This window comes from Gracilinanus agilis, chromosome 1 (assembly GCF_016433145.1).
Source record: "Gracilinanus agilis isolate LMUSP501 chromosome 1, AgileGrace, whole genome shotgun sequence".
Classification (NCBI taxonomy): Eukaryota; Metazoa; Chordata; class Mammalia; order Didelphimorphia; family Didelphidae; genus Gracilinanus; species Gracilinanus agilis.
In genome coordinates, this window is record NC_058130.1 from 191183171 (window position 1) to 191244466 (window position 61296).

At 34.5% G+C, this 61296-nt stretch overlaps 1 protein-coding gene across 5 annotated transcripts; it reads left to right on the forward strand.

Moving 5' to 3' along the window:
- The first annotated feature begins 4999 nt into the window (after positions 1 to 4999).
- TJP2 (tight junction protein 2) lies at positions 5000 to 60599 on the forward strand. 5 transcript variants are annotated; one of them, XM_044659376.1, is made up of 22 exons: positions 5000 to 5053; positions 9347 to 9471; positions 15815 to 15917; positions 17136 to 17685; positions 21659 to 21762; positions 24694 to 24847; positions 28591 to 28690; positions 28802 to 28935; positions 29818 to 29884; positions 34077 to 34227; positions 39550 to 39658; positions 40153 to 40363; positions 43604 to 43791; positions 44927 to 45022; positions 45151 to 45230; positions 47252 to 47462; positions 49576 to 49676; positions 51570 to 51782; positions 53060 to 53170; positions 56755 to 57087; positions 57650 to 57735; positions 59330 to 60599. In XM_044659376.1, the coding sequence occupies exons 1-22, from the start codon at positions 5009 to 5011 to the stop codon at positions 59493 to 59495; spliced, it is 3438 nt and encodes a 1145-aa protein (XP_044515311.1). In that variant the 5' UTR covers positions 5000 to 5008; the 3' UTR covers positions 59496 to 60599. The 5 variants fall into 5 exon arrangements, with proteins under 5 accessions (XP_044515311.1, XP_044515319.1, XP_044515326.1 ...); XM_044659384.1 differs by having other exon boundaries at positions 5005 to 5053; positions 28808 to 28935; XM_044659391.1 differs by lacking the exon at positions 53060 to 53170 and having other exon boundaries at positions 5005 to 5053.
- The last annotated feature ends 697 nt before the right edge of the window (positions 60600 to 61296 follow it).

Sequence of the window (61296 nt, forward strand, 5' to 3'; positions counted from 1 at the left end):
TAGAAGAAGAAACAGTTTAAAGTTAGGGAGCTAGAGTCTGAGGCTGAATTTGAACTCCATTATTTCACTTTGCTGTCTGTAATTATGTGATGGGTATTTAATAAATGTTTGTTGAGTTGCACTTCCTTTCTCAAAATCCTCTTTAGTGGCATTCCTCATAGTTTGTTATAAAATATAAATTCCTTTTCTTGTCATTTAAAGGTTCTCTGTCACCTAGCTATCACCTACCTTTCTAGACTCATTTTATATTCTTCACATTCACCAATCTTGTGTTCTAAGCAAATTGTGAATTACCAGTTATTCCTCAAATTTAACACTCCATTTTCCTTCCTATGCTTATGTGCAGTACTGAAAAGTATTCCCTCCTTGTCTCTGGAAAGGGGAAAGGAAAAGAGAAGGGAATAAACATCTTCATAACTACTCTGTATCAGGAACTGTGCTAAATGCTTTCTTTTTAAAAAGCAAATATTATTTCATTTGATCTCAGCCTCTCAGTCTTCTTTCAAGACCCAGCTTAGATGCCATTGCATTTGTAAATCCTTTTCTGATCTCCATAGTTGTTAATGTTCTTTTCTTCTTCATTTTTCTTTGGACTATATTTATATATATGTTGAATTTCCTCCTTCTAAGATAAACTTCTGAAAATCAGTTATGGTTTCTTTTTTCTTTTCTTTTCATCTCTAATATCCAACACTGTTGAATTAAAGAGTCCCTTCGCTGCTGAAAATTGAAACCATAAATTTTGTATAAAGGATATCAAACTTATGCACTAGAGTCCTTGTTCTGATTCTTTGTGAATATTTCATGCAATACAATACCCAGTGAAATAGTTAGGACTGTTCCTTACTCTTACTAGATGACCAGCCAGCCCTCCCACATCCTTTTCTACTCATATATGTCTTTCATGGCTTTCATGTTACTTCTCACTTGCAAGTCAACATCTTAATACTGTGTGTTTCTGTCTCCTTTGGGGCCACTTGTGATTATAATTTTTCCATGGTTGTGTTATTTTGCTATTTGCCAACATAGCATCAGTAAGGGAGGATGATGGCTAAAGATGGCTTTCATAGTAGTACATAATAATTACTTATTAAATTCTTATTATATTAATTTTTGCATCATCTCCAAAGAAGTGTAGAATAAAACATTCAGATAAAAATTACCATTTTTCTTCTGTTTTGGCAAAGGTTGCTCTGAATAGCAGCTTGAGAGGAGAGATATAGTCTTCCTGTAGTCCTACATTTAAATCTCTCCAAAACCCCTAAGCAGCTGGCCTACCAACCAGACTCAGAATATTAATAGCAAATCTGTGACCTTCAGCCACAGATGCAGTTTTGCTAAATTCATATAGGCTGTTCATTGGTCTGAGCCTTGGGTTCCAGTCCTTGTCCACTACTGACAACCTCTGGGACCTTCAGCAGAATTTTGATTTAGAGTTCGCTAAACCCTAACTCTCAAAGAAGATTTTACCTATCTCATATTGCAAAAGAGTGTTCTGAGTAAAAGATTGTGGAAAGTATTCTCTATTTCATATAAAGAAAAAAGATGCCATGTAAATTAAAGGCATAATGCTGATTTAAAAGTTCATTATATAACACTATCCAAACTACAAATGTAGTTTGTAGATTATAGCTATGATAGCCTAGGAGCTGAAAGGGACTTAAGAAATAATCTAGTTTGAATCTATTTACTTGATGAGGAAGAAACAATGGCAGACTATATTGCACTCTTTCAAGCCTGACTCCTGTATGAAGTCTTTCTTGATTCCCCCTAGTTTTTAGTGTTATCTTTCTTTTCAAATTAATATTTATTTATTCACAAAATATATATGACCCTCCCGCTGCCTATGAAATACAAGCTGCTGGAATGGACAGAATTTTTAGCTGTGCATTCTTGGAGGACTAGAGACACCATTACTATTTAGATATATCATCCTCAGAAATTGGGGTCTGTTTTTTTTGTTTTTTTTTTGTTTGTTTGTTTTGCCTTTTTGACCCCAGCAGCAAGCACAGTAATGCTTGTTCAACTGAAGTGAGTTATTTTCCCACTTAATCATTTCTACCTCTATTTTTGTAAATGCAAATGAGATAGGGATCAATATACTTGATATGATCGTTTTGAGAAGTAAAGAATTTTTAAAAGTAGTAAAGAACCTTTTATTTAACTTTTTTATTTGGTTAATAGTCTCATTTTGAAACTCATAATTTATAAAATTGAATTCATGTTATGATTTATTTTTCCTCAAATACAGATGAAGTCTGAGCCATCTATTATTATTTTAAATTATTGGTGCCTTATATCTTTACATAATCTGTTTTTGGATATACTCCACCCAGTAAGCTTTCCTTTGAAACAAAGGAAAATTGTTAAGCTAACCCTGGGTATGTGAGAATAAGCAACACCCTTTTACCCACAGTGCTGACCTTTCCCCTAGGTAAGGGAAAATTGATTCTGATTGTTCAGAACAGTATTAGGTTTAACCATTTGTTGAATTGTCATCTTCCTGCTCAAAAATCTCCTTAGTCACAATAGTTTATCTGATAAAATACACATGCCTTCAGTGTCTTTAGGTGTCTACTGGTTGCATTGTCTTAGTTGGAGGGGAAGATTAACAAATTTTAGGTAAAGTCTCTGCTTTCATACCATCTAACAATGTTCTTTCACTTAAGATTTGAGGCACATTGTCCAGGAAGAAGGTTTAGCTAGGATAGTGGAAATATGAATACCAAACCTACTAAACTAGAATTATGTCTGTTTGGAGGTGAGGTCCTTGGAAACCTTAAAGAGATGTCCTCAAGTTGGACTTATTAAAATACAGTGCTCCACTTGCTGCTGAGATAACCTTTTTTGCCCTTAAGTTTAAATCTTATTTACTATACTTATCTACTAAGTTTAAGTTTTCCCATCTGTAAAACATAGATAATAATACCTCTTGCTTAATGCATAGAGGTTGTAGAGATAAAGCATAGACTAAATGTTTACTATTATTTGAGAAGGATTCCCAATGTGGTAGCACAAGAAAAAAACCTTTAACCTTTGCTATCACCTCTCAAGGTGAACTAAGTCTTCCTTTGCCCTTCACCTTCCACTTCCATGGCTTTCCAAAGGATACCTCTGAATTATGTCCTTTCCTGGGCCCCAGTACTGAGCATGCTTTCCTGGATGGCCTGGTATCAAAGCCCCTTAAAACATTCCTCTCCTCCTTCCCCCAAATAAAAAGAGAAATGGATGACTCAATCGACTTGCTTTCTTGTTAATTAAATGAAGCTTTTAGCTTTAGGCAAATTATCTATGTGCTTCCTCTTTGGTTAAAAGTTTGGTTAACCCTGTTTGGGGGAATTAATCCTCTGGAGGACAAATCTAATTTCAGTTGCCCAGTTGGAAGCACTGGAATAATTAAAGGGCACCAGGATTTTATTGTGGAAGAGCCTGGGATTATAAATAGATTTCCAAAATGAGGACTGTTTATTTTACCTTTGGCCTCATTGTTTTAGAATGTTACTGATTGTATGTGTGGTTTACTTAATTTGGCTGGATGAAGTAATAAAGAAGCTCTGAGGTATCTAGCTGTTTTGTTTTTTATTACAGTGATAATAACTGACATTTTTCTAATACTTTGAGAATTGCAAAGTGCTTGTTATCCTGTGGTTCATTCTATCTTCTTTGCTGATAGAGGCTATTCTCCCCAATTTACTGAAAAGGTGCCTATGCCTCTAAGCACTGGTGAGTGACCAATTCACCCAGCTATGGCATTGTGAATCTAGATTGATGGTCCTGACTATAGATTTGTACTTTCCTCCAGTATTTGTGTTTGGGAATTTTATTACCACAATAGAAGAGCTGGCTCTGGAATAATAATTATTCTAGTAAATGATGCTACACATTAATTAGTTGAGCAGATTTTTTAAAAATTATACTAATTTAAATACCATTACATTATTTTGTAAACAGAAGAATACATTCTAATCAGAGATGAAATGGGGAAAAGAGATGGAATTCTTGTTTCTTTTCTAATTTAACTGATTTCTTTCCCACAACCCCACACTGATTCTCTCTGTCTCTGCCTGCTTTAAGAAAGTATGTGCTTTGGCTGGATTTTGAAGCCCGTGTTTCAATTACCATGGTGCTTTGAAAATTGGAACAATGAAAAGCCTGCAGCCTAAAACACACTGGGGGTGGGGGTAGGAAGTCCTTATAGGAAATTCACACCAAGTGCTTCTGGTCTTCTAAAATTGTTTTGTCTTTGAAAATCCATTGTGTAAGAGGGATTGAGGATTGACTGTTTATTGGTGCTAAGAAGAGGGATAGTTGTCATTTTTTTCTATAAACAAACACACTGTTACCACTCTGTTTCTGCTCCTATTTATTATGGACACAGTTCTCCCTTTGTCAGTCTGATTTAGGCAAGTGTAAAAAAAATTCCTATTTACTACCATGAACTACTGAATATTTGAGTTAGTGGAAACTAGGGAGATCTGGTGGATGAAATAGATTGTTAACACCAAGTTTCCAAAACCTTTCTGTTCCATTTGTTTTCCCAGAACTGCTAACTCAAAAGTTTAGGGTCAACTTTTATTCTTATTCTGACCATTACCATTTCAGCTGAATATGTCAGTTTAACCAAGGAAATTGTTGAACATGTGCTTTGAGATGGGGTGGGGAACTAGAGTAGGGAGTCTGGAAACCCAGGTTCTACTCACTTTGGTCAGACTGTTACTTCCTAGCTGGGGGATCTTGGGTAAAATCATTTACTCTTTCTGAGATTTTTTTTTTTGTCTGCTTTTGGAGGCAGAAGATCTTTGAGGTTGGAGGCACATGTAGAGAAAGATAGAGAAGACAAGAAAATCTTTAAGGTTTTATTTACCAAAGGAATCACTTAACTGGTTTCTGGATGTTGGAATTCTAATGAGTATGTGTTGATAGGATTATGAATCCTTAGTCTCAGTACTTGTAGTGTTATGCTTTCTGCCTAAATTGGTTTTATTTATTCTCTTAACAGGCTCCAGGCATGGAAGAGCTGATATGGGAGCAGTATACTGTGACTCTGCAAAAGGTAAGTGTGTTTTACCTTTCAAATATTGAAGGGGAAGGGAAGAGGAAAGGAATAAGCATTTATCAAGTGCTTAATATATTAATAGATATCATCTCACTTAATCTGCACAACAACACTGTGAGAGGGTGATATTATTCCAATTTTGAGGAAACTGAAACAGACAGAGAGGTTTAGTGACTTGTCCAGGGTCACAAAGCTAGTAAGTGTCTGAGACCAGGTTTGAACACAGGTTTTGATGCCAGATGACAATTATCCATTGTGCCACTGTATTGGATGGAATGTTGTTTTTAACCAATAATATTAACTTTATTCATGTTTACATATAACTTCATTAATAATAATAAACTAACTTTGTAATGTTATAAAGAGTAGTAATGTATTGCAAAGGCTTGATAATGTAAAATTGCTATCAAGAAAGACAAGTACACAAATTTCTAACAAATAATGGAATGTGATATTGATGTTTGCTGACCTTTTAACAAGAGAATTTTATATTACTATGAGAAACCCTTCAGTTCATTCACCTGGCAAGACTAGGTAAAGCACAGCTTAAAAATTTTTTTTTAATGGATACATAGGAAAGGAGAGTACTTGGAGAAAGATACTCCACAATTTTTGATAAACCTAAAGAATCAAATTTTGGGGGCAAGAATTTACTATTCAACAAAAACCACTAGGAAAATTGGAAAACATTCTGAAAGAAACTAGGTATAGCCCGGTATCTCACATCATATAGCAAGATAACAGTCAAAACAAGTTCATGATTTAGTCATAAAGAGTTATTCTAAGTATATTGGGGGAGTATGGAAAAAAATTATCAGTTATAATTATAGGTAAGGGATGATTTATGACCAAAAAAGATGTGTAGATGATCACAAGGTAAAATGAATAATTTTGAATATATGAAATAAAAGGATTTTGCACAAACAAAAATAGTATAGCCAAAATTTTTTTAAAAAGCAGGAAATTGGGAAACATTTTATAGCAAGTTTCTCTGATAAAGGTCTCATTTCTCATATTTAGGGAACTTAGCCAAACTTATAAAAATAAAGAGCCATTCCCCACTTGGCAAATGGTTAAAGGATATGAATAGGCAGTTTTCAGAAAAAAATCAAAGCTATCAATAGTCACATGAAAAATTGCTTTAAATCAGAAATAGAAAAATGAAAATTGAAACAACTCTGAATTACTTATCTCATACCTATCAGATTATCTAATGTGACAGAAAAGGAAAATAACAAAAGTTGAAGGGATGTGGGAAAATAAGCACACTATTAGAGAGTTATGAATGAACTAGTCCAACCATTCTAGAAGAAAAAATTGGGGAACTATGCACAAAGGAAATACTTGTGCATATCCTTTGATTCAGCAGTAGCACTACTAAGATCAGTTTTCCAAAGAGATTAAAGAAAAAGGGAAATGGCCTATATGTACAAAAATATTTATAGCAGTTTTTAAAAAACAGTATTTGTTTATTGGGACAATCACATTACTTAGCTATTTGGCCATGTTATAATATACTTTTTTTTAACCTTTATCTTCCATCTGGAATCAATACTAAGTACTGATTCTAAGGCAGAAGAGTGGTAAGGACTATACAATTGAGATTAAGTGACTTGCCCAGAGTCACATGGCTAGAAAGGTCTGAGGCTAGATTTGAACCCAGCACCTCCAATTTCTAGATCTAGCTCTCAATCCACTGTGTCATCTAGCTGCCTCTATAATATACTTTCAAATACATGTATATTTTAATAGATCTTTTTGTAGTGGCCAGGAATTGGAATTGAAGGGAATACCTATCAATTGGGGAATGGCTGAACAAGTTATAATATATGATTGTAATGTAATACTATTGTACTATAAGAAATCATTGGGGAGGGGGATGTTTCAGAAATACCTGGGAAGACTTATATGAACTGATGCAAAGTGAAGTGAACAGAACCCATAGATCATTGTACACAGTAGTAACAAAATAATAAAGTAACAATGATCAACTGTAAAAGGCTTAGCTACTCTGATCAATACAATGATCCACAACATTTTCAAAAGACTCATGGTGAAAAATGTTATCTACCTCTAGATAGAGAACCAATGAACTGTAGTGCAGATGGAAGCATTTTTTCTTCACATGTTTTATTTTTCTTGCTTTTTCCCCCTCAAGTGGCTAAAATATTTTGAATAACTTCACATGTAAATGAGAACCATTGCTTGCCTTCTCAGTGGTTTGGGGAGGGGCTAGAGGAAGAGAGAATTTGGAATTCAGAATTAAAAAATGAATGCTAAATAAATAAATGCAAAAAATGGATTTTTTAAAAAAGATATGTAATTTGAGGATGAAGGTGAATTATTTTTGGACAAAAATAGCACTTCCAAGAGGCAGCATAGTCCTAGGGTAGAGAGAATTGCCTTAGATTTGGGAAGACCTCTTTTTAGATTCATCTTTGGCATATTGACTATGTGATCCTGGGCAAGTCACTTTACTCTTCAGTTTTATGATGCAGCTCTTTAAGATTATCATTTGAAGATTTGCATTGGCTGAAGGAGTTTCTTTCCTTAGGATTTCCCTATACCAAGACATTCTCAGATTTTTGTTGTTTTAAAAGTTTTTGAGGAGTCCTTTAGAGTTTTAACAATCATTTCATTCATTCATTTATTTTATTTAACCCCTATGTTCCGTCTTATAATCAATACTGAGTATTAGTTCCAAGGCAGAAGAGTGATGAGGACTAGGCACTGGGGATGAAGTGACTTGCCCCAGGGTCACACAGCTAGGAAGTGTCGGAGGTCAGATTCGAACCTAGGACCTCACATCTTTAGGCCTGGCTCTCAATCCACTGAGCCACCCAACTGCCCCCAGTTTTAAAGTTTATTGGTGACCCCAAAGAGCTTTGTTTTTGTGGGTTATATAAAAATCTACATTTGAGGTGTTAAAATAAATAAAATTTGAAAATATTTATTCATTTATAAAGGACAGTAATATGCCCATTAAAAGTTAACACAAAGGGGGCAGCTGGGTAGCTCAGTGGATTGAGAGCCAGGCCTAGAGACGGGAGGTCCTAGGTTCAAATCCGGCCTCAGACACTTCCCAGCTGTGTGACCCTGGGCAAGTCACTTGACCCCCATTGCCTACCCTTACCACTTTTCCACCTATCAGTCAATACACAGAAGTTAAGGGTTTAAAATACAAAAAAAAAAAAAAAAAAAAAAAAAAAAAAAAAGGTAACACAAGTAACTTTTATGAAAAGCAATTTTTCCAAAACAAAAAATTTAGTAAGAAGGTTAAATCATTTTAAATCTTTTTAGAAGTCAAAGGTCTGGCTTAATAGAAGACAATAATATTCTCATCTGATTCTGCATTCATTCTGATGTAATATTTTTTGATTGAAGTTTTCATATAAAGAAGGTCTAGATATACAAATACACAGCAGGAAAAGGAAGAAAAATTTTAATAAAATGTTATTTTAGGCAAATAATATATTGATATTATTATGAAAATAGTTATAACCTTGAGTATGTTACGATTAAAAATGATAAAGACTGATATTACAAGAGAAATTAATATTTTAATAGCCATGGTTTTGTTGGTAATATATATAAATGACCGTGCTTGACTATCTTAAATTTACCGCCAGAGCTCATCTTGTCCCTCTCCTATGCCAGCCAGCCACTCAGCAAAACCAAGAAACCTCCTCTAGGCCCTCCTCTGAATTTAAGCTGCCCCCTGTGTGGGGACCTTTGATGGTCCCACGCCCTAAGACCGGAAACCCATTGGAATCATGGGTAATGTAGTCTCAGAGCTCCCACATGTCCATAGGGAGTCTGCTAGACACTTCCAAATAGCACTTCCCTGAATTCAAAACAAACAAGTATTCCATGAAAGGATGTAGGATTTCATGGACCACATTTTGAGAATTATTTGTGGACATCAAAGTAACCATAGATCAGCTCCAATGGAAATCTTTCTATTGCAGGCCAGTACAACTCAGACAAGTGCCTTTTTCTGTCCTACAAAAATAATGATATTAATGCACAGTCACATCTTACAACTTTTGCTAGTTGGATCAATGTTCTGGTCTATATTAGAATTTTCCTCTCTTAGAATTTAGGAGATAGACTCATAAATGAGGACTTTAAACTTCTATTCCTGCCTAGCAAATGTGGCATAATTTTTTGGCTTGTTGACCTTGATAATTGGTTTTACCTTTATTCCTATGAGTACTTATATTGAAATATGAACATTTTATATGGAATGTCTATTCACTTTTCTCATCAACTTTTTCCTCATTATAAAAGGATTCCAAAAGGGGATTTGGTATTGCTGTGTCTGGAGGTAGAGACAACCCCCACTTTGAAAATGGTGAAACATCAATTGTCATCTCAGATGTACTCTCAGGTGGGCCTGCAGATGGACTACTTCAGTAAGTGTGTTTGTTCTTTCTTCCTCTATAGTTTGTCTACAGATAAAGTTCTATTTGGATTAATTTTGACCTGGTGTAGAGTTATTTTAAATTAAATATTTTTAGAATTTAAAATGGGTCTAGATCGTGAGAAAATGCACATGCTTTTCTAGCAATGAAATAAATAGCAATGAAAATAATTCAAATTCTTATCCTATAACTTTTTTAAAAAGAAAAGATAAAGGTAAAAAGCTCAATTTTAGTGGGTTTATGGCATAACAGACACACAATCATTGCTCTCAGTATTGTAAATCTTTTTGGATCACACTTTAGAGAATAGACCTCATCTGTAAAGTTATAGAGTTGTATTCAACTACCTTTAAGATCCCTTCCTATCATTCTATAAGCCTATGAAAATGTCTGAACTACACTACCAGCCATATACTCTTGGACTCATTGATTTCTCTTTTGGTATTTATCATCAATACCCTCCCCTCACCCCCAAGAAGTTAAATTTTTAATGGGGTTAAAGTAATTTGTGTAAGGATGTTCATATCATAGTGAGAAAGGAAACAACCCAAATACCTGGCCATTGGGAAATGCGTATCCTGTGCTATATTAACCAGACAGAATACCATTTAAATATTAAAAATGACATGTGTGTGTACTGTGTCAATAAAGATATTTGAACCTTTCAAGTGAAAATATATGTGATTACAGTTATCCAAAATAGATCCAAAGATAATTTGGAATGATGTAAAGTTAAGAACAAAGATTTTTAACCTCTTTTCTGTCATGGATCCCTTCTCAGAAATTTTTAAGTACATAGATTGAATGCCTGGTATAAAGGAAAGTATAGAGAGAGAGACAGACAGATTCACAGAATTAGGTCAGTCACTGAATTTCTTATTACTTAAGGAAAGACAATCAGTTGCAAAGAAGGTAGGGGGAGTTTCCTCATCTTTGAAGTTGGCTAAACTAATAAAATCACAGGCCCATTCTTCTATTATTTTCTTGTATGAAGGAGGATTGAGAATATGGATTGCAAAAGATTGTTTTCTGAACTCCCATTTCCACATTGAGCAGATCTTAAATCAAAAGTCAATATTGTCCCACATAGAGACAGTTGAATGGCAAATAGGAAGCAAAGAAGTCTTTGTTTTCATGAGATATGAAGAGGAGGTGAAAACAATAAAACTTCCCTTTTATTTTCATTTTCTCCCTGTTTTATCCTCAACGATCTCTCAAATTTCTTATTCTCTCTGATTTAAAAAATATATTTTGCATAGAGAACATCTATTGAAGTGACTAAGCTAAATTTCTTCTTGGGAATAAGCACTAAGAACTGTTTATTCTGATGCCCTAAAGAATTAGTTTACTACCCTTATTGAAAAATAGAGAGCAGTGTGTTTAATGGTTCTTAAGGTGTTCTCTAGTTATAAGTTCTGCCTTTGGAGAATTGTTAAGTTGATTATTTATTTTAAAGATATTGTACTTTTCCAATTATATATAATAATTTTCAGCATCAGTTTTTTGACATTATAAAATCCATATTGCTGCCTTTCCCCCTCTTGGAGACGCTAAACATTTTGATCTGGGTTATACATGTGTGATCATGCAAAACATATGTCCATGTGGGTCCTTATAATAGAATACTTACATAAAACCAAAACCCCCAAATAAAACTAAATAAACTAATGTGAAAAATAGTATGCTTTGATCTGCATTCCAATTTCAACAGTTCTTTCTCTGGAGTTGGATAGCATCCTTTCTCATAAATCTTTCACAATTGTCCTGGATCATTGTATTGCTGAGAGTAGCTCAGTTTTTCATAGTTGATGATTGTACAAATATTGCTGTTACTGTGTACAATGGTCTCCTGGTTCTGCTTATTTCACTCTGCATCAATTCATTTAAGTCTTTTCAGCTTTTTCTGAAATGATCCTTCTCATCCTTTCTTATAGTACAGTAGTATTCCATCACCATCATATACCACAATGTGTCCAGCCATTCTCCACCTAATGGACATCCCCTCAATTTCCAATTCTTTGCCACCACAAAAAGAGGTGCTAAAACATTTTTGTACAAGTAGATCCTTCCCCACACCCCCACCCCCCTTTTAAAAAATCTCTTTGGGATACACACCTAGTGGTGGTATTACTAGATCAAAGGGTACACACAATTTTATAGCCTTTTGGGCTAGTTCCAAATTACGTTTCAGAATGATTGGATTACAACTCCATTGGTTCACAACTCCATCAACAGTGTATTGGTATCCCAATTTTGCCACATCCCCTCCAACATTTATCATTTTCCTTTACTACGTTGAGTTTATCAAGTACTAGATTCCCTAAGTCATTTACTTCTGTATATTCTATATCTAATCTATTATACTGAGCCATCATTATATTTCTTAGCCAGTGTCAGACTTTATTTTGATAATTACTGCTTTATAATGCAGTTTGATATCTGGTACTGGTAGGCCTCCTTCATTCATAATTTTTCATATTCTCTTGATTTTCTTGGCCTTTTGTTTTTCCAAATGAATTTGTACATTATTTTTTCTAGTTCTATAAAATAATTTTTGGTCGTTTAATTGGCATGGCACCAAATAAATAAATTAAATGATCTTCAAGGAAGAAATAGTAAAACTATTCTAGTAGGGGACTCCAACTTTCCCCTCTTGGATCTAGATTAGTTGAACCAAAACCTAAACAAGAAAGAATTTAAGGAATTGAATGAATTTTTAGAAAAGTTAGATTTAATAGATCTCTGGAGAAAATTGATTGCGAATTAAAAGGAACATGTCTATGGCATCTATGGAAAAATTGACCGTTTATTAGGGCATAAAAACTTAAAACTTTACAACCAAATACAGAAAAGCAGAAATAATAAATGCATCCTTTTCAAATCATTATATGATAAAAATTATAATCAACAAGGGTCCATGGTAAGACAAATAAAAACAACTTGGAAATGAAATAATCTAATTCTAAAAAAGCAGGGACCAAAGAGCAAATTATAGAAACAATCTATAATTTTATTAAAAAGAACAACAATGAGGAAACAATATATCAAAATTTATGGGATACAGCCAAAACAGCACTTGGAGAAAATTTATATCTAAATACTAGAATCAATAAAATAGAGGAAAAACAGACCAATGAATTGGGCATGTAGCTTAATAAAACTATAAAAAGAAATATCCTCAATTAAAGATTAAATTTGAAATCCTAAAAATCAAAGGAGAAATTAATAAAATTGAAAGAGAACCATCAAACAAATAAATAAGACTGAGTTGGTTTTATGAAGAAAAAAGTAAAATAGATAGAGCATTGGTTAATTTGATTAAAAAAGAAAGAAGAAAATTTTAATTACCAATGTCAGAAATAAAAAGGGCAATTTCACCACCAAGGAAGAGAAATTAAATCAACTATTATAAGCTATTTTGTCCAAGTTTATGCCAATAAATCTGATAATCTAAGTGAAATGAATGAATATTTGCCAAAACATAAATTGCCCAGATTAACCAAAGAGGAACTAGGATACTTAAATAGTCCCATTTTGGAAAAAGAAATTGAACAAGCCATCAGTGAACTCCCTAAGAAAAAGTCCTCAAGGCCAGATGGATTCACAAGAGAATTTTATCGTACACTTAAATAACAATTAATCCCAATACTGTAAACTAATTGGGGAAACAAGCAAAGAAGGAACCCTACCAAATTCCACTATGAGACAAATATGGTGCTGATACTTAAGCCGAAAAAAGCAAAGAGAAAGAAAATTTTAGACCAATTTCCTTTATGAATATAAGTGGAAAAATGTAAATAAAATACTGGCAAGGAGTCTACAGCAATATATTACAAAGATCATTTACTATGACCAGGTGGGATTTATACTAGAAATACAGGGCTGGTTTAATACTAGGCTTATCAGCTTAATTGACCATGTCAATAAACAAACTAACGCATGATTATTTGAAAAGATGCAAAAAACAGTCTTTTTTCACCACTATTATTTAATATTGTACTAGAAATGCTTTAGCAATAAGAGAAGAAGAAATTGAAAGAATTAAAGTAGGCACTGAAGAAACTAAACATATTACTCTTTTGCAGATGAAATGATGGTGTACTTTAGAGAATCCTACAGAATCAACTAAAGAACTGGTTGAAAAAATTAATAACTTTAGCAGCATTATAGGTTACAAAATAAACCTACATAAATCACTAGCATTTTTATATATTTCAGCAGCAAATGAAAGAAAAAAGAAATTCCATTTAAAATAATTCTAGACAATACAAAATACTAGGGGATCCACTTGCCAAGACAAATACTATAGGAACTATAGGAACACAATTACAAAACACTTTTCACACAAACAAAATTAACTCTAACCAATTGGAAAAATATTACTTGCTCATGGGTTGGCTGAACTAATATTATAAAAATGACAATTCAACCTAAATTAATTAACTTTTGTCATTTTTTTAAAGCTGCTTTTGCAATCATCTTTGTACAGCTTTATAGGTTTTTCCCTCCTGGGTTGGTGGGGTGGGGGGATGGGCAGGAAAATAACTAAATCATTTGAATAGATGCTACAAAAAAACAGTGACATATCATTTCAGCAGTCTTGCATGTAAACAAAGTAAGGTTCTTAAATTTTACTGTTGAGATAATTTAGGGTAAGGTTCCTTAACTTTTTGTGTCATGAACTCCTTTGTTTTTCTGTTGTGTGAATACTTTCTCTAAGTAATGCTTTAAAATGCACAAAATAAATATATAGAATTGCAAAGGATACCTATTACTATGGAATATAATGAGCAAAATTACATTGTGGGTGGGAGAAAGCTAACATATTGCAACTTAAGAACTCCTAGAACTAAAATCTCTTAACTCTATAAAAAAAATCTTTGTAGAAGGTCCCAAGATATTTTTCACAATGCAGTCCTTCATAGGATATTTATTTAATGATTCCTGGTCTGGACCAGGAGGGAGAAGAGTGACCAGAATGCCTACTCCTGCCTTATTATTATTTAATTTTCTTATGCTTAGCCTGAAATCCAGATTATTAGCACCATCTTCTGGGGTTTTTTGGCTGTTCCTCTGGTTTTCCTACACTATGCCTGGTCACTAGCACCATCTCCTGGGTTTTTTTGACTCACAATCTTCCTCTGGTTTTCCTGTACTATCCCACCAAAACTATAGCAGGATGCAAGTTTTCGACACATTCTACCTTTTCAATGTCATATGATCCTAGTAAACCAACTTTTATGTATTTAAAAGGAAATTAATAACAAAGCATTATTCTTCTAAATTATTCTAAAGAAGGAGAGGGCATTCAATAATAGATAGAAGAGTGTGTTTTAGAAATTGTAAATATTCTTAGAGTATTACCTTGGACTTAAGTACCTTAAATTGTTTTTCTTAGTTCTTTTCTTACATCTTAGCCTTGGCTCAGATCCAGTATCTTTGTCATGGCTTTGGCTGGCCAGGCTACTTTGTCTTAGCCTTCATTGACAGTGATGGTTGGGAGTCTTCTGCAGATACTATGAGGAAGGCACACACTGTTTTCCCATGTACTGTAGCTCATTTGTCCATGAAAGTTACTGACCTACTTACTGCCTTCCTCTTAAAGACTCTTCCCAAAAGTATCTATTGACTTCCTTTAGACCTTTTGGCCTTGTGCTTTTTTCATCCTGGTCCTAAGGCTTTCTTATATACTGACCCTGAAAACTAACGTTTCTTGTACTTTTTCTCATCTCTTTTTTCTAGCTAATCTGCCTGAAACATATTTTCATTAATTAGACCTTTTTGGCTAGCATGGTTCTTAATACTCATATCACTGCTGACTATACCATTAACTTGGTTTTGGAGCTTTAATGCCATGGCCTGTATGGCACACAACTAACTGTGGGCATGCATTCTTACCCTAGACTTTCTAGTTTTTAGCCTCTATGGTCCCTCCCTGGTCCCCTACTCAGTGACTGAATTGATAGATACCCTGGTGCTAATCAATACTAGGAACCTTTTCTTGTTCTCATCTAGATATCCTACCACTTTAGCTATTTTAGGGGGAAAGATCACTGGCTCCCCCCATCTAACCCCCCAAGCCCCCATGAAAACTATAGACTATGTTTTTTACCATATGCAAATGATAATTGGAGAAAGTATATCCAAAATTTCAGTTTTTCTAAATTATTTCCAATGGACATGGCCCTTCAAATTTGGTGGAGTTGTAAATTATTTCCTTGTAAGATAGTATGGATTAGTATCATGAATGTTTCAAAATTGCTTTATGCTTAGGATTGACCCAAATGATTAGATCATAAGTTTATCACAATACATTTTATATTTTTGTTTATAGAGAAAATGACAGAGTGATTATGGTTAATGGCACCCCCATGGAGGATGTACCCCATTCATTTGCTGTTCAGCAGTTGAGAAAAAGTGGGAAGATAGCTGCTATTGTAAGTCATGGATTCACATTTGCTTTTGCTTCAGTAGCTTTTTTTTCTATGCCCAGAAGAACATTACTACTTTTAACTATCTGAAGGAATTATATAATCCTGAGTCCAATTGCTTCTGTGTTTTTAATGTTGTTCTTATGGATGTATATATGCTTTGCATTTGTGAGTGGACAAAGTAGTTTTTAATTAAAGAGGAGAAGTTTTTGGTGCCCCTCCCACCCCCCAGTCCTGCTATATCTCTCTTAAGCTTCTAAATTGCCAGAGCCAAACATTCTTGTTTCAGTAACAACCTATTTTTTTAAAGAGATAAAATAGATTATGAAACAGTTAGGGTAAATTGTTAAGAGTCAAAATGAAACAAGATAGAAGATTTTAAGGCATTTGAAAGGATTTCTGTGAGTTAATATGATAAATTTTGATGGGGGAAAAATCAACTTATTTGAATAACAAAGCATGATGGCACAGGTCCTATACCAAGAGTGGATTGGATATGTATGCTAATAACCAAAGGGACAAGTGTCATTTTAATTTTCTATAATTGTGCTGAAGTTTTCTTTCTTTAAATCAACACATGACTAACCGTCCTTAATGTCCCTTCCTCCCATTCCCATTCCAATGGAACCTCCTTTGTATCTAAGGACTAAGGTTAAATAAAACACGAAAAAAGTGATCATATCTGACAATATAAGCCTGATTTTGCAGTTACAGTCCATCACCTCTCTGCCAAAGAGAAAGTTTATATTTAACTTTTTTTTTCTGCTGCATGGGTTTTTTGGTTCTTGAAGTGCCCAGCTTTTACATGCTAAGCAAATTCACACATAAGGAAGTGAATTTAAGTATTACCAATCTTTTTGGTGCATGATGCTGAAGTGCTAAAGAAATTTGTCAAAGTTAATCTGGAATGTCAATTAGAAAAAATAATTTTGAATAATTTAATAACTATAGATATGAATATCAAACATTTATTTTATCTTTACTAGAATAGAAAGACTTGAAGGAAAGGGATTATCTATTGTTAATTCTATACTTATTTATTAGAAATAAACATATAAGTAATATCCTATTATTTATTAGAAATAAACATGTAAGTAATGTCCTATTCAAAGTGAATATTTGACAGTGATCTGTGTTTTTGAATTCTACTTTGAGTGGGAGCAGATTCTAATAGGAACGATATGTTTGTGATTATGCTGCATTTTGATGTGTTTGTTTTAACAGGTTGTCAAGAGGCCCCGAAAAGTGCAACTCGCTCCTCTAAGGGGGGAGAGCTCTTCCATGGATCCAGATGAACGGGTTTTCCATGTAATGGATGACCGGGAAGAGTTTGATGGCAGAAGTGCCCGCAGTGGATACAGTGAGAGGAGCTGGCATAGTGGCAATGGAGGACGTAGCCGTAGTTGGGAAAATAGCCCTGAAAGAAGACTTCCCCATGACCAACCTCGTGGCCGGGAAAGGAGCTATAGCCGGGAACGGAGCCGGGGCCGGAGTCTAGAGAGGGGTTTAGATCAGGACTATAGGAGAGACAGGAGTCAAGGCCGAAGCATTGATCGGGACGATGGTTATGACTATGGCCATCGAAGGGATTACAGTCCATCTGTGGAGTATAGCCAGAGGCATTCAGGCAGTGGTAGATATGAGATGAAGAGGAGCCAAAGTCGAGATCAACTCCATTCCCGAAGCCCTACTCCTGAGATGAGACATCGGTCAGAGCAACATGACGTAGAAAGACCCATTGATGTCCTTTTGACAAAAAGCAAATCAAATGAAGGTAGTGATGATTTATTACATACTAACTTCTTCTGAAAGGTGATTAAATGGTGTCTTTTTTGAGGCAAAAGTCCAAGGGCACATTCCTTTTGAAAGGAAGTGACTCCATAAAGAGGTCAGAGGCTAAGATCTAAAGAGAGAGAATAAAGGCAATAGTTCAAGGACAAATTATAGATTAATAGGTTTAGAACTGGAAAGGATTTATCTAGTCCAGTCCTCTTATTTTATAGTTTTTTTTATAGTTTTATAATCGAGGATCCTATGTATGCAGTAAATAGGGGAGTTAGGGTTTGACCTTAGATTTTCTGAATGCAAATGCAATTATTCCTTTTTCCTATTGATTTCCTATTGATTTAGCAGCAAACAATTGTAGATAGCGCAGATTTGTTGGGGGAAGAGGTCTATATTATTTGCCCAAGAGTAAGCTGGTTTGCTTTAGAAGCTACTGTAAAAGCCATAGAAGTCTTTAAGTTGGTTGGATTTATCCTCTTTGTGTAAAAAGGAGTGGAAATTTAAGACTTTTTCTACTACTCACACTTATTTTGCTACTGTTCTTTCAAAAGTAATCTCTTTTGACAGCTTATAGAGTCAAGACCAGAGAGGAAATTTTGATACATACTCCATCCCCATGTGTAATTAATTTCTGTACCCTAGAACTCCAATTCCCAGCATCCCATGTTCCTTCTCATGTTATGTACTGACATAAAGAGGATATAAATTTGGTGTACCCCACCTCTCTCTTTTTTGGTGATCTCCTGCTGTGTAGGAAGGCGAGAGGCAGGAGAACTTGTTTGTATGATTTTAATTTTGTTAGATAGGTTTTTTATTTCTATTTTTTATTCCTTCTACTTCAAGTGATAATTAATAAACTCTATAAAATATAAATCTTGGAGTGTTGGATATTAATTTAAATCTTATACCAAAATACCTTCTTTATATAGAAAACCAAATACCCCTATTTATTTCCCCAGAGAAACTCCTCTCCAATATTATAAGTAAAAGAAAAATAACATCCAATACATAGTGATTCTTTTACTTGCCACCTTTGTTAAAAGGCATATCCAATTCATAAAGTTAGGTATGTCTACTCTAAAATCCACTAAGGTTGGTTTGTTTGTTTACAAGTATAACACAAAGATTGTTTATTCACATGGACCAAAATGGCCCAGCACTTTATCTTGGCATCTTCTTGATTAATTCTAAGGTACTCGGGAATTAGACTGATGTTGCTCTAGGTTAGCCTCTCACTGGCTTATGGGAGCATCTGCAACATAATTTGTAGGGATGTCTTGTTTGTCTCTGTGCCCCATTTTATCAGGGCTCACTTTGGCTTTGCAAGAAAAAAGACAAGAATCCTCATTCATAAAACACCAAGAAAAATATGGCTTGATTTGTGTTTAATCTAATTGGTGTTCAAAGAACACCTTATGTCAGTCAGTTCTGGAATATTTGGTAGGGGAGAAGGATGGTTTTGTTCCAAATAAAATGTGAAGGGTCTAGTTATATAACTTGTAAAAATAATCAACTGAGGGATTATGCAAGAATGTTATTTTCTGGGACTGAATTTAAGTGTCACATTACTAAGAATGAAAGCTAAGAATTCTCCTTTCAGAAGGATCTTTTGTTAGAACTGTACTTGGAAAGTTCAGTTTAGGGGAGTGGGTAAAGATTCTGTGAAGCTCTTAACTGTTCACCATGGCAATCTACAGAGCAAGCACCCTTCTTTGCCCCGATAAATGAAAGATTCAAAAAAGGTGTGAGAAAAGAAATACGCTGACTCACTGTTATCATAAGGGCGCACTTGTTCAGTGCTGACTTTTCTCCTGTGCGTTGTGCCAGCAGATTAAATTTCACCTTACAGAACTTCCCACTTATACCTTACCCCAGTGAACCTAGAAAAAGGGTTCCTCTGCTATTTAGCATCAGTGATGTCTCTTAAAATGCGCATTTATTTTTCCTGGTCTGTTCTGTCCTTACTCCATAGATAATGTTTCTTTTTCTTTCCCACATTTCAGCCATATCTATTTGTGATTTAAGCGCCATTACTTTATGGCAAATATTTTATTGACTGACAACTACTGAATTCTACCTCATTTTCCCTGAAAATCTTGTTTCTAACCCACAGAATAAGAATTGGGAAGGACTTCAAAGGCCATGTAATCCTCTCCATATTTGAAGAATGGCCTTCCCTATAATATCACCAGCAAGAGGTCATATCACCTTCATTTAAAATTTTCCAGTGAAAGGGAACCCACTACCTTTGAAGTAACTTTCAGATTGAGGCAATTCTGAGAAATTGAGGCTATTCTACTTTGGGGCAATTTTTGTTGTTGGGAATTTTTTCTTTAATCTTAATTTAATAAATCTGCCTCTTTGCTACTTCTAAACCACTCCCCTACTTTTTTTGGTTATTAAACATTTATTGCTATGACCACGGACAAGTCATTTAACCCCTCATTGTTCCTAGAAAGTTCTTCAAGAATCAATTTAGAGATGTTACCAGCCTGCATTAGTGGAGGGAGTTTACACATGAGGAGTGCCTTGTATTGATGAAGTCACCAAACTGAACTGGAAAAAGTAAATTGGTCCTTTATTCTAGCTTGCTGGTTATCTTTTAGGATCCTGACTTTTTTATCCATGGTCTCTCCCTGCATTCTCTTTAAGTTAGTAAAACAAATAAATCTGTGTTCTTACTCTGCATTCACTATGGCTAATGTAGCAAGAGGGAAAGGAAGGAGAAAAGGAATACACTGAGCACTAAATGAGTTTAAAAGTTGGTTTAGGAGTCTTAACACTTTAAATAAAATTTCATTTCTATAAGAGTATGGTAAAAATATATACCTATTTTATCTCTGATTACAAAAAAATATACCAAGAATGAATGAATCTTGGCCCTGCTGTTTATTTCAGATGTGATTTTGGACAATTCACTTTATTTCCTTGATCTCTGTTTTTTCTTCAACTATAAAATCACAGTGTCCTAGCTTTCTTCTAGTTCAAAATTCTATGATCCTACTCTGATGCTTCATTGAATAATTGTTGTGGGCTCCTGTCTTAAATAAGAAGTAAAAGGCATTTATAGTGATGATAATTTTGCCTGAATATGAGAGATCCTTTTGACTAATGATGTTTGAAAAGCAATGTTCCTCCTCTTAGCCATCCTCCTCAACACTTCATGTTTTAGGTATTCAGAATGTGTTTTATTTTTTAATACAATAATGCAACTTTGAGTTAACATTGGGGGATTTTGAACATTAAAATCACATATTTATTGTTATTTTTAGTTAGTGTCATAGAGCTTCAAATACAAAAAGGAGGACTTTCAGCATTTAAAAAACATTTGTAGTATTACTTAATTGTGGAAATAACATGTTTCTGTAGTAATTCAGCAATCTTCCAATATCAGTTCAAAACCACTAACAACAAAAATTTGAAAAACCCAAATACCTGATTTTTATTTCCTCCAAATTATTATATGGGTTATAACTTTATAGGAGAGCTTCTCTTTCCCTCTTATCTCAATTTATTAAGATAATTTTAGGGGATGGTGGTGGGATGGAAAGGAAGGCAGCTAGAGAGACCAGGAAAGGACTCATTCAGAAGTGATGCTTAACCAGAGTCTTAAAGGAAACCAGGGATTCCAGGCTTATTCAAGGGACAAAAGTTAAATTATTATAATACACCTTAACTTTGCATCTATTGAAATTCATCTCTGCAATTTGGCTTTTCAAATCATTAGCCTGACAAATTTCAAATAAAAGAATCAAATTGTGTACTATGTGAATTGAATTTACAACAGTGCTTGACGCATAGTTTGCCTCTAAGAATCACATTGGTCCTTAGTTTTAAGAGGATGATTTTCTATTCCATGTATTTTGGAAGGGTAATGGCTTTAAAAATATGTTTTTACTCAATTATCTGAACTAATTCAGACTTCCTATAAATATAATAATATGTAAGTATTTTCTCCCTAGAATATGGTCTTCGACTTGGGAGTCAGATTTTCATAAAGGAAATGACTAGAACTGGTCTAGCAACTAAAGATGGCAATCTTCATGAAGGAGACATAATTCTCAAGGTGAGTATGGGTAGAAGAGAGTGAAACAGCTATATGCTGTCAATAAACCATATTGTTCTCTTGAATCTAAGAGTACAAACAAGCAAAATTCAGCTTATGTGGACTGTAAATACTCAAGATGAGTCTCCTAAGTGGAATTTATTTAAATTAAAGGATAATTAACTTAATTTTTTCAAACTTACCTTCATTCTTAGTATTAATTCTAAGTTAGAAGAGATGGGAAGGCAAGACAGTTGGGTTAAGTAACTTGTCCAGGATCACGAACAGCTAGGAAGTGTCTGAAGCCATATTTGTGTGTGCTTTTAAAAATTAATTAATTAATTTAGAATATTTTTCCATGGTTACATGATTCATGTTCTTTCCCTCCCATCCTCTTTTACCCCTCCTGTAGTCAACAAGCAATTTAACTGGGTTTTACATATATCTGATCAAAACCTATTTCCATATTATTAATATTTGCACTAGACATTTAGAGTCTATATCCTCAATCATATTCCTATTGACTCATGCAATCAAGCAGTTGCTTTTCTTCTGTATTTCTACTCCCACAGTTCTTTTTCTGGATGTGGGCAGTGTTCTTTCTCATAAGACCCTCAGAATTGTCCTGCATCATTGCATTGCTGCTAGTAGAGAAGTTCATTATGTTCAATTGTGCCACAGTGTATCAGTCTCTGTGTACAATGTTCTCCTGGTTCTGTTCTTTTTGCTCTGCATTAATTCCTGTCATTCCAGTTCACATGGAATTCCTCCAGTTCATTATTCCTTTGAGCACAATAGTATTCCATCACCAACAGATATCACATTTGTTCAGCCATTCCCCAATTGAAGGGCATCCCCTCATTTTCCAGTTTTTTTTGCCACCACAAAGAGAATGGCTATAAATATTTTTGTACAAATATTTCTCCTTATTATCTATTTGGGGTACAAACCCAGCAGTGGTATGGCTGGATCAAAGGGCAAGCAGTCATTTAAAACCCTTTGGGCATAGTTTCAAATTGCTTTCCAGAATGGTTGGATCAATTCAAAACTCCACCAGCAATGCATTAGTGTCCTAATTTTGCCACATCCTCTCCAACATTTATTACTTTCCTTTGATGTCATATTAGCCAGTCTTCTAGGTGTGAGGTGGTACCTCAGAGTTGTTTTGATTTTCATTTCTCTTATTATTAGAGATTTAGAACACTTTTTCATGTGCTTATTGATAGTTTCGATTTTTTTTATCTGAAAACTGCCTATTTATGTCCCTTGCCCATTCATCAATTCGGGAATGGCTTGATTTTTTTGTATAATTGATTTGGTTCTGTATACTTGAGAAATTAGACCTTTGTCAGAGGTTTTGGTTATATTTTTTCCCAATTTATTGCTTCCATTCTAATTTTGATTGCGTTGATTTTGCTTGTACAAAAACTTTAATTTAATGTAATCAAAATTATTCATTTTACATTTTGTGATATTCTATTTCTAGCTTGGTCTTAAATTCTTTTCTTTCCCATAGATCTCACAGGTATACTGTTCTATGTTCACCTAATTTACTTATAGTTTCCTCCTTTATATTTAAGTCATTTACCATTCAGAATTTATCTTGGTGTAGGGTGTGAGATGTTGATCTAGACCTAATCTCTCCTATACTGTTTTCCAGTTTTCGCAGCAGTTTTGTTGTTGTTGTTGTTGTTGTTGTTTTTAAAACCCTTGTACTTCGGTGTATTGTCTCATAGGTGGAAGATTGGTAAGGATGGGCAATGGGGGTCAAGTGACTTGCCCAGGGTCACACAGCTGGGAAGTGGCTGAGGCCGGGTTTGAACCTAGGACCTCCTGTCTCTAGGCCTGACTCTCACTCCACTGAGCTACCCAGCTGCCCCCTTTGCAGCAGTTTTTGTCAAACAGTGGGTTCTTTTTTCCAAAAGCTGGGATCTTTGGGCTTATCGTATACTATCTTGCTGAGGACATTTACCCTAAATCTATTTCGTTGATCCTCTCTTCTGTCTCTTAGTCAGTACCATATTGTTTTGATGACCATTGCTTTCTTGTACAGTTTAAGATCTGGTATTGCTAGCCACCTTCCTTCCATGTTTTTTTTTTTATTATTTCCCTTGATAGTCTTGATCTTTTGTTCTTCCAAATGAACTGTGTTATAGTTTTTCTAACTCAATAAAAAAGTTTCTTGATAGTTTGATAGGTATGGCACTGAATAAGTAAATTAATTTGCGTAGGATTATCATTTTTATTATGTTAGCTTATCCTACCCATGAGCAACTAATGTTTTTCCAATTGTTTAGATATAGTTTTAATTGTGTGGAAAGTGTTTTGTAGTTGTTTTCGTATAATTCCAGTGTATGTCTTGGCAGATAGATTCCAAAATGTTTTATATTGTCTAGGGTGATTTTAAATAGAATTTCTCTGAAGCCGCATTTGAACCCAGGTCCTCCTTACACCAGGCCTGGCTCTCTATCCACTGAGCTACCTAGCTGCCCCAGAGCAACAAATTCATTTATTTATTTATTTGTTTTAGTTTATATCCTATAAGTCTTATCTTTTATTTTTCCTATTTTTATTTAGCATATTTTCCCATGGTTACATGATTGATCTCCCCACTCTTTCCTCCCTCTTCCTGAAGCCAGCAAGCAATTCCCATGGGTTATACATGTATCATTGTTCAAAACCGATGTCCATGTTATTCATATTTGCAGAAGAATGACCTTTTAATATCAAAACCCTGATCATATTCCCATTGAACTACATGATTGATCATATTTTTTTCTAATGCATTTCTGGTTCAGGATAATAATTTTAAAGCTGTGCCGAAGTATAGTGAATTTTACATTTCTCTTTGAATATTTTGACAAATTTTCTGAATTTTTTTGCAAGACAAAATAAAAAATTAGCTTTTTTTCTGATAAATAGTGATGCTATAGATACTATTCTTATTCACAGATCAATGGCACTGTAACAGAAAATATGTCTTTAGCTGATGCTCGAAAACTGATAGAAAAATCAAGAGGAAAACTCCAGTTAGTAGTCTTGAGAGACAGCAAACAGACTCTAATCAATATACCTTCATTACATGACAGTGACTCAGAAATAGAAGGTAAGCTAATATATAGGCGGATAAAAGGTGAGTTTAGAGTAAAAAATATACTATTTTCTTTGTCTTTATTTACATTCCTATAACCATCCAGAAAAGGTAGGATATAGGTTTGTATAAATTCATGGAATAATTAGGAAATTCAGTTTCACATTTGAATATTTGTACTTTAATTTCAAAAAGTTAGTTATGGTTAGTTTGACTAATCCTTTATCTTTTGATCATAGATGCTTTCATATGAAAGTGTTTCTGAACTGGCTCTGTCTCAGGAAAGTCAAGCATACTTTTAAAATTCCAAGTGGGGGAGGTTATTTTAGACTAATGGCTTATAATCAGACCTGCATTGTTCCTGAATAAAAGATTATAGCTTTTAAATTAATTGCAATAAAACTTGAGAATTTTCTAATTGTTCTTCCTTGTTATGTTTTGTGGCATTCAGCAAATATAGTAAGTGTGAAACCACACTGAAAGTCCCAAAATAAAAGTTTAAAGTTCTGTCATTGTTTTCAACTACCTTAAGATTTAATGGAATTATGTCTTTTGCAGAAATAAGTATAATTATGCAAATTTATAGTGTGAAAAGAGCAAAGTCCTAGTTCAAAGGAAAGAGATGTCAACTCTAGCATTTGTGCTGGTCTTTGAACTATGTGGAATAAGTCATTCCAGGTTTTGGCTACTACATAAGCAAAGGCAGTCAGGGAGGTAGGGGGAACATAAAGAATGGAAGATCATATAGGATTCCAGAATTTTGATTTTTACTTAGTGCCTCCTAGAGAGCTACTGAAGACTATAAGCAGTAGAATGGAAGGTCCAGAGTAGTATTTTAGGATATTTTAATTTTCCAAAGAAATGAGTGGAATGGAGATAAATTCGGAAGATAGTCGAAGCAAGAACTAAGGATAACAAATGGGAGTGGCAGCAGTATAATTAGGAAAATTGATGAAAAAGACAATATAAAGGTAGAATTAATAAAAATTTGGTGATATGGAAGAGGAGGCAGGTTAAGAACCAGTGGTAACTTCAAGGTTTTGAGCCTGGATGATTGGAATGGTGGTACTGTGAACATAAAGCAATGAACTCAGAAGATGAAAGATCATTTTTTTTTAATTGTTGTGATACTGTAGAAAGAATTATACTGAGATTCAGGAGACCTATGTTCAGTCTTGGATCAGCTACCAGCTACCTATCTGACATTGTAATTACTACGTTATGATTTTCTCCCTAAGAAATGAGGGCTTTGGGCTAAATCAGTGGTTCCCAAACTTTTTTGGCTTACTGCCCCCTTTCCAGAAAAAATATTACTTAGCACCCCCTGGAAGTTATGAAACTATTTATTGAACTCAGAATAGAATGTAATACAAAAAAAGTGTGGCCATCACCGCTCCCCCCTTCCCCCCCCCCCCGGATCATGGTAGTGCCCACTTTGGGAATTACTGGGCTAAATGATCCCTGAAATTCTATCCAACTTTTTTTTTCAAGGATAACGAGTTCATTTTGGGGGGGTTATTGAATTACAGTTTTGGTATAATACTATAACTAGGTGGAGAAGTTTGTCATGTATTTGCAAATCTTGAGTCTGGAACTTGGAGGAGAAGGCGAAGCTAGAAATGAAGATTTTTTTAGATTCTTTTGCACAGAGGTGATAGTCAAGGCCATTCCCTTGGAAAAGAGTATAAAATAGTAGCAAGTATTTATATAGCACTTTACATATGATAACTCTTTAATTCTTATAGAAGCCCAGTGAGGTGTTATTATTATCCCAACTTTTCAGATGAGGAAACTGAGGCTTAGAGAGATCAAGTGACAACCCAGTGTCATAGAACAGTATTCAAACTCCAAATTATTATCCCCCTTAGCCACCTGCTTCACAGCTAAAAGACAGAAGAATGGAAAAGCAGGGAAGAAAAAAGAATCCAAGCTAGCTACCTACCACTTGTGTGGGCAGAACTTTTTATCTTAATTAAAGAGTAGTTTCAAGGATAACTAGACAGAATCTAATCATTTGGAAATAACTAATCAGAATTGCCTCATACTATAGCACTAGACAAGTAGGAGTCTAACAAAAAAATTTTAGGCATTGTTCAAGTCAGATTTTCTATATAAGTCAGGATCTTATGGATCTAGATATAATATTGAATTAAACATGTACAGTGTTTCCTACTTGTCTAGCTCTTTTCTTTCACATAAAAAACTAATTGGAAATATTAATTTCTAAATTTAATAGGTTGCCTTGTTTTTCAGATGCCTTTATGACAGTCAGAAATCTATTGCCACAACATAATACAACTCAAACTCAAGTTTTCATGTTTAGGGCAGTGTTAATGGGAAAAGTCAGTAACTTTCACTAATCCAAGGGTTCTTAACCTGGAGGTCTCTGAACTTGATATTTTTTTAAAAGCTATTTTGATAAGTTTTTAATATAATTTATTTCCTTTGTCAATCCTACATATTTTATGTATTTAAGAATGTTATAATGAGAAGAGGCCCATAGGTTTCACCAGATTTCCAAAGGGTTCCATTATACAAAATAGTTTAAGAATCCTTGCTGTCATGAATTAATATAATAAGGTTATGGGTGAGATTATAGAAGAATTAGACCAGATCCCCAATTTCAAAGTATTATTTTGGGGGAGAAGATATATATCTGAGACTAACACTATAGGGCAACTTCTTCAGAAAGTGGTTTGGGATAGTAATTTTAGAAGATATTTGAAATTCTAAAATTGATTCTCTTAATTACATTAATGTTATCCTTTAAAACTCATTTATATATCTTTTTTTTTTAAACCCTTAGCTTCCCTCTTAGAATCAATACTATGTATTGGTTCTAAGGCAGAAGAGTGGTAAGGGCTAGGCCATAGGGGTTAAGTGACTTGCCCAGGGTCACACAGCTAGGAAGTGTCTGAGGTTAGATTTGAACCCAGGACTTCTTATCTCTAAGAGGTAAAAGGTTTTTTTTTAAATTGGATATATTAATATTTAAAGGTGTGGTTGCCAAGGAACTGAATAAATACCAATTCCTAAAATGATTTTAGTAATTTATTTACAAAATATAGGAGAGAGTGGAAGTAGAGAGATGAGAAAAGGGTAGGGTAAGAGATCTAACTTAATGAACTAGATTTGTATTCAAGTCTGGGCATTAGTCTGTCTGGGCTCCAGGGCCCAGCTGGAGATCCTAAAAGTCAATTAACTAGGGTTTTAGTCATGAGGGCTTCTCCCAATCAAGGGCCGCTCCAGAGGCTAAGGTAGTCAGCCTTCTTCACTCCACGTGTAGTTCTAAGGGACAGATTTAAGAACAGTCTCACCAAGGCCTCAGGTCTCAGCCAGCATTCCTCCAGGTTTAAGTCATGAACAAGAAGAGAGTTGCTGAACTCACTGAACTCTATTTTAAGGGGACTTCTTTTGCATCACTTCCTGTGCCTTCCTCTTAATTTATATGCCCAATCATAACAGACACTTTTCTTAGGACTGTCCAGGAGGCAGTCAGTTCTGATTCCTCTCAACTTGTGAGTTAAATGGAATTGTTTACACTTTTGGTGATTAGATTTGAGAATGGGCAAGGTAGATTTAATCTCATTATCACATTTCTCTGGGTTTGACTCTCCCCTGAGCCACCCAGCTGCCCCCTCACTTATATTTCTTGATGAATACTAGGATAATGTACATTTCCTGCTTCCATTTTCTCTATTTTATGCCTAGAGAAAGAATTAAATATATTAATAAATATGTTTTTCCCCCAAAACTAGATATTTCAGAAATAGAATCAAACCGATCATTTTCTCCAGATGAGAGAAGAGCTGATTTTGATTATCATTCCTCGAATGAAAAGCTGAAAGAGAGGACAAAGTAAGATGGTGCCTTTTATTTATTGCCTATGGGCTATATTTCACTCACATTTTAGAAGCATGCATAATTTATAAAGTATATCTGTATTTTTTCATATGACTTATGGTAAAGTTCAAGAGAGGATACATCAAATAGATTGTCCAAGATGGGGGCAACACCCACACCATTTAAATCCACTGGTGATATTGTTACTGCTGTTTTCCAAGAGAACAATAAGGAACCTAAATACCAAGAAGATCCCCCAGGTGAGGATTTACTTTTTTTTTTTAATTTAAAAATGAAAAATAATTGGTTAAAAAAAACATTTTAAAAAATCTTTTCTGTATTTAAGCTAGTAACTAAATACCGTTTTCTCTTTTTAAATCTTCCCTTCCTTTTCTCCATTTTTCTTGATGATGCTAATTTTTCCAGTTACTCAGACTCCAAGCCCCATCTTTGACTCTTTCCCTTTCATGTTCCAAACCAAGTAATTTCTTAAATATTAAAATAGCCAACTAACTGATCTTCCTGCCTTTAATCTCTCTTCCTCCAGTCTATTTTTTATACAGCTGCCAAGATCTGATCATTTTCCTTCTGTGATCAGAACTTTCTTTGGCTCCCAGTTTCCTATAGAATAAAACATAGCCTCTTTATCCTCGTATTTAAGGTTTTCTATAATCTAACTCCAAGCTACCTTTCAATTCTTATTTTATACCAGTTTAGTTTGACTGAATTACTTATTTTATTTCTTGAATTTTAATTCTTGAAAAAAGGCATTTTTAAGCCTTTGTGTATTTGCAACAGCAACCCTCCAGGCAACACTCCCTTATTTATTATCTTCATTTCTTAAAGCCTTCTTCAAGGCACTTAGTTGTCATTTCTTTAAGGAAGCCTACCATGATAATGATTTTCATATTTTGTATTTTTTCCCTTATCAAACTTATTTAATACTTCACTGATGTTTTATTATCAAACATTACATTTTACTATATTTATATCACTGCATATTTTAGCCAGCTGTAAGCTTCTTTAGGGCAGAAACAATGATGTTCTTCTCCCCATTGACTTTTCCATATTAAGTATTTACTATTTTCATGAATTTGAAATAATATATTTATTAATAATGGACACTTTTTTAAAAAATGCAGTTTCTCAACCTAAAGCAGCACCAAGAACTTTTCTTCGGCCAAGTCCAGAAGATGAAGCAATATATGGGTATGTTCTTCCCCCTCCCTCCTAATTTGTAGCTCTGTTATATTATCTTGTAGCAAAGAAAAAAAATACTGTGTGTATGTGTGTTTGCGTATACCTATATATTTAGATAGTTGATGATTCTGATTTGTGAAAAAGTCAGAAATTAATTACCTTCAATACAACATTAAGTGAGATATGTAAGAATGAAATTTGGGAGATGCCATCTTTAAGTATATATATGTATTTTCTATGGACACGTGGAAATTATCAAACTACATTTCCCGTGGTCCAACGGGTTTCTGGTTCCGGTTCTTTGGGTGTGGGGACGCCTATGTCTCCACACAGAGAACAGTTTAAATCTCCTGGGTTAGGAGGGAGTGGCCCTTTTTGGCCAGAAGACTCAGGAAGAGACGGGAGGTAACAATAATGGCTGGGGCCGCAGTTTTGAATTCTTATAAGCGCGTGGTCTAATGACTTTATCTATCAGCATGGCTTTAATTAAAATACTAATTTATATTATTATACCAGCCTTTATCATTATTAGAGGGCAATTAGTTAAAATTGTTATTGACCATCTGAGTGGCATCCTAAACATGGTATTTATTAGTGAGGTGACCATAGGCAGTTCACTTAACCTATCAACCTTTATTTTCTCATCTTGTTAAATGAAAATATTAATGTATATACTACCGACCTCAGCGGGGTGGCTTTAAGGAAAACACTTTGTAAACTTCAAAAAGGAGTTATTGGGTGGGGAAATAGGAAAACTCCATGTCTCTGAAGCTTATGATAGGGCTCAGTTCTGATTTATTTATTCATTCATATTTTTACAAAACAAAATTTCTTGTATTAGTGCTATGCAGAACATGTCAGTATAAGAGTCATTATTTTTTCCTTTTTTAAAAAATAGCTCAGAAACATGAAAGAAGCCAGCTTTTCATTTAAATTTTAGGTTGTCAGTTATCTTTGGAATGATTAGTTGCTTTCTTTCTCTTTCTTTCCATTGCCTATTGTAGGTAGGACAGGGATATTGCTGAAAAGATATTTGAAAGAGAAAGAAAAAGAATGACTATAATGTGGTTAGGCTGATTTTTATTTGTGATACATACATTTAGTTCATTGCATTATAGTGTTACCTCCTTCCCCATTCCCAACTCTCATACAAGGACCCTTCACTGTAATGTTGTTGGCTATGATTCTTGTGGAATTTGAATAGCTCAATTCTATTAGTCTAAGACAAGTATGACTTACATTTTCTACTCTAGAGTGCAGAGGGCTGTTAATACTTTAATATTTGATTATATTTCTTGCAAAGCCAATTTAAAATGTATTTACATAAAGACAGATAACTGAAGAAAAAGGTACCATGAACCTTTATTTATACAAAGTTTCGCATTTTATTTTTATCTCAATTTGTGGTTTCATCATTGGATTATAGAAACTTTCTCTACCAGTGTAGATGTCTACAATTCTGAGTGTGGGTTAAGTGACTGGCACCTGACTACAATACATCTTCAATGGCATTTATATCAAGCTTTTATATTTGCAAAGCATTTTATATATAGATTATTGCTTTTGATCATCACAACTATTCTAGAGTGATGGTGCTATTATTCTACTCATTTCATAGCTGAGAAAAGTCAAGCGCCTTGCCCATCATCAATCATACCAAAAAGTAACCGATTCAAATTCAGGTCATCCTTATCCACTTTACCACTTGGAATCAGTCAGAGGCAGAAGTCTAATTAATCTTAGTTTTCCTGTCTTTTACCTTTTACTTCTATCTTCATGACCTGAAATTGCCTCTAAGATTTTTAATTTATTTTTCACATGCCCTCAAAATATTTCCACTAAAAGACCTTACATTTAAAACTACACATTTCTTTTTATATTTTTAACCTTTACCTTTTGTCTTAGAATCAACACAAATATTCGTTCCCAGACAGAAATGTGGTAAAGGGTAGGCAATGGGGATTAAGTAATTTGCCGATGGTCATACAACTGGGAAGTTTCTGAAGCCAGATTTGAACCCAGGACCTCCCTTCTGTAGACCTGGCTCTCTGTACACTGAATTACCTAGTTGCCCTTTGTTTTTGTTTTTTAAAACCTTTATTTACCTTCTAAGTTGGAAATGATACTAAGTATTGGTTCTAAGCAGAAAGATAGATGACCAAGGGCTAAGCAACTGGAGTTAAGTGACTTGCCTAGGATCATACTGCTAGAAAGTGCCTGAAAGCCACCTTTGAAAACAGGTCCTCCTGACTCCAAGCCATTGACAGTCTATCCACTGTGCTACCTAGCTGCCCCATACATTTCTCTTATTTGTAATACAGTAAAAAGTAGCATAATCAATGCTTCTCACCAACAAAATGGCATCTCCTTCCAACATGATTGGAGGCCAGAACCATGAGAGTAGGTAAGCAGTGTGATACATAGGAAAAAATACTAGATTCTAGAGTGAAAAGATCTGTGTTCAAATTTTTCCTCTGATTCATACTATACCTGCATGACTTGATTTTTTTTAATTTAATTTTATTGATTAATTAAGAAAATTTTTCCATGGTTATATGATTCATGTTCTTTCCCTTCCCTCCTCCCAACTCCCTCCCATAGCCAATGTGCAATTCCACTGGGTTTTACGTGTGTCATTGATAAAGACCTATTTCCATATTATTGATATTTGCACTAGGGTGATCGTTTAGAGCAGTGGTTCCAAACTTTTTGGCCTACCAGCCCCTTTCCAGAAAAAATATTACTTAGCCCTCTGGAAATTAATTTTTTAAAAATTTTAATAGCAATTAATAGGAAAGATAAATGCACCTGTGGCCATCACCACTTCCCTGGATCACTGCAGCACTCACCAGGAGGCAGTAGCGCCCATTTTGGGAATCACTGGTTTAGAGTCTACATCTCCATTCATATCCCCATTGACCCATGTGATCAAGCAGTTGTTTTTCTTCTGTGTTTCTGCTCCCACAGTTCTTTCTCTGGATGTGGATTTACCTGCATGATTTTAGTCAAGTCACTTAGCCTCTTGAGATTTCATTTTCCTCATCTGTAAAATGGAAGAGCTGGATTAAATGACCCTTTAAGGTTCCTTCCTTCTTTAGACCTATGATCCTAAGTTGTTAGTGCTAACATAATTGTGCAAAGTTACTAAAAATATGTAATAATTAGATGAGCTACCAGAAAGGAACCTAGAAGCTAATTACAAGAGAAATTTGGAAATAATTATACAGAGGCATGTATGACAAGGATTTAGGATCTGAGTATATATTACTTTTCAATTCAGTCGTCATCACATATCTTATGTTTTCCAAGTACTTTCTTATAATTTTTTTGATTGAGTTACTTTTATTCTATACAATTGACTTGTCCATATAAAAGAAAAAAATAACCCTGACTATATTATTTAAATCTGTCTTTTCCCATCAATTTGGCATGCTTAAAGAAGTGATACATATTTTTACATTTTTCCCCAATAACTGAAGTAATATAAAAGCTTTAGGGAAAAAAATTTTAAATTAGCCATTTTATTAGCATCTCTAAAATGTAGAATAGAGACTTTTTTTGGATGACTCAGGGACTTCATTAAAAAATCATTTGTTGCATTCAGCTTCCTTTACTGATAGGCTATATGTCATAGTGCCAAACTTCAGCAATCTTCCCTTCACCCACTTCCTAATCTATTGTTTTCCCTCTGTTTTATATCTTCACTGGGCTGGGAAAATATGTACTCTAAGACATGGCCTGTGGAGCTACATGAATTTTGAATTCTTAGCTTTTGTGACATCTATTTTAGCTGCCCAAAGACCTGGTTCTTAATTGTGTTCCAAAGAGTTGAAGTCACTAGATAAAAGGCTTTTGGGTAAGGCATAACTATTTTAGTAGTCTTCTCTGTGATGGTCCCTAGTGTAGCTTTTGAGGTACAGTGACAATATCTATTATATTTTAGAGATGATGAAATTAAATTCATCATGGTCAAATGATTTTCCTCATTCAGTAAAGCAGATTAGAATTCATGTTCCTTAGGTTTCCAGCCACTTATTGAGTCTACTAGACCACATTGTCTCTCTATACTTACAAAGCATTATGGTACTTTTAGCAGTCTATAAGGAAGCAAGTCTTTGAAATGATACTATTTAAATCTATCGTTATCAACACTGTCTCTGTTGTAACTTTTTTTTTTCTCTGCTGGGGCATATTTTTCTAGTCCAAATACCAAAATGGTGAAATTCAAGAAAGGAGATAGTGTAGGCCTCCGATTGGCTGGTGGAAATGATGTTGGGATATTCGTTGCTGGCATTCAAGAAGGAACCTCGGCAGAGCAAGAAGGTCTACAAGAAGGAGACCAGATTTTAAAGGTAAACAGGGTTATTGATAGAATGTTGTCCTGTTTATTGGAATTATTTGAGAAAAAATAAAATTTAAATTATTGATTTAGAAGACAGAGAATAGCACAAATAAGTTCAGAGAAGTGTAATAGGTGAGAAATTTTCATTAATGATAAACATTGCTTACCAATCTTTCTTTGGTCTCTATCTCTAGAAACCATGGAGCTGGTAATAACTAGGGTCAGATTTTGAAAAGAGGAGAGTTGCTAGTCATCTGAGAATTTCTTTAATACTCTGTACACTTAGAAGGACAGCTTTTTGTTTTAACCTTTGATCCTATGACTTTTATAGTAAACTATAACTATTTAAAAAGTTTGTTTTAAAATAGTTTGAGCAAAATAATTTCTTTTCTTAAAACAAATGAGCTTTCATTTTTGTAGGAAGAGAGTCACTGCCTTAAATAAATATCTTATCATACAATAATGGTTCAAAATGTGGTTTTCTGATTAACCAGCTATGTACTGATATATTCATAGCACAAAGGCTATAAATTCAAATTTCATGTAGCTTCACAAGCCATTTCTTATGGTACATTTTTTCTAGCCCAGTGAAGATAAAATATGAAGGAAAAACAACAAATTAGGAAGTGGGGGAAGGGAAGATTGCTAGAGTTGGGCACTATGAGAATTTACAATTAGCTAAAAAGTTGCCATATTTACTAGGTATGACTTATTTTCATTCCCCCCCCCCCAAAAGCTTCTCCTCCCTTTTTAAACATTGCTGTCAATTCCCACAGACCCCCACCTCCACCAAAAACCCTCCTATATATCAATGAGGTAAAGTTAAGCAAAATAATTCAGTATATTGACTTCTTTGTCTATAATCCACCACCTGTCTGGTGAGAGGTGATGACCAGTTTTTTGTTGTTTTTTTTTAAACCCTTAACTTTTGTGTATTGGCTCTTTGGTGGAAGAGTGGTAAGGATGGGCAATAGGCGTCAAGTGACTTGCCCAGGGTCTCACAGCTGGGAAGTGTCTGAGGTTGGATTTGAACCTAGGACCTCCTGTCTCTAGGCCTGACTCTCAATCCACTGAGCTATCCAGCTGCCCCTGATGATCAGTTTTCAAAGAATTTAAATATTAAGACAGAACTACTACAATGGCTATAATTTACTCTTTAATGATACTAAAGGTAATAATTCAGGATCTATCAGTACCTCATCATTATGAAAATAACTTACAACTGCATTGTAGATATTTAGAAGTACTGGTTACTTAATCTTTCAACAAGCATTTATTGTTAGGCAGTGGGGACACAAAGAGAAGCAAAAATAAAGTTACAGCTCTCAAGGAACTTGTATTCTGATCAGGAAAGACAGTAAATGAAAAAGAATTAAAAAGTAGTGGAGTGTCTGCTTAGGATAGAGAGAATTCATGCTGAAAATGAAGGTTCCAAGAGGAATTCACCAATGGGAGAAAGGACATAGGAACAAATGGATATTCCAAGGTAAAAAGGTTTTAGGCTCTAAGGGAAATTGGGTCTTGGTTTTTAGAACATGGTTAAACCAGCCTTGTCATTTGAATTTCTTATGTTAGACTATTAGCATAAGGCCAGTGAATCTTCAGTTTTACTCTGAATAAATATAAAGAAAAAGTATTAGGAACATGTCTGTAGGTTAAGGAGAAGGATTGAGATGATGGAGGGAAGCTGGACAGGGATATCAGAACCAGTAATCATCTCTCAAGGAAGAGCATAGTACAATGAGTGAACTGTATCGTCTTCTTTCTTCTTGGCTACTGGCCCCATTGTGGGAGAAAGGGATATCATTTCTGGAGCAAATGAAAGACAAACTTTGATCATGAGCTCTGCTAATGCTTTCCACTGAAATAGTAGACCTCCCTTTTGGCACCAATCAGGATTCCAGATGGGTAAATTTACCAATGTCTCAAAGTGAGGTTGAAAAGATACTACATAGCACTAAAAAGCATTGTTCAAAATAGTATAGGTATTAGGCATGATTGAGGTTGAATTCAGAATATCTAAAAAATTGTTGAATACTCTTTTAATAAGTTTATACACAAAAAAGTTGAGTGTCTAGAATGATGCAAGACCTAAAGAATACAATGACTAGAAATTTGGGAGACTTCAGAGACATTTATGCTCCCCAAAGCCTAAATTCCAGAAAAGAAAAGCTGTGGCATTACCTAGGGAGTAGTTGCACTTTTTTGAGTTAGATGCTAAAGACAAGTGTTTTTTCAATATGTGGAAAGTAATAGCATTCAACATTTATACTTAGTGTTTTGTTTTCTGCTATTGGCCTGGCAATGTGAGAGAAACTGTAGGATCTAACTTTTCCAGCTAAGTGATTTTAACCTGAGATTAGGAAGTAGGTGGGCCTTATTACATGCCCAATTAAATTTAACATTAATTATCCCCTAACACCCCCCCCAACCCCCTACCCAATTTTGCAAAGCAGAGGGTAATGGTGTTGCCTTTTGTGTGTGTGTGGGAACTAAATTGAATTAATGAATTGTAATCTGTAGCTGATACAGAATCCTCTTCAGGCACCAAACAGACATGGATATACCCCTTTGACTAATAAATAGCTAATGAAAGAAGATATTTTGTTGGAGAACATTATACAAGCTAACCTTACATATAAAAATGCTACAGTTGCTTTTCTTAATTTAGTTTGTTTCAGTTGTTCTGCCAATGTCCAAATTGAAGTATGAAGTGAATTATTTTCATACACTAATCTTTTCTGCCTTCAGTTTGTGGTGCCTCTCTATAACTTACTCCTTTAATTTTATAAAACAATATGATGAAAAGGGGTAAGTGTGTATTCATAATAACAAAGAAATATGCTAGGACTGAAATAATTTGGGTTCTGGATCAATGTTGTTGAATGATAAATGAGATGGAGGCTACACTGAAGTTTTTCCTTGTGTTACCAACTTAGAAATAACCTAGGGAAACCTTTTCTCTTACATTCCTGTTTGTGAAAGGGAGAAAATGTTTTTAAGCACTGAGATTATGTGTTTGATACAGAATGAAATTTCATTTAAGGCAAGAATTACCATAAAGAGAAATATGAGAGAAACAAGAACTAAATTTGGCACTGCCTCTGATAGATACTAGCTGTGTCATTCTAAGCAAGTCATCTTAACCTCTTTTTGTCCTAAGTAACTCTTTAATATTATAGCTTGCTGAATAATTGCTGATGTGCATGAAGGAAATATCTCTTCCTTAGAAGTTCTTACATAGATATCATCTTCAGTTGAGGGAAAATAAAAAGTGGCAAGCATATGCTTAAACTAGCTAATAACTATATTAATTTCAAGTAATTTTTCTTTCTTTTTTTTTTTAAACTCAGAATCATTGCATTTGATTGCTCAGTCACTCCTTTATCCATTGGTTAGAGAGAGAGAGGATATTGAGAGGTTATGATATCCATCATTCCATGCTCCTTTTAGTCATTACCCTCACTATCCCCAAGTTTTACTTAATATCATTTTTCTATTTATTTCCATGAAATTGAAGTTTTTTAGTTTGCCTTTTTTTTCTTATGGTAAGCTCATACCTTTAAAAAATATATACGTTTTTCTTATTTGCAGTGACCAATGCCCACCAGTTTTCAAAATCCAGAACTAGTATTAAAAATTGTCTAATTTATTTGACCTACATTTAACTTTGACTTGGCTCCTAATACTCTGCACCTAATCTGAGGTGAAAAAATATGGTAGTCTTATTTAAAATTATAGGAATACAGTTTAGACCTGTGACTTTATTATTATGAAGGTACTCCAAGTTCAGGAAACATCTTCTATCAATGCAAGTCAGTGCCATCTGTACTTATAGGCTTAGAGAGTGACTTAGAATACTGTAGCCAGGATCACAAAATCACTGTGTGTTGGATATAGAACTTGAATCCAATTGTTTCTGGGTTCCAGGCCAGCTCTTTATCCACTATGCCACAACTTCCTCTACCTTTACAGAATTATACATAGTTCCCCCCTCCCTTCCTTCCTTCCGTCTGTCCTTCCTTCCTTTCAAAAAAGTTGGCTCTTTTCCATAAAAGAGGCAGATATGAAAGGACCCATCCTTTGGGGGAGGGTGGAAGCAACTAGGTGACTCTGTGGATAGAGTCTGGTCTGCAATCAGGAGGACCTGGGTTCAAATGTGGCTTCAGACACTTTCTTGCCACATGACCTTGGGCAAGTCACTTAATCCCAGCCTTTACCCATCTGCTGCCTTGGAACTGATACTTAGTATGGATTCTATGACAGAAGATTGAGTTTTTTAAAAAAAGAATTTAACATTAAGTAGCACAGCATAAACAGAAAACAAATCCATAGTAGGAATGGTACCCAGACATTTCTTCTGACTGTCCCTTAGGCCTGGATTTCTCTTCTTCCTGTATTCCCTAGTTTCCTTCAAATTCCAGCTAATATCCTGCCTTCTGTAAATATTTCCCCATGTTCTTTAATGCTAATGTCTTCTTTCTGTTTATTTCCTCCAATTTATTCCATATATCTTATCCCAATTAGACTGAGAGCTCCTTGAGAGCAAGGACTGTCTTATCTTCCTTTGTGTCCCCAGCACTTAACATGGTGCCTGACACATAAAAGATATTTAATAAGTGTTAATTGACTGACTTCTATAGGTCTAATAAAGCTTACATTTAGGGAAGGGATTGAGAGAGGATCAATACAGCTGGATAGAGCACTATAGTACAGAGACTTGGACAAATATCAAAAGTAGAAAGGAAAATAATGAAAAAGAAATGCAGAATTTAACCTGAGGTCCACGGATCATTTTCATGGTGTTGAGAGTTTGGGGTGGAGGTGGAAGAATTCTATTTTTATTTTTTGTTACCTCAAGCTGAATTTTAGCCTTTCCTTCAAGCCTATTCTGAGAAAAGGGTTCATAGGTTTTACAAGACTTCAAATTAAGTCCATGACATAAAAAAAACAAACAAACAAACAAACAAAAAAAAACCAACTTAAGAGTCCCTGACCTACAGTTAGATCTGAGTAAAAGAGCCTTATTTTCTTCTTTTTTTTTAACCCTTACCTTCAGTCCTAGAATTGATATCAAGTATTGGTTATAAGGCAGAGCAGTGGTAAGAGCTAGGCAAAGCAATTGGGGTTAAGTGACTTAACTCGGGGTGAAACAGTTATGGGGGGGGGTATCTGAGGCCAGAATTGAACCCAGGACCTCCAGTCTCCAAGCTTGGCTCTTTATCCACTGAGATGCCTTAATGCTCCTCTTATATTTCTTTTTTTAAAAAAACTGAGGAATAATTTGTTTCCAAAAATATTATCTCTGTTAATTATTTCTTTTTTGCATCAGGTGAACTCTCAGGATTTCAGAGGCCTAGTTCGAGAGGATGCTGTTCTCTACCTTTTAGAAATTCCCAAAGGTGAAATGGTGACTATATTAGCTCAGAGCAGAGCAGATGGTAAGGACATTTTTCTTTATGTTGAGAAAATTGATTTGGTCATTTGTGAGCATGTTGACTAATGAGTCTTGAGAGGCACCTTTGGAAGGAAAAAAGACTGGGGAAGTACTAGAAGAGAGCTTTGTATATATGTATGTAACTAATATAATTTCATTAACTGAGTGGACTTGAAAATTAGTACATTGCTAAACAAAGAGGCTCCCTTGAGGAGCTGTACCTGAAAGGGTGGTTGGGTCTCCAGTTTTTAGCCCCAGGAGCAGAGTGGATGCCATTTCTTCATTGTAAATACATTATTACCTTTTGTCTTAAAAAGGAGGCATGTCTCAATGCCTTTGAATTAAGGCAGAGTAATGGAGAAAAGGGAAGACATTTATCAAGTGCTGCAATAATGGGCTGAACTCCCAGGAGAAAATTATTTCATAGGGACAAGGGGAGTAATAGACAGTGAGGGATTATCATGGTCAAGCAATCTAAAGGGTGCTTATCTTTTTCAGTATATAGGGACATTCTGGCCTGTGGCAGAGGGGACTCATTTTTCATCAGGAGCCACTTTGAATGTGAGAAAGAATCACCTCAGAGCTTAGCATTCACAAGAGGAGAGATATTCAGAGTTGTAGATACACTCTATGATGGCAAGCTGGGTAATTGGCTAGCTGTAAGAATCGGAAATGAACTGGAAAAAGGCCTAATTCCAAATAAAAGCAGGTATGTGAAAATACTACATTCATAAATGTTCCAGAAAAGCAAAAATCCCCAAACGTTGGTCATCTTATCAAATTTATCATAAAGTACTTTGCCTTCCTCTCTTTCCTACAAATTGGGCTTAGAGATGAAAGGGAACTGCAATCAATCCATCAACTCGCTTGTTATGTATTTTTGACGTGCACACAACTGTTCTACCTCATGTTGACATTTGAATCATTTCCAAGGGAGCTTCACTTCTGTTCTCTTACCATATGTGGCTGAAACCAAGAGTACATAATGTACATATTGAGAATGAACAATCATCTGGAATTTGAGTTGTCATTCAACCCAAACTCCTGGGGAAAATATAAGGCAAAGAACCTTTTATACATTCAGTAAAAATTTGATAATTGACCTTGAACTGACCTAGAAAAGTAGAGCATGGTGGGCAAGTACTTTCTTTCTTTCTTTTTTTTTTAATTAAATTTAATTAACAATTTTTTTCCTTTCTAACAAAAAAAAGGTAGCAAAACAAAACTTTTGTAACAAATATACAGTCAAACAAAACAAATTCTCACAATGGCCTTGTCCAAAAAGTATGTTTTAATTTGCACCTTGATCCTTCACCTTTCTTTGGGTGGGTAATAGGATAAGTACTTTCTATAACAATGACTCAGATTTAAGTACTTCCTTGAAAGTCCTTGACTAATGTCTGCCTACTCTAAAATAAAAGTTGTTTGTATCTCTTTTACATATATTCTACCAAGTTGTTTTTAGCTGGACTATTTTTGGCTTTTTATCCTTCCTTCCCTATGTCTCTGTTCTTTGGGTATAAAAGTTATCAAATTATTAATTCTCTTAAGCAGCTTTAGTTTATAATTACTGTTGACCAGGATGGGCTGCCTTAAAAAAGGCAGTTCTTCCAGCTTCTACATAACTACTCATGCAAAAGCCTAAAATTTGTACCAGACTGAATAATAGAGAAATCTAATGAGAAAGTTAATCCTACTGCACAACTGCACAAAAATCAGGTAGAAATCTATAGGAAGGGAGCAGTCAGAAAATAGTCTTACTACCACTAGAAATGGAACAAAGAAACATTTAGTCTGATAATCTCTCTGCCTAGTAGCAAAAAAGGGAAGCCCTATTAGAGAAATCTTGTGGAAGAGGGTGGGTTGTTCAGGGTCAAAAATCTATAGAAAGGACCTTGGAAACCCTAGAGCACCATTAACCAGTGTGTTAAAGGAGCATTCAGTTAGAGATAGCAAAGGGGCTCCAAGGGTCCTAACGATCAAATACTTTGAACCTCAAAGATTCAAGGGAGGGCTAACTCTAAAAGACTGACCTGGTAAACATATCAAGTAAATAATGTAAGAATATCTGACTCCGTGAAAACCATGATTTTAAAATAATGTAAGCTTAGACATTGAGTCAAAAATTCATAGCTAAAAATTGCTCAGATATAGTAGAACCAAAAGAAAAGTAAAGGTAAAAAATTCCACTGGTTATCTGAAAAAAATCCCCCAAAAAAGAAATCGTAGGGGGCTCCAAAGTCAAAGAAATATGTACTACATGCATCTAGGAAGAAGCAGTTTAACTACCAAGAAAACAAAGATTGACTCAAAACCTGGCAACTTATACTACAAATTACAGAAAAGCTATTTTACTATCCAATATTCTGAAAGGCAAAAGATATATGTGTATTTCTAGAATTATTTGCAATACAAAACTGAGCATAAACCTTATTTGGGTGGGGGTAAGGAATGGTTCTTTAATGGATTTGAGGGTTTCTAAGCATTTCTGATAAAAAAAAAAGATCAGAGCTAATTAGGAAATACAAATAGAAGAATCAAGAGAAATCCAGAAAATAAATTTTTTTTGAGCAACTAGAAGTTTTATGGTGGTGTAGTACTACTACCATTTTAATAGGGGAAAATAACAAGAGTCCATTCAAAACTTGTTACTCAAAGGGTATTTAAAAAGTTAAATGAGAAAATCAGAAGTCCTGAATTAAGAATGGTTGTATTTTGACAATGTGAAGGAAAAGAAATGAAATTATAAAGGAAATAATTACAACAATGTTGAAAGGAAGGAGGGGGAATCTATTTCTCATAATTGGAATACTCAAGATTATACAAAAATGCAGAATAGGAAGAGAGTGAGCAACAGACCTCACTTATCTGAAATTGGCAAAGCAGGGTTGAACCCACTTAGAATTTGGTTTGGAAGTAAAATAAATTTCATAGGACAGCAATCTTGGATCATTGTATGTTGGGGAGGGGGTGCACAGCTAAGACCAAGAAAATACTATTTTCATAGAGACAGAACCAAAAGATACAGGGTCTGAGAAGTCCAGTTGAGTTGTGTGACTAAATACTGTGAAGCAAATTATTGAACAGGTAAGATCATTCAAGAGGCAGCTTGTTGTATGGAGAGGGAATAGCTGCATGCAAAACAAACTTCCTGAATCTGAAGGGGAGAAAGATTAAAAGAGGGGGAAAAAGAAAAGAAAAGAAGTAGTATCTAAATAGGAGTTCATCAAATGGGAAATGGGTCAATAAATTTTGGTTTAGGAATATAATGGAATGTTCTTGTTTCATAAAGAGTTACCAAAGAGGTGATTTCAGAGAATCCTGGGTGTTATAAATCATTCTGTGTGAAGTTACCCAGAACTAGGATAACAGTTTATTTTTTTAAACTAGGTCAACAACACTGTTTTTTAAAAAAAGCGAACAACTTTCAACAACTTAACTGACCAATACGATGACGAATCATGTTTCCAAAAACATCAACTGATAAATGTTGGACACCATGTTGGTTCATTTTGTTTGACTGTGCATATTTGAAACAAGAATTTTTTCTTTTTTTACTTTGTTGGTTTGGAGGAAAAAGGAGATAGCAATGACAATCTTTTAAAAAATGGAAATGTTTTTTTTTTTAAAGTGAAGGAAATAAAAAAGTTCAGAAAGATATAGAGACCAGGAAAATAGACATCAAAGAAACATGTGACTTTTAATACATATTTAAAAAAAAAACAAGTCTTATACAACTAAATAGAGATTTACAGTTTCAAAAACAATCCTCTTGTGTGCTGATACCCTTTTTTAATATTTAAGTACGTAATAAACAAACTTTTTATTTATTTTTTAAATTTAGAACAATGCTTTTTGGCGTAAATTCAATTTCTCAGTATAATATGCATCTAATACTCCTTTTTTTTAGGTTCCAAAATTTAATTTCTGTTTATTTTTATTTATTTAGAGCTGAACAAATGGCCAGTGTACAGAATGCTCAAAGAGACAACTCTGGAGACAGGGCAGATTTCTGGAGAATGCGTGGTCAGAGATCTGGAGTCAAAAAGAATCTGAGGAAGAGTCGAGAGGATCTGACTGCTATAGTATCTGTTAGCACCAAATTCCCAGCTTATGAAAGGGTTTTACTTCGAGAGGGTGAGTAACAGAGAAGTGATTTTTTTTTCTTTTGTGAAGGCCAGTTTACCTTCAGAATATAGTTGTGTTAAGATCTAGTTTATCAGATTACTGATAATTACTGAGACCTTAAACCATGCCAATTTCTTAAGAAAAATATTTTTGAAATTCTTTGACGAGGGAATATTGTTAGAATTTCAATTTTTTTCCTTTAAAAAGGCTAGTCAGAAGTTTGTATCCTAATTCTCCCTACTTTAAGTTTATCATCACAAAAGGGAGCAAGCATTAAAGACTATTTTGCAGTTTCATATCCTTTTTATAAGTAGCCTGCTTATGTGGAAAAGATTTTTTGGTATTTAATTTCATAATGGAAAATGATTTTGTTTTTAGTTTGAAACAATGTTTTCTGGTTTTTATATTCCTGGTTTCTCATGTAATAAGCACCTGACCATTCTTTTCTGGCTTCAGAAATTTAATACCCTGGTTTCTCTTGCTCTCTCACTCTTGTTCTTTTTTAATTGCTGAACAAGTGGATAGTGTGCATGCTCAGAGAAACAACTGGAGACAGTACAGATATCTGAATTTTAAATTTAAGAGGGAACACAACTTTTTTTCTTTGGAAAAAAAAAACAACTTTTAAACTAGATCTGTAATTTCATTGGCATAGAGAACTCCCAGTGAACAAACTTTTATCAATGCAGATTAGTACCTGTTCCATAACTTAAAAGATGGAGCATCAAGTGGTTAAGTGACTTGTTCAAAGTCAAATAGCCAAGCATATATCAGAGGCAGGATTTGAACCTATGTCTTCCTGACTCAGGGGCCCTTTTGTTATTGCCTGTTCTACACAGCTTCTCACAAAATTTTATTATCCTAAAGAGGCTGGGTGGTTGGATGAGGTGGGGCAGCTTGATAGTATAATAGATAGAGTGCCAGGCCTGCAGCTGAGAGAACTTTGGTTCAAATCTGGCCTCAGACACTTTCTATCTATGTGACCCTGGACAAGTCACTTAACCCTGTCACAGGGACAGAAAGGCAGAAAATAAGGGGGTGGTTTTGTTTTTTTGTTTTATTTTTTAAGTATATAAAACTACTTGGTGTGCCCAAATAGTATACAATTAAATATGTATCCTGAAGATTTTTCTTGTCTCCTTAGCTGGTTTTAAGAGGCCTGTGGTCTTGTTTGGACCAATAGCTGATATAGCCATGGAGAAGTTGGCCAATGAATTGCCTGATCTATTTCAAACTGCTAGTAAGTCTCACTGCCACATTTTTTTCACATTTGTGTTTTTAAAATGATTTAGTTATTTTTATCTGTGTGCACAAAATATGTTTTCTGGACTGTATCTCTCTAAAACCAAAAAAATACTATTTTCATAGAGACAGAACCAAAAGATGCAGGATCTGAGAAGTCCAGTGGAGTTGTGCGACTAAATACTGTGAGGCAAATTATTGAACAGGTAAGCTAATTCAAGGGAGTGGCTGAAGTACATAGAGCACTGGGCCTGGAGTCAAGAAGATATAAATTCAGAGTTAGCTTCGTACTTATACTTACTAACTGTGTGACCCTGGGCAACTCAGGCAATTCACTTAACTTCTCTGCCTTAGTTTACTCATTTGTAAAAATGAGTTGGAGAAGAAAGTGGAAAACCACATTAGTATCTTTGCTAAGAAAACCTCAAATGAGATCATAAAAAGTAAATGGGACAAACAATTCAGAGAGGTTTCTAGGAGAAAACCAGGCATGTGCCATATGTGCAAGGACATCTAGAAGAGGTGTAATGTTTCATATGGGGAATCGCAAGTATGATAGAGTCTGTCTGAAATAATGAATATGCGAATAGCAGTAATCAGAATAAACCTGGAAAGGTTTATTGGAATCAGATTGTAAAAGCCTTTCAATATAGCAAACAGTTTACTTTTTTTTTAAAGCAAAATTATTTTGATAGCTATATCAAAAATGGAAGGAATTGGAAGCAAGGAGAGATTTAATTGACTCTTGCAGTAGGGAAGGCAAGCAATAATAAGGATTCAAACTAGGATGTTGACAATGTAAATTAGAAAAGTAGAAGGATGAAAGACATCATAGAGGCAAAATCAAGAGGATTTGGTGGCAGATCAGGCATGAGAGGAGAGAGAAAGAATAAAGAGTTTGAGAGTAGCTTCAGCATTGTTGACCTGGGTGACTGGAAGATGTTTAACTTCACTAAAAATAGAAAAGTTAGGAGGAGAGATGGGATTAAGGAATGAGATAATAAAGCTCTTACTGGATATGTTGACTTTGAGATGCATGTGAGACATCTAGATGGTGATGTCCAAGACAGTTGATGTTGCATGTCTTGAATTCAATAGAGAAATGAAAGATTGTATGTTGGATCTATTAAATTTGAAATGTCTAAAGGACATCCAACCCAAAATGTTTAATGACCAGTTAAGTGTGAGGGGGATTGGAGCCCAGGTAAGAAACTAGGGGTGGATATGTAGATTGAAATATCTTTGTAGAGTTTTGAATGTCAGTACTGATGATGTCACCAAGTATATGTCAAGAGAATTCCCCTAGAGTTAGGGGAAAGAACATGGTTAATAATCAAGCAAGACACCCAGGAGTGATCAGATGAGAAACAAAAGAACGAGGTCCCAAAAAAACCACCTCAGAGATAAGAGGATAGCTAACCACACCAAATGCTTCAAAGAAGTCAAGAAAAATGAGGATGGATATGATAATTGAACCAATGGAAATTGATAAAACCATCCAGAGAGTGTAGGAAGAGAAAGGGGATCAGAACTGAGCCCTGGAGTACACCTATACTTAGGGCAGAGGTTGTATGTGGAGCTCATTACAAGAGACTGAAAATGAAATGGTTAGACAAAGAGAGGAGAAGCAAGAGAGAACAGTGACAAAAGCTAATGGAAATGAGAGTATCTAGCTAAAGAGGTTTAGAAGAGAGGACAGAGAAAAGGCATTATATTTAGCAATTATGAAATATTAATAATCTTGAATAGAGCAGTTGCAATCAAGTAGTAAGGTTTAGAAGTCAGAATGCAAGGGATTGAGAATTTGAATAAGAAGTGGGAGAATAAGTTTGAACAGCTTTTTCTAAGAGTTTGATTTTAAGATGGTAGGAAAGTATAGGAGATTACTTTGGCAAGATCAGTTAAAGCTTTTAATAGAAAGGGAATTATGGATGTATTTATAAGTAGCAGGTCCTTTTTGGAGTATATGTTTCTTAACAGAATCCTCACAATGTACTAATAACTTAAGATTTAATTTGAAAGAAGTACTGAGCAAGACATTAATATTCTGAAAAAATAGTTTCTTTGTTATATTCAGGTGATTATGTCCTAATAATACCAACTGGAGCTTCCTTTGCTTACCATCATCATATGACTGATTTCTGAACATTCAATTGCCTTATGTCTATTTATGCCTTTTTCCCTTTTCCTATTATACAAAAACAACATTATCCTCTTTTCATAACAGAATAAACATGCCCTACTGGATGTGACTCCTAAAGCTGTGGATTTGTTAAACTATACTCAGTGGTTCCCAATTGTGATCTTCTTCAACCCAGACTCTAGACAGGGAGTGAAAACAATGAGGCAGAGGTTGAATCCTACATCTAACAAGAGTTCTCGGAAGTTATTTGACCAAGCCAATAAACTAAAAAAGACCTGTGCTCATCTTTTTACAGGTAAGCAAGTTTTGACCTGTAGTTCTTTAAATAGTGGAGCTAGAAGGGTTGGGGTGGGAAAGAATTAGTGTAAACTTTAAATAGGGAATTTGGAAAAGAGTTTATGAGGCTTTGAAAAGCAATGTAATCTGACAATGTGAATATGCCATTCAAGGTCATTAGACAATACCGAAATTATTTTTCATATATTTGAAGGTGACCCCAGAAGCTATCTAGTCTCACTTCATTTTAAAAACAAGGAAACTGAAGTCCAGGGTGATTAAGCAACGTGCCCAAGATCTCACAGATCAGAGACAGAATATAAATCTCCATCCTCTCACTCTTTAAGCAGTATTCTACTATAAGACATTGCTTTTATCTAGCAGAAAGGTTTTTTGATTTGTCTCAGTTGGGATATTGAAACCAATTACCAGGGGAAAGGGGAGGGAGGAAGAGAATTGGGAAACTCAAATTGTTTTTACATATAATTTGAAAAAAAATTAAAATGCAGAGAGAGAATGAGAGAAAAAAGAAAGAGAAAGAAACAAATTACTCATATACTCTGCAGTTAAATGGCAAATTTGTATTCTCCAAATCTAAGAGCCTTTCTCTTGAACTTTTTGTGTTAGACTTTGATGAAAATGAATTGTTGATACATGAAATCATTTGTCATATTCAGTTCCTTTAAGACTCCTGTATTTTCCTTGGTCTAGCTAAACAAGTGGGTGTAGATCTACTATGTGGGATGGTGGTATTTTAGTGGGGGCATGGCCATTATTCACAGAATTTTGAGAATTGGAAAGGGCCTAAGTATCCAAAGCACACGAAGACAATTAGTGTTTTGTTCCTGTTTGTAAGAGTTAGACCGTGAATATATACAGATCACATAGGGGCAAGATTTGAATCTAGGGCTTCCTTTTTATTAAATTTTTAAAAGAAGATAGTAGGATCTACATAAATTTATGAAGAGTGAAATGAGTAGAACCAAGAGAATATTGTGTACAGCAACAGAAATATTATTTGAAGAATAACTTGTACACCTTCAGAGAACGAACTGGTTATGTTTCAATAAGCAATACATAATTTTTTACATAAATACATCTTTTTGTCAAATGATGCCTTCTCTAGAATATGGAGGGAGGGAGGGAGTTACCTGGAGTTTATATGTAATAAACAAGTAAATCTTAAAAGAACATATATGTAATAAACAAGTAAATCTTAAAAGAACATTTAACTAGCAGGGGGACAAATTACTTAATCTCTGAGCCTCAGGCAACTTTGTGAAGGTTATATTATGTTAGAAACATGTTAAAATCTTCATGGAGTTGCCTATTTTTTTTTATTAAATTTACTCAAAGGTATATTAATGAGGCTTGTTATTTTTATATAGGTAAATTATTTTATAGAATACTTTTTTACGTATGTGCTCTATAACATACTTACTATTATGTGATTCTGAAAATATTGTCACATTTGTTATTGATGATGTTTTTAAGAGAACTTTTCTGAAATAGAAGGTCATACATGTGAGTTTCTGCTATCATAATAAAATAAGAGAACCTGACTTTGCACCTCAACTTCACTAATTTTATTACCTACATTACCTTGGAAAAGTCATTTAACCTCTCTATACCTTATCCCACATGCAAATTTAAAGGGCTGGAGTGAATTGATTTAGGTGTCTCTGTTAAAGCTACAGTGCTTATGGTTTTAATAGCTAAATTACTGAGTTTTAATTTTATCCTCAGTCTTAGATTAAAATATTTCTTATATAGACACACTTAGGTGATTCAGAGGATAGAGCAATGGACAGAGTTCAGAAGTCCTGAGTTCAAATTCTGCCTCAGACAATTACTTGCTGTGTGAATTTGAGCAAGTCACTTAATCACTTTCCTTAAAAGGCTATTATGAGGAAGAAATGAGGTAACGTACATAAAGTGCTTCACAAACTTTAAGGTACTATCTAAATGCTAGTTTTTGTTATTAATTTTTTATGAATATATATTTTATTATAAGTATATTTTTAGTATTTTTATTATATGATAGACCTGGTGAAATATCAATATTTTAAGTAGAGTATCTTTTGTTAGGGAAATATGGCCAATTTATGAACATGCATCTTTGTTTTCAATAGGTACAATCAATCTCAATTCAACCAATGACAGCTGGTTTGGCAGCTTAAAAGATTTAATTCACCAACAGCAAGGAGAAGCAGTTTGGGTATCAGAAGGAAAGGTATTTAAAAAGGATGCCCTACCTCTCTATCCATCTTTCTCATTTTCAGACTCTAAATGAAGTAGTAACAGAATGAACTATGCCCAAAAAACTGAATTAAACTTACATTTCCAGAGTTTTAAATTTAATAAACCTTTCTGCAACAAGTAGGAAACATAAAGGACTTTGGAAAAGGCAGCCACATATAGTGTGTAGAAAATCTATACATAGTTCTTTTTTTACTTTTAAGGTACAAAAAAGTATCAAAATTCCCTTATATACACATCAGAGTACATAGTTTTTGAAAGACATGGAGAAATTGGAAGAACAAATTCAGGAGATAGGGGTGAAGATAGTTCTAAAAATATAAGATTAGATGCTAGAGAAATTAATAGCCTAGAGAAAGCGGTAAGGAGAGATTAAATAGTCCTATTTGAAACAAGTGAGAAAGGTAGTTACAAAATCTCTTTTGCTAGAAATATTTTAAACTAGGATAGATTCTATTGAATGAGGTTTTTTCAGAGAGAAAATGTAATAGATAAGTATCAATTCCTTACCAACAAAGAAAACCCTGCTTTGCCCAACCCCTACCATGTTTTGCTGTAGAATCAGCAAATATATGCATACACGTACACAAATGTTTTGCTTACACGAAAATTACCAAAGTCCAAGTAATTATAATAATAATTAATAATTAATAATAAAAAAGTGTCATGAACTCTTAACACAAAAATGCATGTAGGGCACAGACCATTTTGATAAGAAGGAATGAGAGGTAAGACAATAGACAAGGAGATCAAAGGATAGAACAAAACTCCTAGTGCCAGAGAGAGAATAGTGGGAGGGGAAGAAAGACCTTTGAGAGATGAATTTAATGTTGGGCTTATAGAAAGAAGCTCCCCCTACAGCTTCCCTCACCCCCTGGGAATTGTTTCCCCTCATTTTGAAGAATGAGAGTTAACAGTGGAGGATAAAAAGAGGTTTCTAGTCCTTGATTCTCTGGTGCTGGCATCTTGAGATACATCATTGCTATTTTAAGATATCGAGGTCTCTGAAATTGTTCATTTGTTGCGATTGACCTTAGTATACTGTATAATTGTATTCATTTTCAGAATGTCATTAGCTGTTCAGGGAACATTTCTAAGTGAGGTAATCACTTACTGATTTAGGTTCTGTGTGAGATGAAAAGTTGCACATGCTTTGTTTGGTTTTAGCCTTCAAGGAGCTGAAGTGCTGAGTAAAAGGAAGAGATAAGCTTATAGAGTAATAATTATAATACTAGGCAATATGTGATAAAGTTTCTTGTGAGTGTTGTGCAAACGTGGCCCTATAGTAATGAAGTGGAGGAAGAAGAGAGGATAGAATTTGAGTTGGGCCATAAAGAATGAGGTGACCATGTTTTTTTTAGGTGAATATGTGGTAGAGAGTCTAGGTAAAGCAAATATTATGAATAAAATTATAGAATTTAATATCCCAGTATATTTGTAGGGAGTGTTGACTACTCTAGGGAGTATTCTAGTAAAACAAGAAGGATAGGTTAGAGTGAAATTGTACAGCGTCAATTTTAGACTTGATTTAGTAGATAAGAGAGCTATTGAAATTTTTGAGTGATTAGTCACACTTTAGAAGGCTTATCTAAGATGGCGTGAAGATTGGCACAAGGAAATTAGTTTGTGCCTAAGTATAGAACTAAAGATTTTAGTCAAGTTTTAAAACTCAAAAGGAGAGTCATTAAAATGGAATACTAACATTTTAAAGGCATTTTTAAAGTCTTAACCCATCAAGGAAAAGTCATTTTAAAAGATTGATCTAATCATTCTGTGACTTTTAAAATATTCTTGAGCATTACCTTTCAACATTATTGGCAAACTCTATGAACTCCACAAAATCCTCTTTTCCTCCCTGATCCCCTAGTTGGAAGGGATGGATGATGATATGGATGACCGAATGTCCTACTTAACTGCTATGGGTGCTGACTATCTGAGCTGTGACAGCCGCTTGATCAGTGACTTTGAAGACACTGATGGAGAAGGAGGTGCCTATACTGATAATGAGCTTGATGAACCAGGAGAGGAACCCCAAGTTTCATCAATTACCCGTTCATCTGAACCAGTACTACATGAAGAGGTGAGGTATTATTCATTATTCTCTTTTCCTTTCTTCATTCATTTACTTCAATAAGAAGAGTTTTGGTAACCTTGGCAATCATTTGTTAATAAGCTACATAGTAGAAGGTCTGCATTGGTAGTCTAAGTAGCCACATGCTCTGCTATGAATTCTAAAAAGTGGAATGTTCCTTTTTACTACTGTTTTTGCATGTATTTCAAATTTGTCATTTGATTCCTTCACTCCATCTCCCCTTTCATTTTAAACTTTTCTTATCCCGCAAAAGTCAAAGTCTTTCCAACAACTTCCTCTATTTTAATTTTTTCAAATTGAAACAGATTATGATTAATATGTGTGCATATACACAGCACACGTGTATGTATGTGTGTTTTATAACAAACATCTGTGTATATGCACATATTGATATATTCATATGAGGTTATATGTATATGTATGTGACTCCTACTGCCAAATTTTTCTTTTGCTTCAAAGTTGATTTCAATGAATGAGATTTGTGAATTTTCTATTTATTAAATGAAAATGGAAAGTAAAATTAAGTGAAACAGCCCCTCTTTCCTAAAAACAGCTACGTAAAACTAAAAAGAGGGATTTTGGGGGAAAAATACTTAAGTTTATATGAGATTTATTATTACTGTTTCTGAGATAAAGTTCAGGAATAGTTACATTAGCTGGTAATAATAAAAGACACATTGTGGAACAGGAAAAACAAGAGCCGTCCTAGAGTCAGGAAGAACAAAGTCCAGTTCCTACATCTGACACAGACAGGCAAGACTAACTAGGCATTTGGGGGCAAGTCATTTAATATGTTAGTGCCCTGGATGACTTTAAGAAACAATAGAGAGATTTCCTTCCACTAGTGAATTCTCAGGTCTAGATCAAACAAAAAGTAAAAATAATATTTTAGCTTGAATTTTCAATTCAACAAATTTATTAAGCCTATTACTAGATGTAAGACTATGAGCCAATCCCTGATCATCAAAGAGTTTATATTTTACTGGAATAGATTTTTACTCTGAAAAGGAAATTGCTCTATAGTGTATGCTTATAGCAATTTGTAGAGCAAGAAATTTTGCAAAGAAGCATAGAAATTTAAATTTTTAGGTTCTTCTAAAATTATTCTTTTAAAAAAGAAGTATATCTGAGTTCCACTCAAAATTTGATTCTATACTAGACCCATTACCAAGCAGACAATATTCTAGGAAGCAAAAAAAGCTCACCGTTACTTAGGTGTCTCTGCATTGATGTTCTTGTTGTAAGTGAACCTTCATCTCTTGTAGAGCATAAGGAAACCCAGCCCAGAGCCAAGAGGTCAGATGAGGAGGGCTGGTAGTAGAGACCAACTTAGGGATACTAGCCCACCTCCAGCTTTCAAGCCTGAGCCACCAAAGGTATGTTGATGGGAGAGAAAAGAAGCTTTTTTTTCAAAATGGCAACCTAATCTTAGTCATATGTCCTATAAGAATAAAAACCTACTTCTTCCTTAAGAATGAAACTGAATTTAACCTATTGGATTGAGCCCTAGATTTTGAATTGGAAAGACCTGTGTTCTAAGTACCATCTTAGCTGATTTTTAGATGAAAAATAGAAATATTAATACCTGTAGAAATTAGAGTATTATTGTAAGTCTTAAGTAAGATTATTACATATACATGCACATATATCATTATATATGTATTTATTTATACATGAGATTATGCAAGCCTTAAAGCACTATATAAATGTTAGATCTTATTTTTATTTTAGCCTACATTAAGGAAAGGAAATATTGGGCCTCAGGTCTTTTAATCTTTTAAAACAGAGTTGTTAAAAGTATTGGAAGCTTGGAATTTAAAATCTCAAAATATTTGTATTTTTCTTTATAGCAAATGACCACTCTTTCTCCCAATTTTGAGAGTTGGCTATCCTTGAAAGTTCTTTGTGATTTTAAGATTCTGTACCCAAATTAACATATTGAGTATAGAGTGACATAAAATAAATATAAGGCAATATAGACTTATCTGATCTGACTCCTCTCTAAACACAAATCAAAGCTATTTCATAAATACAATATTTTCATTCTAATAAAATATTTCTCTTTAACTCTATACTGAAGTATTTTTCATATATAGTAAGTGAAAAAAATTTTGTCTTAATCAAAAGCAAAAATATTAATGACTTTTACAGTATGCATTTAAAGTCTATAGGCTGATCTAGAATCAAATTGACTGTAACAAGTAGTCTGTTGCCCAGATATCCTTCTTTTAGTTCTATGATAAGACTTAGAATTTGCATCTAGACTTGGACATCTGATTTAACTTAGTTTTCCTAAAGATGTTCATGGTTACCCTCCTGGAAAAGAAAGAGATCTGCCTGACCAGTGCCCATTTGCCCTTCCTCTTTTGGAATACCATTTAAAACATCAGAATACCTATAGAAATGGATACTGAGAGTATACTACCCCACTTATTTAAGATAAAGATAATCTGCAGGGAAGCATGTTCTTTTGGAAAGATCACTGATGCTGGAATCAAGATTTATAGTTTGAAGACCTAAATTCAAATTCTGAGTTTTCATATAACCTCTCTAAGCCTCCATTTCCTCATCTTTAATGAAAATATTGGACTACCTGGCCTTCTAATGTCCCTTCCAGCTCAATTTGATTCTAGGACCTTGGTTTAAATCTTAAAACTCTTTTTTTCCCTTAATAGTATTTTGGTTTCCCCCCCAATTATATATAAAAACAATTTTTAATATTATTTTAAAATTTGAGTTCCAAATTCTCTCCCTCACCCTCTCTGAAACATTAAGTAGTCTGATATAGGTTTTACATGTGTAGTTATGTTGAACATTTTTCCATTGGTAATTTTTTGGAAGAGATCTTGAACAAATAAAGAAGAAAGTGAAATATAATGTTTTGGTCTGCATTCAAACTCCATCAATTCTTTTTCTGGAGGCAGATGACATTTTTCATATTGGGCATTGCCTTAGATCACTGTATTGCTAAGAATGTCTAGGTCATTCATGTTTGTTCATCAAATAATATGGCTGTTATTGTGTACCATGCTCTACTGCAGTGATTCCCAAAGTGGGCGCTACCGTCCCCTGGTGGGTGCTGCAGCAATCCAGGGAGGTGGTGATGGCCACAGGTGCATTTATCTTTCCTATTAATTGCTATTAAAATTTAAACAACAATTAATTTCCAGGGGCTAAGTAATATTTTTTCTGGAAAGGGGGCAGTAGGCCAAAAAAGTTTGGGAACCACTGCTCTACTGGTTCTGATCACTTCACTTGGCATCAGTTCATATAAGTCTTTCCAGGTTTTTCTGATTCTCATCATTCTTAATACCACAATAGTATTTCATCACAACTATATAATACAACTTATTTAGCCATTCCCTAATTGATGGACATCCCTATAATTTTCAATTCTTTGCTGCCATAAAAAGTGCTGCTATGAATATTTTTCTACAATAGGTCCTTTTCCCTTTTGCTGGATCAAAGAGTATGCACAGTTCTAAAACTCTTGTAGTCATAATTCCAAATTGTTTTCTAGAATGTTTGAATGAGGTCACTCCAATAGTACATTAATGTCCCAATTTTGCCACATCCCCTCAAACATTTATCATTGTCTTTTTCTGTCATATTGTGACCAGTGTGAGGTGGTACCTCAGAGTTGTTTTAATTTGCAGTTCTCTAATCAAGAAAGAGCATTTTTTCATAGGACTATAAATAGCTTTTATTTCTTTATCTGAAAACTACCTTTTCATATCCTTTGACCATTTATCAATTAGAGAATGACATAAATTTTTATACATTTGAGTCAGATCCATTCCCAGTCTTTGCCATACCATTTCCAGTTTTCCCAGTAGTTTCATTGAATGGTGAGTTCTTGTCTGTAAAGCTTGGATCTTTTGTTTTACCAAAAACTGAATTATTTCTAAGTTTTTATGTAACTAATCTATTCCATTGATCTACCACTCTATTTCTTAGCCAGTACCAGATTAGCTTAATAATTACTGTTTTGTAATACAGTTTTAGAGTTGGTACTATTAAGCCACCTTCCTTCACATGATTTTCATGAATTCTCTTAATTTGCTTTACTTTTTGTCCTGACAGAGGAATTTTGTTATTTTTTTCTAACTCTATAAAATAATTTTGGGACATTTTGATTGGAACAAGTAGAAATTTAGGTAAAATTGTCATTTTTATTACATTAGTTCAACCTCTCCTTAAGCAATTAATATTTTTTAGGTTGTTTAGATCTGTTCTGACTTTTGTGTGAGGTGTTTTATAATCATGTTCATAAAGTTCCTGTTTGTCTAAGGAGGTAGACTCCTAATATTTTATATTCTCTATACAGTTAATTTAAATGGATTTCTTTTTCTCTCTCTTGATGCTGAGCCTTTTTGGTAATAAATAGAAATGTTGATGATTTACATGGATTTGTTTTAGATCCTCAAACTTTGCTAAAGGTAATTATTTCAACTAATTTTTCAGTTTATTTTCTAAGTATAGCACCATATCATCTGCAAGGGTGATAGTTTTGTTTCCTTATTGCCTATTTTTGCCTATTCTAATATTTTCAATTTTTTATTCTCTTACTTAAATTTTAACTCTTTAACTCTTTCTACCTTTATGGTATTGGAAAAATCATTTTTAACCTCTCCAGTGTTCATTTTCCATTTTTAAAATCAGGAATTAAGACTAAAGGAATTTGGCAATTCCTTGAAGCTTTAGACCAGAGGTCAGCAACCTTTTTGGCAGTGAGAGCCATAAATGCCATATTTTTTAAAATGTAATTTCGTGAGAGTGCTCACAGTGCACGCTCCTGTAACAGTGCGCAGTACTGTAACAGCGCCTGAAAAAAATTGACTTGAAAGAGCCATATCTGGCCCTCAAAAGAGCCAGATGTGGCTCGAGGGCCATATGTTGCCAACCCCTGCTCTAGACCAATGACGAAAACTAAAACTAAATATGCTTTTTCTATCTGCAGGCCAAACTCCAAAACAAAGATGAACCCTATGATATTCCCAAGTCCTATGAATACAAACCAAACAATTCTGTTACTACCAGTAATGAAATTCCAGGGGCAGCCACCAAGCCATATGTTCCACCTGTTCCTCTAAAGCCTGCCTTTGGACGTTCAATATTGAAGCCTTCTACACCTACCTTCCCCTCCCAAGAAAATGAGGAGCATAAAGGAAATGGGGAAGAAACAAACAATGCTCCAAAATCAGTTCTGGGCAAAGTTAAAATATTTGAGAAGATGGATCACAAGGCAAGGATACAGAGAATGCAAGAACTCCAAGAAGCACAGAATGCAAGGGTAAAATATATTTAAAAAATGAAACCTGCCTAGGTTGTTTTATTTGTTGTTTAGATATAGGATCACTTGAGTAAATGTTTACATGTTAGTGTATATTGGCTTCCATTTGAATATAGAAAAGGGGGAAAGAGGCATCATAGCCTCTGAAAAAAATGTTTTCTCTAAAGATGAATAAATGTACATTATTAAATGTTCAAAATTTGAACTGCTTCAAAAAATGTTGATACTGAAAATAAAAAGTACCCTTACCATAAATAAAAGTCTTGGGATCTCTGTTTGCCTAATGGATGTACCTGTCATCAGTCACATCTGTCACAGCCAAACATAAATCTTTATAGGGATTTTTCATATTTGGGAATGTCAGTATATACAACCAACCCAGAAAAAAAAAAAAACCCCACCACTTTTCCTCCTTTCCTAGAAATTGATAACAGGGCTGCCTCCTGTCCAGCATCTGTTTCAAACACTCCATTAGTATGGTTTCTCTGGACCAGGGAAGCAGAAAGAAAAGACCCTTCAGGTTCACTGGACAATTCTCTAACATGTTCATCTTTCATCACAGCTTGAAATTGCTCAGAAACATCCTGACATCTATGCTGTCCCCATCAAAACACCAAAACCAGATCCCAGCTCAACCCAGGTCACAAGGTAAGGGGCAAGTCTAGTCTTCCTTAAGTCTTAACTGTCTGACTATGATGGTATTAGCTCTTTGGCTTTCTCTGAAGCTGCGTTAGCTGAAGCACTAAGAAAGGTTCTTCTTTCTATTTTTTTTCTGAATACCAAAAAAGTCCAGAGGACTTATTTTCAAAGTCAACTAATTAATTTCCTAATTGACTAAAATAAAAATTTCTAAGGATGAGGGAGATGTCAAATGTTTCTATAAATATACCACAAATTCATTTATTGTCCATTGGGACAAATGAAATGTTAAGTGATCTATCAGGTTATTTGAGAGAAATCATATTTGAATGGTAATGGAATTTAGCACAAGGACAAAGAAACTCATGGGTCCTAGAAATGATTTTTACAGAATTTTCTTCTGTGGTTTCAAGTTCCTTTTAACTCTCAAAAAGTTTTTTAAACCCATACCTTCTATCTTATAATTACTACCATGTATTGGTTCCAAAGCAGAAGAGTGGTAAGGGCTAGACAATGGAGATTAGCTAACTTTCCCAGGGTCAAACAACTAGGAAGTATCTGAGACCAGATGTGAATCCAGGCCATCCCATCTCTAACCTGGCCCTCAATCCACAGAGCCAATCTGCTGCCCCCTTCCTTTTAAGCCTTTTGATGTTCATTCTGTCCCATGTAAAATTAGGATTCATTTGCTAAAATGTTTTCCTCAAGGAATTTATAAAACATATTGGACTTATTTTTGTAAAGTACTATTAAGTACTAAGAACTACAAGAGTGTTTTACCCCTTGGTCAACTGTATGCTACATTATTTTTTTTTTGTTCTTAGAAAGGGGGAAAATCATATTTCCTTATTATGAGTGTGCTATATAGATGCTAGTCTAGTTTTATAATAATATAACATAAATGGAAATTTCCTCCTTATTAAAAGAAGAGGAAATTGCATATGATACTCATTTGAATCATTACTCTCAATGAAGGGGAGCATTGATATGGGTAACTGAAACTGATGGATTATCCACCCTGCTGTGAATCACTTCTCTACACCCCATGGCAGACAAACTTATTGCCTGAAATAAAGTCACAAAGCTCATTCACTTAGATGAAAGCAAAACTGGTAAGAATCAGTGCTTTAGTTAACACCTTCCCAATCATTTTTCTCACACGAACCTTAGGTGGGAGTAGAAAAAATTCCTTATTTATTCAGAAAAAATATTAACTTTTCCACCCTTTTCAGAAATGAATTTAAAATGACCTTCATTACATGACTTTCTGATTCCTTATTATACCACTGCCACCATTTAAAGTGGGGATTAAAGTGTGGACCTAGGGTCCACAGACCACCAAGGGATCCATGGACTTGGATGGGGAAAAAATTACTCCTTTGTTTTCAATAATCTTTAACTGACATTTAGCACTACCTTCAGTTATGAGTATAAGCAGCAAATATTATAAGAAAGGGTCCTAAGGCTTCATGAGACTACTAAAAGGGTCCACAATACCACAAACAACAAGGACAATAAAATTTCCCCCCAAAATGGTTAAGTATCCCTGATTGAAAGGGAGAAGTAATAATAGATTATGTAACTGATATACTCACCTTGTTAGTTCCAGACCCCCGGAGCCTCAGAAACCACCTTCAAGACAGTACCAAGATTCTAAGGGAAGTTATGGCAGTGACATTGAAGAAGAAGAATACCGCCAGCAGTTGTCAGAACATTCTAAGCGTGGATATTATGGACAGCCAGCCAGATATCGGGATACCGAATTATAGATTTTACTGCCTTCTGGGAGAGTGCCTGTCACCACATTGAAATAGCACTCCTAGTAAATCACAGGGATGTGGCAATTTTTCAGTTAAAGCAGACTTTGAAGATCTGGAGGGACTTAAAGTTAAGGGCTGGGATGTGGGAGTGGGGTGGAGAGAGGTTATAGTTTGAGTCAGATCCATACACTGGAACAACTAGAACACATCATTTTTGTGAATGGGTTAGGGTTTTGTTGCTTGATAAACATTGAGTGAAACATACAGTCCCAAGGCTGTTTCTTGTTTCACATGGACCAAAAGCTGTTTCAGGAAGTATATTAACTTGCTTTAATATTTTTAATATTTGTATTAAAATGTTAACTTTTTCTTCAATACAGCTGCCTTTAGGAGATCGCACCAGTATAGGCAGAAATGTAAGAAAAGGAATGAGAACATTTGAACTAAATTAAGTTCAAAGAAGTATTTTATTACTGCTCTCAAAGTGCCTTTAATGAGAAATGACTTAAATTTTCTTCCTTTGATAATTATGCAAAGCCATAATGGACTAAAGAGTATTTTGACTAATTTTTATACTTGTTCATAGCTACAGCTTTTCTTGCATGGCATCTCATTGCCAAGGTTTTTGTCTATGTAATACTTTCCACAAGTCCTAGTTTTCTATGTGTGTGTGCTTATGTGTGTGTGTGTATATATATATATATATATATAAAAATCTATAAAAGGTGTCCTTGGTAGTGCGGCTATACTACTGAAAAGCTTGAAGACCAAAAGATGATGTAGAAATTCAGTTCATATGGTTTTTAACTTTGTAATTCCACAGAATCAAATAAATACTCTAGGAAAGCACATCTTGTGCTTTGTTAAATATATATATGTATATAAATATATGTATGTGTATACACACATATATGTTGGCAGTGAGGACTGTAAGTGTGTTAACCAAATAAAAAGCAGTACATTGCAGTGATTCAGTGTGTTCTACTGAGTTTCTTAGAGTTAAAATATATTCATAGTGTAAACTTGGTAATTTGGTTTGGCATGTGTGATTCAAAAAACACTTAATACACTTAGAAAAGAAGAAAAAGAGAAGATATATCTTGGTTTATTTGCTAAATTAGGTGGTTATTAACATTTAGAGTTGGAAGAGACCTTATTAATAATATTGGCCTACCCTCCCCATTCCTTATAGACAAGGGGAAAGGAACAAGTATTTATTAAATGTCTACCATCATTCTAAACACTTATAAGTGTTATTTGATGCTCATAATAAGCCTATGAAGTATGGGCTATTATTATCCATATTTTATAGTACACTATCCAGTGTCCCACCTAGGTGCCAAATAAATGTGATATTATTTGCTTAAGATCAAAATTCAAGTTAGCAGAGCTGTGATTCAAATCTAAATCTCCTGCCTGTTAAGTCTGGCATCCTTTTTGTCTATACCAGTGATGGGCAAACTACAGCCAGTGGGCCAGATACGGCCCCCTGAATTGTTCTATGGGGAGGGGGGGTACATTATTCCTAATCTGATGAATACAATGAGTAGGATACAATATGAAACTTCGAAAGACTAGTCTTAGAAACAGACTGACAGATGAGCATTTCCTTTCCTTTGGCCCCTTCTATAAAAAGTTTGCCTATCACTGGTCTATACCATACCACTTTTCAATTATTTTTTTGCTTTTAAATTTTATTTAATTGATTTAAGAGAATTTTTCCATGGTTACATGATTCATGTTCTTTCTCTTCTCTCCTCCCACCCCCCCTCCCATAGCCAATGCACAATTCCATTGGGTTTTATATGTG

Bases quoted from the DNA above. Each gene is read 5' to 3' on its own strand.
- TJP2 (XM_044659376.1), top strand. From the start codon at position 5,009: ATGGAAGAGCTGATATGGGAGCAGTATACTGTGACTCTGCAAAAG. The intron at 5,054-9,346 runs GTAAGTGTGTTT...TCATTATAAAAG, and splicing joins ATACTGTGACTCTGCAAAAG to GATTCCAAAAGGGGATTTGG. The intron at 28,691-28,801 runs GTAAGATGGTGC...CTTATGGTAAAG, and splicing joins AAGCTGAAAGAGAGGACAAA to TTCAAGAGAGGATACATCAA.